General features: G+C 36.9%; 3 protein-coding genes across 7 annotated transcripts in view; all 3 read right to left on the reverse strand.

Annotated features, from left to right (window-relative positions):
* Positions 1–20250: 20250 nt before the first annotated feature.
* On the reverse strand, positions 20251–37034 carry LOC121857793. Of its 3 annotated transcripts, none has more exons than XM_042354010.1 (12): positions 36958–37034; positions 33390–33596; positions 32350–32442; positions 30718–30816; positions 29993–30139; positions 29735–29831; positions 29419–29580; positions 28693–28802; positions 28331–28429; positions 25725–25859; positions 24823–24930; positions 20251–21594 (listed from the first exon to the last, which is right to left on the reverse strand). In XM_042354010.1, the coding sequence occupies exons 2-12, from the start codon at positions 33573–33575 to the stop codon at positions 21331–21333; spliced, it is 1500 nt and encodes a 499-aa protein (XP_042209944.1). In that variant the 5' UTR covers positions 33576–33596; positions 36958–37034; the 3' UTR covers positions 20251–21330. The 3 variants fall into 3 exon arrangements, with proteins under 3 accessions (XP_042209944.1, XP_042209943.1, XP_042209942.1); XM_042354009.1 differs by having other exon boundaries at positions 36954–37010; XM_042354008.1 differs by lacking the exon at positions 36958–37034 and adding an exon at positions 36627–36786.
* A 2813-nt stretch (positions 37035–39847) lies between these two features.
* On the reverse strand, positions 39848–53055 carry LOC121857677. The gene is made up of 11 exons (XM_042353739.1): positions 53015–53055; positions 50346–50395; positions 49859–49958; positions 49152–49396; positions 48119–48320; positions 47469–47582; positions 46297–46403; positions 45384–45452; positions 44280–44369; positions 43434–43600; positions 39848–42599 (listed from the first exon to the last, which is right to left on the reverse strand). Exons 1-11 carry the CDS (start codon positions 53053–53055, stop codon positions 42483–42485), a joined length of 1302 nt encoding a protein of 433 aa, XP_042209673.1. The 3' UTR covers positions 39848–42482.
* A 13422-nt stretch (positions 53056–66477) lies between these two features.
* Positions 66478–72089, reverse strand: part of LOC121857639 (cyclin-dependent kinase 14-like) — a 126615-nt gene continuing 121003 nt past the window's right edge. For all 3 annotated transcript variants that reach the window (XM_042353700.1, XM_042353699.1, XM_042353698.1), the window contains one exon: positions 66478–72089. This exon is cut by the window's right edge and continues 3885 nt beyond it. The gene's annotated coding sequence lies outside the window, so the exon portion shown is untranslated.

The raw sequence follows: 72089 nt of genomic DNA on the forward strand, positions 1-72089 counted from the left end.
CAATTTCTATCTTTCCATCATAGATATATCTATTCAGTAAATTCATCACACAAGGTTACAAAGATTCAGCATGTATATATACAGTGCAGGTATACAACAAATATACAGTGCAGGTATACAACAAATATACAGTGCAGGTATACAACAAATATACAGTGCAGGTATACAACAAATAAATAGTACAGGTATGCAACAAATATACAGTGCAGGTATACAACAAATATACAGTGCAGGTATACAAACAAATACATATACAGTGCAGGTATACAACAAATATACAGTGCAAGTATGCAAACAATTATGTATACAGTGTAAGTATACAACAAATATACAGTTCAGGTATACAAACAAATATACAGTGCAGCTATACAAACAATGGTAAACAGTAAGTCAGTTCGACCAAGGATAACCAACACAGCCCAAGCAGCTAACGAGCCGATCAGTGGTGAAGAGGATAAAAGTAAAAAAGTATTTACATTTGAAATAATTCTTACCAGCATGCAAGACCATACAGTTCTCCAGATCTTTTCTCTTTAAAATCTTTCCCTACATCTTTAATGTAAGATTCTTCTCACCAGTGTGTACAACCATATGCATCTTCAGATTTCTCTCTGAAGAATAACTTTTACCACACTCTTCACACTTAAAATTCTTCTCACCAGTGTGTACCTGTACAACCATTGTACAACCATATGCTGAATCAGATAACTCTTGTGTAAAAACTTTTACCACAACTCTTCACACTTAAAATTCTTCTCACCAGTGCGAGCAAGCATATGCATTTCCAGAGAATTCCTTCTGGAATAACTTTTACCACACTCCTCACACTTAAAATTCCTCTCATCAGTGTAAAACCATATGCTTCATCAGATGGCACTTTCTGTAATAACTTTTACCACACTCTTCACACTTAAAATTCCTCTCACCTGTGTGTACAACCACATGCTGCTTCAGATGTTTCTTTGCATAATAACTTTTACCACACTCTTCACACTTAAACTTCTTCTCACCTGTGTGTACAACCATATGCTTCATCAGATGGCACTTTCTGTAATAACTTTTACCACACTCTTCACACTTAAAATTCTTGTCACCAGTGTGTACAATCATGTGCTTCTTCAGAGAGCACATTCTGGAATACCTTTTACCACACTCTTCACACTTAAAAATCTTCTCACCAGTGTGTACAGCAATTTGTTCCTTTAATTGTTCCATTTTGTTATAACTTTGACCACTTTCTGGACATTTACCAATTTTCTCATCAACAGTCACATGTTGTGTCACATCATAGTTACTGTTAAAATTTTCACCATCATCAAGCTCTTCACACTTAATATCTTTCTCATCAACAATCACATGTTGTGTCACACCATAGTTACTGTTAAAATTGTCATCATCATCAAACTCTTCACACTTAATACCTTTCTCATCAACAGTCACATGTTGAGTCACATCATAGTTACTGTTAAAATTTTCATCATCATCAAACTCTTCACACTTAATATCTTTCTCATCAACAGTCACATGTTGTGTCACATCATAGTTACTGTTAAAATTTTCATCATCATCAAACTCTTCACACTTAATATCTTTCTCATCAACAGTCACATGTTGTGTCACATCATAGTTACTGTTAAAATTTTCATCATCATCAAACTCTTCACATTTAATATCTTTCTCATCAACAGTCACATGTTGAGTCACATCATAGTTACTGTTAAAATTTTCATCATCATCAAACTCTTCACATTTAATATCTTTCTCATCAACAGTCACATGTTGAGTCACATCATAGTTACTGTTAAAATTTTCATCATCATCAAACTCTTCACATTTAATATCTTTCTCATCAACAGTCACATGTTGTGTCACATCATAGTTACTGTTAAAATTTTCATCATCATCAAACTCTTCACACTTAATATCTTTCTCATCAACAGTCACATGTTGTGTCACATCATAGTTACTGTTAAAATTTTCATCATCATCAAACTCTTCACATTTAATATCTTTCTCATCAACAGTCACATGTTGTGTCACATCATAGTGACTGTTAAAATTTTCATCATCATCAAACTCTTCACACTTAATATCTTTCTCATCAACAGTCACATGTTGTGTCACATCATAGTTACTGTTAAAATTTTCATCATCATCAAACTCTTCACATTTAATATTTTTCTCATCAATGTGTTCAGCCATACCAGTAGGCATCTTCAAAGAATCATTACTGCAAAATAATTCACCACACTCTACACGCTCGTAATTATTTTGGCCACAATGTCCAACTATTTGATTCATAAACTGAGCCATCTTTTACACACTTTACACCACTCCATACAAGAAAATATTTCCGTCAGTGTACACATGTTTGGGTAACTTTTGTACTGTATAAAAAAGTTTTCCACTCTTCACAGCTAGATTTGCATTAATAATTCAGCACATGTATGTGGTTCTTGAGCTAACTGTTGTATGAGAAATATTTACCACAAGTGAACTTTGTCTCACCAGTACAAAAGAACAGCAGACAAATACTTGTCACATTTGTATATTGGAACTTTATCAGCAGTAAACACAAGCACAAGAGTCACAAGGTAGTTGTTTAGGTAGAAACTTTGCAGCCCTCTTCATACTGTATTTAGACAATATATAACACTGCACACACATAACTGGTATTTTCAGGAGAAAAATTCACTTGTGTGAACCTTCTTTTTATTCTCACTGTTTCCTAGAATACCAACTTAACTTTCATATTGTAACTTAAGACTTGGAGAGTTGACAATTTACCTCATCATGCTTACAATGTTCTGAAGATGTTCACTAATCCTCATATTGTACTGACTTATTGTACAGTTGTGAAGAATTGTTCTGCCTCCTGTTTTATTGAGCTTTAATACTAGGTTGTGGTGACAAATGTTTGTGTGGGATGGCCTCCTGATGCTACCATAATGTTCCTTTCTAACATCCATCCACTCACACCTTTATGTCTGAAATAAAGAGAACAGTATTATAATGCTGAAGTTTTCAGAATTCCAGAGTTGATGGAAGACTTGCTCATAGATTTTTTTTTTTTTTTTTACGGGGAATAGCCCGCCCAGGCACAGGTCATCGACCCTCAACAGGGCCTAGGGAGGCAAAAAAATAGAAGTAAAAAGAAATTAAAATAGAAAGGATAAAGATTGCATTAATCTACAGTACACCACGAAGATGCCGGAAAACCAACCTTTTAAAGACAGATTGCATGAAGATGTAAACACAGAAGAAGGCAGAGCATCCCACAGTTTGACTGTGAGAGGAAAGAAGGATGTACTATAACAGGTTATTCTAGTGTGACCAACAGCCACAGAGAAACTGTGGGCACCGCGGGCATGACAAGTGTTACGAGCCCACGGCCTTGCCGGCGGTATACAGGATGCCAAATTCACCGAACATTGCCCGTTAAAGTACCTGTAAAAGGGAGAGAGTGAAGCAACATTGCGGCGAAGAGAAAAGGAAAAAAGATTATCAACTAAAGGAGGAGAGTCAATAAGACGAAATGCCTTTGATTCCAACCTATTTAACAGTTGGACAGAAGAGCCACCTCAGATATGAGAGCAGTACACCAAGTTAGGACGAATGAATCCCTTATAGATTTGAAGCAACTGCTCAGGAGTGAATTAGCCACGGCATCTGTACAGCATTCCCAACATTCGGGAGGCAGCTTTAGCAATGTTGCAGGTGTGTGGCTTCCATGACATTTTAGAGGAAATGGTGAGACCTAGCATATCTATTTTAAAACTTGGAAAAATTATTGCGTCCTGAAATGTGATTGGTGGGAGATCATCTAATTTGGAAAGTATAATTTTATAAAAACTGAGTTTTATTACTAGTGAATTTAACCAAGTTTCTACCTCGCCATTCGGAGATACTGCACAGATTCGCATTGATAGATGAAATGATAACAGCTCTAGAAACAGATCTAGTTTGAGAATTAGGAGGAAGGAAAAAATGTGAAGAAGAATGAAGAGTAGAAACATCAGCATAAGAATGGATAGAATTAGTCAGAGTGTGAAATAAACCATTGATAAAAAGAGGGAAGAGAGTAGGTGAAAAAACAGAACACTGTGGGACACCACTAATAGTAGAGAAAGAACGAGAGGTCGATCCCTCGACAACAACTGTCATGGATCGGTTCTCAAAGAAGCTAGAAATTAGAGAACAAAGTGGGGGAGAGAAACCATAAGAGGTAAGTATAGAAAGCAAAGACTTGTGCCATACCCTGTCAAATAATTTGGAGATGTCGAGGGCCACGACGAAAGTTTCCCCATAATCCCTAAGAGAGGATGACCAAAGATGGGTGCAGTAGGAGAGCAGATCACCAGTAGATCTCGCCTGGCAAAAGCCATACTGATGATCTGACAAAAGAGAAAAGTGTTCAAAGTGACGGAGAAAATGAGAGTTTAAGATAGTTTCTAAAATTTTTGAGAGGGATGAAGTTAGGGCAATAGGGTGATAGTTAGAGGGATTAGAATGGTCACCCTTCTTTGGAATGGGCTGAACCAAGGCTTGCTTCCAAGAGGAAGGAAAAGTTTGGGTTTTGAGGCAAAGGCGAAAGAGGTGCGCAAGTGCAGGGACTAGAATTTCAACACACTCCCTCAGAACACAAAGGGGTATTCTGTCCGGTCCATGCGCCTTACTCACATCCAACCTGGATAATACACCAGCAACCCTACGAGTGGAGATTATAGGAAACTGCAAAGGTTGAGTGGGAGGAGTAGGAGGGATAGAGTTGGAATCGTCTAGGGTGGAATTAGAGGAGAATAAGGTGCCAAAGAGGTTGGTTTTATCAGGTGGAGAGTTGGCTGTAGAGTTATCAGGTCAGAAGAGAGGAGGAAAAGAGGGAGTGCAGAAGTTATTACAGATGTTTTGGTTAAGGGTCAGAGGGATTTACTAGAAGAAGAGTTAGTCAGGACAGCGGTCTTTCTTTTTATAAATTTCCGCTTGGACCTAAGAAGAATAGCCTTAAGGAGAGAGAGACTCTCCTTACATGCAAGAGAATGGGAGCGATCAAACCATGATTGTAAAGTGAAAGTTTTGATAGAAGATGGGATAAATGCACTCATACCATCCTGTATAACCCCAGCAATGCTGTCAGCACATCCGAGGCATCCTGAGTGGAAAAGCAAAATTCATCCCAAGGAAAGTCGGAGAAGAAATCTCGCAAGGATTCCCATAGTTGATGTTTAGAGGGGGGTGGGCGAAGTGGTCGTACCCAGTTTGGTTTAATAAAAATAAGATTGTGATCAGAAGACCTTATGGGGGCAGAAATTGAGTATGAATAGTGTGAGGGGTTAGATGTAAAACAAAGATCAATAATGTTAATAAATTGATCGTGTCGATCAGGAACACGTGTAGGGTGTTTAATTATTTGTTCCAGATCATTAAGTGAGGAAAAAAAGTGCCTCAGCTCCACCTGGGTCATCCCTTGCAGAGCCAAGCCACTCTCTGTGATGTACATTGAAATCCCCTAGATAGAGGATCTATACTGTACTCAAATAGCTTCACTTCCGTAACTAGAGTTAGTACAGTACTCACTAACTGCTGGATTGACTGGGGATGTTCTGGGTACTAATGACCAACCTTTAAGAATGAAGGTAAACCCTGCATCCTCTCACCTGCCTCACCTTTTCATCAGAATGTGGAAACAATTTTATAATGTGCATCTTGCAGGAACTACCTTGTGTCATTCCAAGTGCCAAGGAAGTGCCCACCTACTCAGTAATTTGGGAGGAAAAAATTACTATCCACAAATAACAATGAATCCCACAGAACTGTTCAGCAAGTGAGGTCACAACATGAGATTGTTATCAAGTTCTGTACAATGAAGCAAATAAATAGTTCTTATTTATAAGGAATAATATAAACTATGTTACCCATGTGACTTCTTATTAATAACTAATATCTAGAAACTGGTACTGTATACTGTATTACAATACACAGTCTTCCCAATAGGTTAAGACAGGTTTGGTTGGTTTACAAGATCTGTTCCATGTATGAATCACTAAACCTTTTCCGAGTGAACACAATGATCTGGTTCCACTAAACCTTTTCTGAGTGAACACAATGATCTGGTTCTCCATGATGTGTCTTTGTCCCAGAATGTAGGAAAGTCACAAACCTTAACTTAACATTATTTAGGCTATTTAAAAGATGTGTCTATATCCTTCAACTTTTTCTAACCCAAATTGTGACTTTCTTTCCAGACACCTGAGCTCATCCCTCCCCCAAAACAGAAGATGTCTTCATAAGTGAAGAACAACTCTGCTGGCACTGAAACTAGGGATGATAAAGGACATCCTATCTAGAGGAACTTTGTTGACTCGATATAAAACATCTCTGGACATAAGCAACAAAAATTTGCCACATCAATATTCTGAGAAGGAAATAACCTCTTGAGATTTATTAACATGAAGCAAATTTTACAACAAACTTCACAAACTTACCAATGCCTCATCCTCAACCATGAGATGAAATAAAGTTTGATCCACAATTAAATAAGTTGAGATTTAAGTGAGTCTCTACACCTCCAGCAGGAACCAGTTTTTTTCCTCTTACGTCTTCCTGAAATACAAAAACAATTAAATGTGATAAATTACATGAGCAAGTCTTAATTAACCTCAATATACATGTTTTGATGATGCACTTCTTACCTGTGTATGTCATATAAAGTTTTATAGCAAAGTTTTGGTACTACTGTAGTCTGCAACAGTTGCACAGGTTAACCAGCAACTTTACAAACTCTGACTATACAAGACATGGTAAATTTTTACTTTCGGACATGAGTTCCTATGGTTTGACCAATATGTTTTTCCAGTGTATTTTGGTGTGTTTTAAACAAATCTAACCTTAATTTGAGGCAGAAATTGCTCGTTTTTAACAATACAGTAATAGGGGAGAGCCTGGGAAATCGGGGTTTTTAGGTGGGGGAGAAAACGATAACAAATCATCTAACCTAACCCAACCCCTAGCCGACGGTTCCGCCCCCTGACACCAGGTAGGGCTAGCTTAAACTAACCGAACTGAACCTAAATGTTTCAGTAGTTTAAAACTTTGGGGCGCGCCCTGTCTGAAAGTACAATACCTTAGTTAGAAGTGGATAGAATGATCGTCTTTCTCGTAAAACCCAGCAATAAACTTAAAATAATCGTAGGAGCACAAATAACAACCAACCTCCACCACGGCCATCGTCAGACTGGTCAATGAAATTCAAATCGATACATTATTGGTCACGACTAGATGACGTCAGTCAATATTGAACTGATAACATCTCCTCACACAGACGAAGACTGAAAACTATTCAAAATCAATTCAATTCAATTGTGTCACTATTATCCATTTCCGCCTGGTATATATGAGGTTCAAAATGCTCAGAATAACGAGATCTAAACGTTTCAGTAGTTCATAACTTTCAGGCGCGTTATGTCCTAAAGTAAAATAATACCCAAGACATCTTTATTAGCTACCTGAAGTAATCCCTTAAAAAATTATGAGGACTTAGAATTTCTTTTCCATTTCATCAATATTTTTTTCATCCTGAAACAGCAATGATAAGTCCTTGAAGGACTATCATTGCTGTCACATGAAAAAAATGACAGCAGGACTGTCCTGCTGCCATTTTCTTCATGTGACAGTTTCACACACACAGGGATTGGTCTCCACATTCCAACACCTCACCTGCGGTGTTCCCCATGGGACCAAGATGGAACCACTGTGCTTCCTCATCCTGATCAACGACGCTCTATCGGACAGTCCTCACAGGTGGAAGTATGTGTATGACTGCACTGTGGGGGTTTCAGTGGACAACACCGCACCAGACTACTCATCGCTACAAGGCACCCTGGACAGGCTACAGGCATGGACCACGGAGAACAAGGTCACCATCAACCACACCAAAACCGTAGTCATGCACATCAATACCGCCACCACCCCAGTGCAAGCCCCAGCAGTCACAGTGAGTGCCCATCCTCTCCAGCTGGTGCAGTCTGCCAAACTCCTGGGTGTAACCATAGATAGCAAACTTGACTGGAAGGCCCATGTAAATAACACAGTCAAGGCAGCCTCGTATCGTCTCTACATGCTACGACGACTTAGGTCACTTGGGACACCCACGCCAGAGCTGAGGACCATCTACAATGCCTTAATTCTCCCCAAACTAACGTGTGTGTCACCAGCCTGGTCGTCTTCTCTCAACTCCACCCAACAACGTCAGCTAGAATCGTGCTCGGCGCAGAATACTCCGGTTACACCAACGCTCTCTCCACCCTGGAAATGCCATCCCTCAGTGACCTCCACCACCAAGCACTGGAAAGGTCTGGCAGTGGACTTCTGAACCACCCTCGTTATCGCCACCTCCTGCCACCTGCAGCTCCCCACCGAACTCACGCAATCCGCCACTACAACAAAATTCAGCCCATAAGAGCCCGCACCGATAGATATAAGAACAGCACCATCCCATCTCTTGTTAAAATAATAAACAACTCCTTATTTGTGTACTGTACAGCCCTGTAAATGTATTCAATGCACATTATATCATTATGTCTAAATCATATGTAAGTCTGTATATTTTCAGCCACCGGCTGCAACTCTATTTATAAACCGTTTATTATTATTATTATTATTAGATTGCCTCCGAGCAAACATTCCATACAGAGGAACACTTCCAACATCTGGTACACAGTACGATTCATCACATTAGATATAAAATGAAATGGTAATAGTGGGGCAGATAGCTAACAGCAGGAGTTGTTCGATTTTGTTTTTTTTCATTGATGTTCTAACCAAAGAAACCTACGTTCAGGTCTAACTAATCTATTAAAAAAAATTTCAGGTGTTTACGAATCAGTGGACGAGGGGCATGACTATGATGTGGTATATCTCGACTTTAGCAAAGCCTTTGACAGAGTCCCCCATGAAAGACTAATAAGAAAAGTGGAGGCTCGTGGCATTGGAGGAGATATTCTAAAATGGATTAGGGTGTGGTTACAGGACAGGAAACAGCGAGTGAGCATAAACGGCACTAAATCCGACTGGAGTAGCATCACTAGTGGAGTACCTAAAGGATCAGTACTTGGACCATTACTATTAATTATATACATAAACGACATAGATATAGGCATAGACAGCAACACAAGTAAATTTGCTGATGACACTAAAATAGGGCGTGTAATTAAAGCGAACGAGAACTCCGTAAAACTACAGGAAGATCTAAAAAAAAATTTTGAATGGTCTGAAAAATGGCAGATGAAATTCAATGTGGACAAATGTAAAGTACTCAGTCTAGGAGATGTAAACTGAGAAACCAGATACCAGAAGAACAACAATGTTATAGAGAAATCCGACTGTGAGAAAGACTTGGGAGTAATGATAAGTAGGAATCTTAAGCCAAGTAAACAATGTGTATTTGCTCAGGTATTATTGCGTTTACACACCGTTCATTCCTACCTCTAATCTATTATCATATTCTAATAGGACACTAATTATAAGATAATTTTCATCTATTACATTACCGGCGAAAATAATAACGGAGATAGCTTATCCAAAATTTTCTCTATATTCTTCCATTAGTCTTCTGCCATTATCGCCTGCCTCTCCTCCAACACTGGTGTCTCCTGCATCTCCTTCATAAATCATCATGCGCATGCGTTCCCGTACACGTCACGCGGCCAATCAAAAGTTTTTTTTTTTTTTGTAACCAATTAAAATGATTTTGGGTTTAATTCGCGGTATATTTGGCCCAATCAAATTCGAGTTTTGTTTCGGGTCTCACATATTTTGAAATTCAAGTTCAGTAACTTCAGTTCCGCCATCCATGGAAGTTTGCGAAGGGTGTCCCTCAAATTATATAGAGCTGATTGCAAGTTTTGGGGAAAAAAACGAAGAAACTATAGCATTTTTTCGATGGCATGCTGCTTCCAACCTCAGTAAAGTGTACTAAGAACAAGACTAAATGTAAATATTGCATAGACCAACATATGTGGCGTCGTGTAAGATTCTCAGAATCCAACGACAAACAAGAACCAGGCCAATTAGGTATGAAATAGGCGATTCCATCATATGGTGAGAGTCAGTTAGGTTAGGTGCCTGACGCAATGCCAGGTGGAGGTAGGGTGGGGGATTAGTGGGTCTCATGACCTGAAGATGTCTTGAATAAACATGAAACCTAAAATAGTTTTAGGGTGGTTGTGATAAGTATAAATATAAATGAGCAAAGTTGTATCCCTTCAACATTACATTACAAAGAATTTTAAAATATGGAGTGAGAAAGCAGAAAGGTGTGGGTGATTAGAGATGGAGTGGATATAAGTGCTGCCAAGCTCTCCTCAACAACTGAGATGAATTTGATACCACAATGATCATTATTTTTTTTTTTTTTTACGGGAATTAGCCCACCCAGGCACAGGTCAAACGACCCACAACGGAGCCAGTAAGATATCCTTAAACGAAATACCCTGTATTTTGACAAGATACAGTATAATGATGAAAATTACATCTTTTATAAAAAAAGGTAAGAAATATTCATACCGGACTCAATAAAATTATTTCTAATTTCATTAAACATACCATTTTTTCATCAAAATAATCCTGAATACTTTATCTAAAAATTAGGTGAAATAAATATATTAAAAAAAAACAATAGCTGTATATGATACGGCAGTGAATAGCGCTTACAGCTAAGGGTGTGGTATTTTCCAAGAGTAAACGGTGCAGCTCGTAGGAGCTATAATTATTTACGCAAACCACTGTACTGTACACATACAATATTATTCATACTGTAAACATAATAATGTATACTACTGTACTACTATACTTTATATATTGTACTCACCAGCAGAACCTGTCATCTTTATCCTAGGGTAGGCAGACACTTCACTCAGCTGACTGTAATACATAACTGTAATCACATCTTAACACATATGATGAAGGTTGGGTGGGAGATTATTGGGTCTTGTTACTAACCTGACCTGATGCAATGTCAGGTTATCCATTGTTGGGTGGGGGATTAGTGGGTCTTATGACCTGAAGATGACTTGAATGACATTATTATATACCTATGAGGTATAATTATACATAGTACTGAACTGTATTGTATTGTATATGAAGGGTACAGGCAGTGGTGGGCACAGCTAAATGAAAAGTTAGCTTTGCTAACCGCTAATCCGCTAACTAAAAAGTTAACTTCGCTAACGCTAAACCACTAAAAAAATTAGCGGAAGCTAACGCTAACCGCTAACTTTTATTATATGAATTTAGCTTCGTATTTTTTTTTTTGCTCTAAAACCCTTGAAAACAGACCTAGAGAGCTGAAATTTTCATATGTTGTCTTGTAGCTTAGACATAGAGCTTTCCAAAAAGGTATAGCATGCCAAGATCAGATGATGATCAGGGTGTACACAAATAATTAAATGAACAAATGAAATTAAACATTAGTTTACATTCAAGTTTCAACATACACTTTATAATCTTTATTTACTGTACGAAAAGACAGAAAGTATTAAACGAATCCAAAAACTATAGTACTGTATAGCATAGGTAGCAAATAGCATCATGCCAAGATCAGATGATGATCAACTTATCAAGGTGTACACTGTACACAATTTCACAAATAATTAATTTGCATTCTCATACAACCTATCGACCTTATTCATTATTCATGTAAATATGCAATACCAACCACGTACACATTATACCAGTGCATTTTTATATAGCTTATTGTTGATCTTAGTCATTATGCCAGTGCATTTTTATATAACTTTTTGTTGGTCTTAGTCATGTAAATAAACAGAAAACTCTAAACTTTAATGAAAAGTAAGTTTTTAGAAAATTTTGTTTGGCACACACCTTGGATGACATCCTGGTTATGAACTTATGCAGTACTTTGCATAACCAAAAATATTGACACAAAAAATCCTAATTAAATTAACAAATAAATGAGAAATGAAATTATACATTAGTTTACAATTACATTCTATGATTCTTTCAACATACACTGACAGTCTTTGTTTACTGTAAAAAAAGTATTAAACTTTAATAATCGAAAAATTCCATTCACTCCGGCTGCAGTGGCTGGGCCTTCTCCATCGCCTCGACGTGATGCTGGTTGCCCTTCATAAACATCAGCCTCTCAAAGTTGCCATCTAACAGGGTGGCTCTCTTGGCCCTCAAGATATCTTTGCACGTACTAACACGCAGTCAGCCAAGCGTGCCTGACTGGCTGTTGGAGACACGCGTTGCGGCATCACACGCTTACAAGAGACAGGAACAAACATGTATAAATTTTGTTAGCGGAACTAAATTTAGCGGAAGCTAATTGGTCCGCTAATGGTTTCCAAAGTTAGCGAAAACACTAATCCGCTAACGAGAAAGTTAGCTTCGCTAATTAGTGGTTAGCGGAACCGTGCCCACCACTGGGTATAGGTATTAATAAGCACAGATTATTACAGTAACATACCTGTACTAATTAATGAAAAAAAGACAATATTGTATAATGAATGAGGCAGTACAGTACCCCGTACTGTAGTTGGTGCCAAACAATTAGTGAGGCGACCCTTTGCAAGGGGGGGGGGGTCACATTTACCATCCAATGGATCTTCCCTCTCTCCCTTCCTAACAGCATTCATTATAAACTTCTATTTGTGTTAAAGGGATGAATTTGATACCATAATGATACTGAATAAATCCTCTATGAGCCATTTCAAATATACTGTATCCTTAAATGACAAGCCGAATAATGAGGTAAAAATAAATATTTTACTGTATATGAAGGGTACTGGCATTAATAAGCTCAAATTATTACAGTTTCTATCCCCAAGTCTCTCTGTACAGAACTAAACAAAGAATTTATTTGAAATACACTGTAAGATTCGATAACATAATGTCCTGACTGGGGCTAATTATAAGGACTTTTCCCTTTGAAAAAGCCATAATTTTGATCAGTATATTACTACAGTATACGAGTCATTTTGTACTCAAATGCACTACACTAAAGGATTAAAAAATAAATCTCTTGTGCAAACTATGACATGTTTATACTCAAATTGTTCGTCATTTTACAAGTATTCCAGCAATGTAAGTTATATTCTGCTAAGTCAAGTATGTGTCATTTTATAAGAGAAAACTTTAAAGCCATTAATCTTATCACCCACCCCCTCTACCTCCCCTGTTGGCTGGGAGGAGGGGGGAGGTAGGGTGTTGACAGCCAGAAAGGAAGATTAACATCCTGAGCAGAAAGATTTGGAGTGATTTTCTAAGATTTTGGTAAATGCGCATTATTTCACAATCGATAATTGCTCCCAGACCCAGAAATAAAAATTTGGATAGATTTTCCAGATTTTTTCTTAATTTTCAGAAAATGCTCCTCATTTTCAACCACGGAATTTGTTCCCAAACCAAGAATTTAGGGAATGTTTAGGAAAAATTCTGAGCAAATTTCAATTCTGGCAATTGGAGAGTTCCAGGTTTGAAGGATTCCGCCTAACGGAGATATTACTAGTTTTCTTTGTTCGGAACATTCATTTTATGTTTGTTGTTATTTTTGTATTGTAATAGTTTCCTTATGTTATTTTCAGATGTGTTGTGAAAGAAGTTAATTAAAGCTTGTTTAATGGGCAAACAAGTTTTACTTCACCCAACATCACACCCCTTGTTATGCTGTCAGCTGTGCTCAGGCTTAAAACTTGAATAGGGAAAATAAGTTTCGTTCAAGTAAAGTCTATTTCGTAAAGTTTTATGTTTTTACTCGTATATGTGGTTTAGGATGCAATACAATACTTTATAATCTAGGTACAGAATGTTTATTTACTAAATACAACACTAAAACCAAAAATAACCAATACAGTGCAATATTTTTGTCTGCTAAATGTGCCACAAATGTAACCATCCACCACGAATTTATTTATGGTGGACAATCAACATAATTTCTAAGTTCTTCTCTGACCTTTTAGTTTTATGACATTGAAAATATTTGTTAAATTTTTTAGTACAGCACAAGGAAGAGATCTTTAAAGACAACACTGGCACTTGGCTGGCGATGATACCATAGTGGTCATTTCCAAGGGTGTACTGTATAATATTGGGGCATATCTTAAAATTACCATAAGTACTCATAATATACCTATTCTGTTTGCAGTAAACAAATGGAAACGGGGAAAAGGCTTTTTGAAATAACTAACAATATCTGTTGATGTTTACACGCTGCAATATAGCAATAATACATGGGACAGTTCATGTAAGTATACAGTATTTCATCATTTTGTAATTTCCTCTGAAAATGAATCAACTTGATGGCAATATAGTTCTTCAATCTTTTAATTTTATTATTTTATATAAGAAGTGCTGCATGTTCTTGGATGGAGTAAGGTACTGTACTGCAATCAAATCAAAGTATTTAGTGCACTGTATTTAATATTTTCTTTAAATTTTACTCTTAATTAAAAGTAAAACCTGTACAAGTTGAATACAACTGCAAAGAAATATTAACAACATAAAAAAACAAAGTGCAGTACCAGTACATTGTATCTTAATTAAAATACAGTATTTTAGTCTGCTATTATACTTGCCACAAAGGTAACCATCCACCATAAATTTATTTAAGGGGTTAAGTTAGAGAATGCATTGATATTAGTTTTAAGAAGTGATCCAACTGTGTAAACGATCTCACAATTTACAATTATTTTTAAGTTCCTCTCTGATCTTTTTACAATTTGCAACATGCTGAAAATACATCCCTAATATGCTTAAGAGTTTGTAGAGTATATTGATTATATTAGAGCCTGGGCGGTGATGTCAGCCGTGGATTTTTACGTCAAACGGAATAAAACTGACTATAGGCTATAATGATAACATGGGGGAAAGTAGCAGAGTTCAAACGTTGCGAAAGTAAATTTCCGACGGTTCATCACTGAGTGAACTTTTTCATGCTGTATACTATGATTCAGGGTATTATTTTACTTTCGGACATAGTGCCCCCGAAAGTTATAAACTACTGAAACATTTAGATCTCCCTATTCTGAGCATTTTGAACCCCATACAAGTATATACCTGGCAAAAATGGATATTAGCAACACAGTTGAATTTAATTGATTTTAACTAGTTGTCAGTCTTCGTCTCTGAGATGTGATCTGACCATCACACATGCACAATGTTGACTGATGTCATCCAGTCGTGACCAATGAGGCATCGATTTCATCACGCAAATTTTTTTCAACCAATCACATTTGATTTTTCTCAAAGGAAGCAGCCAGGGTATGATTTTAATTTCATTGACCAGTTTCACAATTGCCGTGGTGGAGGTTGGTTGTCGTTTGTGCTACTACGATTATTTTAAGTTTATTGTCGAGTTTTACGAGAAAGATGATTATTCTATCCAATTATTACGTATCCCTAGCCCTTCCACTTCTAATTAAGGTATTGTTCTTTTGGATATGGTACCCCCCAAAGTTTTTAAATACTGTAACATTTAGGTTAGTTTAAGCTAGGCATACCAGGGGTCCGCCTCCAGCTGGGGGTCAGGTTTGGCCTGCCAGGGATCCGGGGGCAGAGGTCCCGGCTAGGAGTTAGGTTAGGTTTTGATAATCAGACGACTCATTTTCGTTTTCTGCCCCACCCAAAAACCCCGATTTCCCAGGCTGTCCCCCATTATTATTATTATTATTATTATTATTATTATTATTATTATTATTATTTGTTTATTTATTTATTTTTTATTTATTTATTTATTTTATGGGGGGGGGGGACTAGCCATTTCCGCCAGAAATGATAGTCAAAGATTAGTTTAAAACACACCAAAATACACTGGGAAAACATATTGGTCAACCCCTAGAGACTTATGTCCTAAAGTAAAAATTTACCTGATTCAGAATAAAAATAGTTGCTGTATGTGTAGATTAAGGATGGATTAAGCCCTGTCCACGTAGCATGCACCACTGACAGTTATAAAGTAATAAGCTTCTACTGTTAGATTGTCATTCACCCGTCATTATTTCACAAATTTTGATATTTCGTGGCACTCTTTCATAACATAAATTCCCCGCAGCATCATAATAACACACCTACTGTATATGGAAACGTGAACGTGTGTGCAGGAAACGACAAAGGACAGTCACAGGACGTCATTCATGTGATCAGGGCCCAGTCACTGGTGTGTGCAGTGTTGCCATCTACAAATTTACATTCCCGCAATATGAGACTCCAAAATCCGCTAGATTTAACCCCTAACCCGCTAGATTGTAACTGTACAGGTAATAGCATGTTACCCTCTTTATATATACCGTATATAGATATATAGACAATTAAACTGATTAATATATATATATATATATATATATATATATATATATATATATATATATATATATATTATATATATATATATATTATATATATATATATATATATATATATATATATATATATATATATATATATATATATATATATATATATATATATATATATATATATATATATATATATATATATATATATATATATATATATTTATATATATATATATATACGTATATATATATATATATATATATATATATATATATATATATATATATATATATATATATATATATACATATATATATATATATATATATATATATATATATATACATATATATATATATATATATATATATATATATATATATATATATATATATATATATATATATATATATATATATACATGTATATATACATACTCCCAACTGAGCTCCGGCCGCGCGCTTACCAGCCAATCAGCGTACAGCTTTTTTTTCTTCAAGTTTTGAAGCTCCAACAACTTGTCCCTGAATACAAATTCACAACTTTTGATTTACAGCAGGTACCTACTTTGCTGCTAGGTGAACAGGGACCAAGGGAGGCTGGGAAGTGTCCGAACAACTTTCCACCGGCCAGGGAATCGAACCTCTGACATCTCGCTTGCGAGGCAAGAGCGGTACCGTTCTACCCACCGGCGCCCCCTACAGAAACATTCATTTTATGTTTGTTGTTATTTTTGTATTGTAATAGTTTCCTTATGTTACTTTCAGATGTGTTGTGAAAGGAGTTAATTAAAGCTTGTTTAATGGGCAAACAAGTTTTACTTCATCCCACCCCTTGTTATGCTGTCAGCTGTGCTCAGGCTTAAAACGTGAGTAGGAAAAATAAGTTTGATTCAAGTTAAGTCTATTTCCTAATGTTTTATGTTTTTACTCTTTTATGTGGTTTAGGATGCAATACAATACTTTATAATCTAGGTACAGAATGTTTATTTACTAAATACAACACTAAAACCAAAAATAGACAAAACAGTGCAATATTTTTGTCTGCTAAATGTGCCACAAAGGTAAACATCCACCACAAATTTATTTATGGGGTTTAGTTCGACAACTCATTGATATTAGTTTACATAAGTGATACAACTGCTGTGTACAATCTCACAATCAATATAATTTCTAAGTTCTTCTCTGACCTTTTAGTTTTATGACATTGAAAATATTTGTTAAATTTTTTAGTACAGCACAAGGAAGAGATCTTTAAAGACAACACTGGCACTTGGCTGGCGATGATACCATAGTGGTCATTTCCAAGGGTGTACTGTATAATATTGGGGCATATCTTAAAATTACCATAAGTACTCATAATATACCTATTCTGTTTGCAGTAAACAAATGGAAACGGGGAAAAGGCTTTTTGAAATAACTAACAATATCTGTTGATGTTTGCACTCTGCAATATAGCAATAATACATGGGACAGTTCATGTAAGTATACAGTATTTCATCATTTTGTAATTTCCTCTGAAAATGAATCAACTTGATGGCAATATATTTCTTCAATCTTTTAATTTTATTATTTTATATAAGAAGTGCTTCATGTTCTTGGATGGAGTAAGGTACTGTACTGCAATCAAATCAAAAAATATTTAGTGCAATATATTTAATATTTTCTTAAAATTCTTATTTAAAAGTAATGCCAGTTGAATACAATTGCAAAGAAATATTAACAACATAAAGAAACAAAGTACCAGTACATTGTATCTTAATTATAATACAGTATTTTAGTCTCCTATTAAACTTGCCACAAAGGTAACCATCCACCATAAATTTATTTAAGGGGTTAAGTTAGAGAATGCATTGATATTAATTTTAAGAAGTGATCCAACTGTGTAAACGATCTCACAATTTACATTATTTTTAAGTTCCTCTCTGATCTTTTTACAATTTGCAACATGCTGAAAATACATCCCTAATATGATAAAGAGTTTGTAGAGTATTAAAATTCTCAAATACAATACGTTTACCTGTACTGTATTTGTAAAAATATAGATATACAGTATATTGAATTTGAAGTTAGATGAAGTGTCTCCTTCAGACCAGGTATTGAGTTAACATTTTCCCATATACCGTATTTGTGGTTTTATTAGTTTCCCTCCTTTAAATGTGTAGTGGACTTGTTCTTATATTTTCGACTGTACTGTCACTCCATTTATAGAGGGAAAGGTCTGCTGTCCACCCCTCTTTCCATATCTTTGATGCTTCACTTATTTTTCTCCTCTAAAATATATAATGTTTGATTGACTGGTCCTTTACTAGATAACTTTTTCTATCAATAAAAGTTACTCCTCTGGTGAGGAAAGGCAATGGACTTCCTACTTCGCCGAATTTCAATTCATTCTTAAAACCGCCATGAACAGACACTATAAAGATTTTTCAAGCATTCCTGTTGTTTCATCTTCACCTAAAGATGATGATAACCTTTTTAGCATACAATAAAAGAAAACTAAGCGGTATGTGTAGAAAAGTATAATAATGAGAGCATGACGGTACGAAATATATCATGCTATCAATTGGGAAAAAGAAGTGATACAGTTATGAGTAAAATTAAAATTGGTTAGGCCTGTGTGGAGTTGATAAACTTCCAGTAGAATTTGTGAAATAAATGAGACCAAATGTTTGATTTAAATATGTAACTCTTTACTGCAAAGGAAAACTTCCCAGTGGGTTTTAAGAAAACCAGTATGTATGCTATTTCAGTACATACCTACAAAACCAGGAGCTATTAGTGTATCATTTTTTTTTTTTTTTACTGGGATTAGCTCACCCGGGCACAGGTCACTGACCCACATCGGGGCAGGTGGGGCAAAAATCTAATAACAATAATAATAATAATTCAAAATAAATTTTAAAATAAAAATAATAATGATAATAATAATAACAATAATAAAGACATACAAAAATGAAAAAAAAAAGATCAAGAGTGAGAAACAATATATGTATGTTGTGTTGGCAATGGTAAGAGAAACAATCGAGACCCTGCAATTGTGTGTAAATGAGGCAGAAAGTCAGATCAGCAACCTGGGACTTGGTCACAATTTTCGTGATGCCATACGGCAGCAGGGTCTACCATTAGACAACACATTATGCTTCCAATATCTTCCCAGGCAGTAGTACCTCCCTGTTTGGTAGCTGCCTACTACCTAGCTTGTTAAGTCACATGTGTAAAGCTTTATTAAATATAATTTTCAACAGAAAAACTAAAGTACTCTGAGTAACGTTACGTTAAAATGATTTATAAAGGGAAGAGAAACTAGAAAAGGTATTAGAGAATTTTAGGTGAAAAGGCTTTAGAGCAGGGGTGGCTAAGACATTGAGTGCGATCTACCAGTAACGCAAAGCAATTTCTGAAAAATCGTGGGATGGGCAGTAGCAGTGTAGCCCATCAACAGGGATCCTACAGGTACAGTACACGTGCAACACCACTATCCGTCCGTTATTAAAAAAAAAAAAAAAATTATATATATATATATATATATATATATATATATATATATATATATATATATATATATATATATATATATATATATATATATATATATATATATATATATATATATATATATATAGTGTAATAATAAATTATTTACATTAATGGTAGCTACATTCATGACACGTTTTGTCCTTGCTTCTAACAGTCATTTAACACGGAAGGATCATTTAAATAATTTGGGAATAATTAATAAATAATGTCACAGAAAATTATACCACTAACATAAAAATCTGCCAAATTTCACCCACTGGGAGCCTGCACACAGCTTTCTGATGCCATGCAGTGCAAATCATCACATCAGTAAAATAAGTTCTCCCCCATGCCAGTCTTAGAATGTATGATTATACATTGAAAATTATATAAGCACTTGCAAAATTTTTTTATGTATTGTATTAATTTAATTTTATTATTAGTTACACTCACTCACTCTCTTTCTCTCTCCATTAAGACTCAAAATCTATTCATTATCTGCTGGAGGTTAGAAAAAATTGGGCTAGTAGATCACGTTTGGATAACCATGGAAAAAGTAGATCCAGTCACATGAAAGTCTGGCCACTCTTGCTTTAGAGGTTCAAAAAATGTGTACAGTACAGTACATCTATTTTGTTTATTTTAAGAGGCAACTGATGGGTTAAAACTGTAGTTGTGGTGCAATTTTCTGGAGTTTAGTTCCAATCATGCATGTCAGGAGTCCTGTGCAGGTTATATATATAAAAATAAGTTAATTCTATTGCAATTTTAAATTTTATTATATATAGAAATAAGTTATATAAGCATTCTGTGATCTAATCTCAAAGTATAATGGACATTAATGATATTCTCAGTAATTACTATAATTACAAATTCTTGGAAGTTTACAGTTTTTTTTTTAAGAATTTAAATGTTTTACACCTTGGAATTAAGGTGGTTATTTTTTTAAACCCAAACTGCTCTGAGAGGTCTATAATTCTGATCTGGTCATTTGGTCCGACCTCAACTGAAATATCTGATTGTGGCAACTTTAATCACTGTCCCCTTTAGTGGCACAAAAATAATCAGCATCCTCATAGAAAATCAAATTTACAAACAATCTGATGGAAATAAAAAGATGCCTACAGCAGTCTTATAATCCCATCATTAATGACCACAGACACGTACAGTAATAATACTGTACAGGCAGTCCCCGGGTTACGTACGAGTTCCATTCCTACGGATGTTCTTAAGATGAAAATGTACTCGAGTCAAACCACATACAGTACCCTTATGTGCATACCTTACTTACAGATGAATGTTTAAAATTACTAAATCCTTATAAACATCTAAAATCACTTAATTTAGGAGAAAATAAGAAATAGAATGACACAATACAGTAAATGAAAGTAAATAAGTCATCAGGTAAATAAAATACTGTAAATTTAAAATTTAACCTCGTTCATATCAGCGAATGTTCGTAAGTTGGACGTACATAACCTGGGGACCTCCTGTATTCTTAAATCTCTGCACCAGACTGAGGTTCTTGTTTAGTGACCACCTGTAAGGTCACATCTTCGACGATGTGGTGCACTGCAGTCTCAGCCTGAGCATGAACTACATGTGTATCTACCTCCCCTTCAAAGGCTCCTTCACCCTCAGTGAACCCTTCCCCCTCTGTGAATGCCCCTGTTTCACCTTCTGTTTCTAAGCCATCAGCTGCCACACATTCTTGGGCATCTGTATCTTCATCACATAAATCTGAGTCTGCCAAAACAGCAACCTGAAATAAGGTGACACAAATTCACAAGCCATCTATTAGTAGTTCTACTAACATAAAAAGATACAGCAGACTATAAATATTGGAGACTAATATGCCAAAAGCATTCATCCAACTGCAAGTAACCTGTCACATAACATTGTTTTTTTTCTTTTCTGATCAGGTATGGTACTCTCTCATTATTAAAGTGACCATATTTCTTGGAGCTAAATGTGGGACATACCAAAAATCATGAGAAAAACCCTACAATAAATACACCAACACCGATTATAGTTATACTTGACCCAAAACTAAAATAACTGTACCTTCTAATGCTCATACTTTTCACTGGATAAGATTTGTTTTAACATCTCTGGAGCTGATCTTAGCATAATGTAGAATTCCAGACAGGTTTGACTGAAGTTAACTTTTGTGACTAGTAAGACTTTGAGGTTTGGGACTTTTAGTTGTGATTTTTCATGTCCACAGTTTGTTCATTTGAGAGAAAATACATTCAGTAGATGAATTTGTTCCAGGGAGACGCAGAATGAACTGAACCAATTTTAACATGTGCCGGTGGGTAACATTTCTGTCCTTAACGTGAGTGAACATTTGTACCCAGCGCTGGTCTGTAGGTAACTTAGCTGCATTACACTCTGACACTTTTTCATCAGAAACAATAACTTGTAACACAGCAAAACTCACCAAATAACTCGTTATCAAACTTTGAATCATTGAATATCTTTTCTGCAACAGTATCCATTATTTTCTCAACGTCTTGCCAATTTTGGTATTTGCTTTAATGAGGCCCACTGCATATGTGCAAAGTGTTGCAAGTGACCCGACCACTAGCTTAAATACTGAATACATGTGTCACAAAAATCTTTCACTAGTTTTCTCCAATGCAGATAGGCAAAAATACATTGTCTTTCTTGGACTGCAGATTTTGCTTCAAATCATTGATTGCGATCATAACTTCAACTGTTGTTGTATCTTTAAGATACAATGGTTGTAAAAAAAAAAAAAAAAAAAAAAATCTTCAGCACAAGACACTGCTTTGACTGAGAAAATGCAACTTTAAGCCAGGAAACATTTCAAGAATTCTCTCCACAGCAGGCATTAGTGCTAACCATCTTGTTTTGCTGTACCCCAGTAGCTATTTATATTCAATTTCCACAAAATCGCAGAAGTCCTTCAAGTCTTCTACTCTAACTGTATACAAGTAGAAATATGAATATTTTAACAACTGTTTCCACATCAATTGGCAAACAGTAGCAGACAGTCTGCACATCATTATATAAAATGTGGGCACAACAACCAATACCAATCAATTCTTTACCTAAGTACGTATTAAGTTTTCTGAAAATTTTATAAACTCCTTTTCTTTGAGCTCCACCAAAATTACAGTTTGTATTATCACCGCAAAAAGCAACTGATTTCTTGCCAAGATCTGTATTCTTTGATAATATCTGTTAAATAGTTCACCATAATATCCGAGGTTTCTCCAGGCAGAGACTGAAAGACAATGAGTTTTACTTGAACACCTTCATAGGGCTGAAAGAAGCGAATCAGTACAGGGAAGATTTTGGTGCTCCCGTGGTTGGTTGCATCAGTTAATATTGCTATACAAAGAGTATCCTTCAACTGTTTATCCAGTTATGATAAGACAAATGATGCAAATACATTTGTAACAATTGTATGCCATTTAGCTCTGGCACATCAAAATTTTGGCTGAAAGCTTTGATTCTCTTCAGTTGTACGGTAGACCCAGAAACAGTCAACAGCAGCCACCTCCAGATCCTTACTGCTAGGGAACACACTTTTAAAAAAGGTAGTGACTGTTTTGCTTGATGAGGCACTGATATCAGCAGCTTTGTGTGTCTGTGAGATCAGATGCTTAGCAATATCATTATCTCCACCATGTACAATGCTAAACTGGTACATTTCATACACTATACAGTACATCACTTTGTCTTTATTTTTGTAAAAAAGGAGTAGGTACAGTATTTTGATTGCAGAGAGGAATTAAAAGTACTATACACTCTGGCTTTTGCATTTTCCCAACCAAAATGAAGAAAAACCGTCCAATACAAAATAACTTTTCAAATTTTTTTGTGCATGTCACGTGTGTAATACTCCAAGTGGCTTCACCAACACTGAGGATTCAGTGAGCAGTTGCAGTCTTCCGCCTGTTTTCGTAAAATTTCTTCTCTTTTTGGTATACATTTTCAATGTTTGTACGTAATATATTGAGAATTAGAATGCAACATATGTACAAAAACCACTGTGACATTGCAATGCACTTTTTATTTTGGCCAAGGTCTTTATAAATGGCAACTAACAGAATTTTACACTCATGTGAATGAAAAATATTAAATTTATCAAGTAACATATGGCATCTATGCACACAGCCAGAACAGGACAGTAAACATATGAAGCTGGAGGGCTAAGTTGCCAAACATTACTTTTTGTGCCACTGCCAACCTCTCTCAAAAACGTTTTGAATTTTTTTGTCAAAATTTAAACTTTCATTAATGAAGCGGGACACTTTGGGACAAATTCTGAAAATGCGGGACGTTATCGGGAAGCTGTCAGAATGCGGGACACTCGTTGAAAAATTGGGACGTCTGGTCACCTTGCTCATTATATTGTCACAGCAAAAGCAAACCTGATTTTGATTAGATTGCCAGAATGTTTTTTTTTTTGCTTGCTCATAGTTTTTGGTGCAAATTTTTTTCAACCTTTGTTTTTCTATAAACCATAAATTGTTGAGGTTCCAACTTCACACTCTTAACTAGGCCTCTTTACAGCGACTCCACTGTCACATTTTTGTAGCAGTTCCAAATTTTTATCTTTGGTGAATGATACAGTAGCTGTTGGCACTTTGCAGGCCATGCATTTTTTAAATAACATGCTGGTCTTTTGGAAGGCATTACTATAAACTGATAGCTAAGGGGTAATATTAAGAAAATATGAGGCCTAGAAAAATGCTTTATCTATGCAGTTATTTGGGTAAACAAAGATGGTGGTGTCAGATGATCGACACACCAGAAAAATGGAGAGGCAAGACAATAATGTACAGTATTTACAGATTTTTTTTCTGGTTTTCAAGGGGAAATTCTGGAATTATGAGAGGATCACCACCCCCCAAGTACAGATGGTTTTATAAAAGGAATATAGTTGAGGGTACATCTGTATTATAATCTCTAAGAGGTATATTAACTCTCCTTTAATATTTATACCATTTCTTACCTGGGCCAATATATCTGCAGGTGCTGCTTCACCATCAACCAATCTTCCCTCTGCTCTTAACCTTTCTTCTGCTCGCATATGGTACCATTCTCGACGGATTTCTTCCTCCTAGTAAGTAAGCACCACATTAGAGCATCACTACTATAATTAGTATTTAATGCAATTATTCTGATAAACCCTAATATTATAGCTATCAAAACCTTACAAATTAAAGTCTTAGAGTGACAGGAAAGTTTTCAGCATCCCAGAATGGGAGAAACAACATGTGAAGTCTCTCCTTCCCCACAAATGTTTGGGGTTCAGAAAAACTAAGGTCATAAATGAGTCAAATCATACATCAGCAAAGTTAACTTTGTTTGGGATATAAGGGGTTAGGTATTGGTTCTTCAAGATCATGTATGAGCCCCACCCACAAAATAGCCGAGCTTGGTTACACATTTTCCCACTAATTTAAATGTGGTGACATGAGACAAGTTTGAGCATGTTCTCCTACCTACTACAGGATTTGCCCAAAAGACAGAAAGTGTTAGTTGCCACACATCACTCGCTACATTTTGACTGTGTTGCCCTACTGTTCACCTAGCTTTCTATCACTGTGTATTTGTGCCTTCTGTGTACTAGTTCTGTATTATGGCTCCCAAGCACTCTGTGATGCCTAAAATAAATGTCTGTTTACCTTATGTGTACAAAAATTTCATAAGTTATCTTGAAAACATATAGTCATGGGTTATGTTGAAAACATAAAAATCTCAAGTTTGGGAGGGCTTAGAGGTTCTGAAAGGAGTGGATTTTAAAGAATAAGGTTAATCTAAATTTTACAATAAGCTGATTTTTTCCTCAGCTCCTACACTGTTAAGCAGAGAAGTATATGAAATTTCTCTGAAGACTTTCCTGGTGCTTACCTTGTTAAATATCTCTTCAATATCAGGTAAGAGCTTTTCACAAGCTGTAGCAACTTCTGACGGCTTGCGTGAATTGCTTCGCCCGACAGATTCTTTATAAAGACGTACTTCTCGGCGTAGATTCTTCATCTTCACCTAGATACATGAAGATTACACTTAATATAATAACCTTATCAATAACAGTATACTGTATGTGTATTTCAAAAAATTATTCTGAATGAGCGATAACAATCATATTTCACTTTCTCTTAAATAACTTTGCTCACAATTTGGTATAAAAACCTCATCAACTTCCCATTCTTATATATTCCTTTATCCTTTATCTTAGTTATGAAAAGGGAGCTACTTTCTCACTCTCAACATATCAGTTACTGTACAATCTGACCATATACCTTAATAAGTAAGCTAAAAAAATTGCAATACTAACACCTATGACTAACAGTCTAACAAAGCAATATGGGGAGATGTGTTCGGTGATAGGTCGTTGAACAAATTAATTAACTCAATTTTGAGCGCAACGCAATAATTATGAGGTCCACACTGTTCAATTAAGTCTGCCATTGATAGAAATAGAAGAAAATGGTTGCCGGTTAGCTGAGAGGGAAGCCGGGAGCTCTGTTTACACAGGCGCCGACCGTGTGAAATGATTTTTGAGGCAAGAAATTAATATTCTCAAGTAGTCATTGTAATTTTTGAGTGCCTGAATATTGAACACATTATGTGCACCAAAAGTGGATGGATGCTCAGAGGGAAATGTATGGTGGTGAGCCCAGGGAATTGCAAAAACTTAGGGACACCAGGTGGGCATGTTGTTACTTGGCTTGCAGGAATCTAATGGATAGATTACCTGCTATATTACGTGTTCTGCATGAGATAGACCTTGAAAACAGTGGAGACATCTGTAGAAGCTCAAGGTTTCCTTACACAAATAGACCTCACATTTATTGGTCTTCTTGCAACTTTTCAATAACTCCTTGGGGATACTAAGTTGCTATCCAACATGCTACAATCACCTTCGCTTGACCTAACTAGGACCGTGGATATGGTCGAAGCACTTCAGGATACAATTCAGATGTACAGGAACGAGTCATTTGAGGAGCTATGGAAAGGCATTGTAGACACTGCTAATCAGTGCAATGTTGCAGTTGAAAATGCTGAGAAGAGGTCACAAAAAGTCAACTGCAGACTGGGTGGGTCTATTATAACATCCACAATAGGTGTAATGTTGGTGGCAAAGACAGCTTCAGGAGGAGAATATTTTACCCCATCGTGGACACCACTGTTTGTGAGTTGCAGAGACCCTTCTCTAAACCAAATTGTGACATCATGAAAGGAATACATGCCCCGGATCCAAAGAGCAAGAGTTTTTTGGAGGAGGAAGCTGTATTTTGCTTAGCAGAGATCTATGAGTGTGATGTTGAAGATCTCAGCCATGAGCTGCACCAAGCAAAGAAGATTTTGGAAAGGAAAGCTCAAAGTGGAATGCAGAAGCTGTCCAGTGTATTAGAGCTGACGGTGTTCCTAGAGCCCTACAAAGAGGTCTTTAATGAACTGTTCCGTCTGTGCAGGATTGCCTTGGCCCTCCCAGTAATCAGCGCTGCCTGTGAGTGCAGCTTCTCAGCTCTTTAACTCATAGAGAGCCATTTGTGCACAACTATGGCAGCCAGCAGACTAAGTAACCTGTGTGTTCTCAGCATTGAGGCTAGAAGAGCAAAGTCATTAGACATGGACGAGTTCTTTAAAATGTTCGCCATCCAGCACGAGTACAGGCGAATTTAGCTGTTCTAAAGGTGTATATAGCTTCGCAATATAAGGGTTGTGACTTTGAACTTTATGTGAATTTTATGTTCTTTTTTGTGCTCATGTATTACAGTGTGATTCTGAACAATGTTCATGATATTATTGAAATTTCATTTATATTATATTCAATAAATGGAGTTAAGTGGATTATTACCTTATCACGTATCCTTATTACTCTAAGATGATTATTAGGTTACTGTGGTGTAACCTCATTTGGACATCACTGGTTGGGAATAGCTAAAATGCAACTTGAGTTATTTTTATTCTTCAACAGGTTTAAGTTGGTACTATTCTTGAAATGTTACTTAACAGTTATAGTAGACACTTTGAAAGTGAAATTAGCGTTGTATGCTCATTTTCTTAATATATCATCTTGGCCTTGAGTTCAAACATGGAAATAGATAATGTCATGAGTTTTGAAATTGATGTATGAATTATTTCAATAGGAAGATGTACAAACCTAACTTGAGGCATTAAATTCATTGAACCACTGTATTAATGCATTTCCATCATCTGGCATTCATTTGAAATTTTATATACCCCTCCACACACACACACACACACACCAGGCCTGTGCCCCACCTTGGCTACCCCATCCAAAATGTCCTGGACATGTCACTGATATCACACCCCCCAAACTAGTTTACTCTTACAAACATCAAATAAAAATTTATATTGTACTGTATCAGGAGAGTATTTACTGCAACACTACACATTAAATCTAGATTTTTACTGATTGCTAACTAGTAAACCATACATTGGTAATTATAGTACAATACAGTATACAGTGTGTGCACTTCACCAACCTGACACTGTCGCCAACTCTTTTGAATACCCCTACTCTGTAGTCTGCGAGCCACCCGCTTGCACAGTGCCATTGATCGGATAAAGTATGAAGGAGGCACCTGATAATAGAATTAAACAGTTAAAAGAAAGACAACAAAAGTATATTTTTCTCATGAAATAACAGTTGACTGGGGAATACTTTTCTGTAAACAAACCAAAGGCTGTTGTTATGAAATATACAGTACAGTACACGATAAATCATCCTCTTCATGTCATTTATTTTTATACATAGTTATTCCCTGTCCAATCATGAAATACTACTGGAAAAAACCTAGCTTGTAACCAAGTGACAATTTTCTTTGGTAACTCTTAAGGGACTTACCTGTGTAAGAGTTTCCCGCCAAACTTTAAGAAGTGCCTCAGTATCTCTTACTGACCATATCTTGCGAGATGTGCAAGTACAAATGTCGAGATCATCATCATGGAAGTGTCCTAAAAGTAGTTGCAAAGGTATTAAACTTTAAGTTCTTCCTACCGTCCAAAGGCAAAATCTCTGATGCATTACATTACCAGTACAGTATTTAAACAGACACCACCACAATCATTATCCTTGTTCCTTCATTAATAATACAGTATGTATATGTAAAGTATGTATAGAACTTTAAATTATTACATAATTTGCAACAGAGATAATATACAGTACCGTATAGATACACATCAATGAAGAGGAGAGAATAGTAAACCTGGAGACTGCAGGTAATCACACAAACTTCTATGCAAATGCATACACATGCACACATAATGCCACACAAAATATACCTGTACAGACACAAGATTAATACCAAATTCTTTTAGATATAAAAACTGTATTATTGTTATCCGAATGAATAATAATTCATATGAAAAAAAATATTTCATCTGATTATTGTTTCTTATTTCTCAATCTTTATCTAATTTTCCAAACAACTGAAACTTCTAACAGTTATATAAGTGCTGTAAATCTTTCAGAAAAAAAAAAGAATATCAGGGAAACTGTAATGATCTTATTCTTAATCTCAAATTTCTCCATAGAAAACTAAAATTATCTACTTCCATAATAAATGCATACCAGGTGATCCCAGTCTTCTTATTTTGTTAATTGGCTCTGAGCGGTCGTGACCACCATCCGACCCATCAGTGCGCTGCTCATAACAAACTATGTTATTACTAAGGTGCATGGCTCGTTTCCTAAGAGCTGATCGTGCTCTGCGTCGTCTCCTGAGTCCTGTGCCTAAAAAATTTAATTAATAGTGAAACAGATGCAGGTTGTATAAATAAATGTATAAAGAGTTAAGAGATTGGAAGAGCAAATCTGCTATACCAAATGAATCATCAACAACAACATTTTACAGCCATTTTCTTCAAGAGCTGCACTGCTAACACACCTGGTGGTGGTGGAGGTTGTGACCTTGGGAGGATGACAGGTTTACGTTCCACAACTTCCCATTTATCACGATTCTCATCAGAGTCACCTAAATCAACCTGCGTTAAAAAGATACATAATTTAAAGACACGTTCTCTGTGGAAAAACAAACAAATAAAGAGGGGGAGAACACTTCCTTCCTACAGAAGAGGCTATAGGACAATAATATCAGAGTTAATCAACATCAGGGTTATATACAGTAACTTCTCATTTTTTATACCTGCTGTGTGTAACGATGGTCTTTAACACGTCGACCCTTGACTGTAGTCGTGGCAGTCGAATCCACTCCATTCCCTGTAGGTACACCGCCGGCTGTGGAGACTCCACCCACTGATGGTTTTTCATTTTCTATTTCTGGTGCCATGTCCTGAAGGATAAATAACATGTAAACAGTAAAGCTCACAAAGTTATCACTGTATAAGTGCAGGCAAGGCTTCCTGTTTCTACTCAATTTCCTCATTATGTTCTTAAGTAGATCATCTATATTTGAATCTTGCAACGCAATACAATATTATTTCACTTGGTCTGAAACAAATTTTAGTCTTCCTATTATTTACCCACACAAGCACAAACATTTTCTTACATAATCAAAACTTGTATTCTTTTGAGTAGTGATAATAAAAATAGTTAAAGCTTGGTCCAATTCTTCGTCACTTAGGTTTTATAACTACAACACAATTGTTACCTTTAACTTCAATCTTTTGATTTTGTTATATTTAACAGGAGCAAATCATAATGGTGGCTCCAGAAGACAGATCATGGGGTAGAGGGACGAAGAAAAAATACAGACAAAGAAGGATAGAATATAAAGTGCAGAAGAGACACACTAAGATGGCAGACAGATGTTGGGAGCATTTTCAAATAAATTACAGCAGAATAAGGAAGTAAACTTCTTTCTAATTTTAATTCTACTATGACTTACAACATTTTTAAAACAAAACTTACATCAATATCACTATCATCAGCATTATCCTCAAGACCTTTTATTCTCAGGTACCGAGCACCCCGAATGAATGCTTGGAGACGCTCCTGGTTGACACACACCTGGCCAGAGAGCATTCATTTAAGATATCAAAAATTGATTATGCAAATGAAAGCTCAGGACAGTGAAAAAAGAACAAAAATTTTGACTCATAAAACAACCTAATTCTTAATAGAATTACTGCCCCAAGCTGGCCAAATAGAATTTTAATAATTTTACTTGAGGGAGGAATGTCATTGAAAATTAGCCAAGTTCTACTTTTCTGGGGATGTAGCTAACCCACAGAAGCATGGAAAATTTGTCTATAACCAATGATAATGATGACTACCTTGTCTGATCACTATGAGAGATATCTAAATTTATGGAAATAAAATATTCACATCCACCACAAATGGCGATGCAAACTTCAATGATCGATAGTATCTAGTAACATTAAAACTTTTATTATGCCATTTTGTTCAAGCAACTGGTAAAAATATGATTATAGTTTCTCAAATTACTAAGCAACTGGTAAGAGGTTCTGTAATAGTGAAAGCCAGCCCATTCTTTATCGGTGTATGGCTTGCCTTGGGAGAGGAAAGGTGTATCATCTCAGCTTCAACATTTTCTCCATACAAATTTTTAAGGAAATATTTCAAATAAAAATATTAATAATAATACTGTAATAATAAAAATAGTAATACAATTATAAAACTTTATATTTCTTGACACAGTTGCAACGTCATCAATTAAACTCTGGAAACTACCACTTACACAAAACCTCAAAGCTATTAACACAGACATACCGGTACACATTGGGAGTCTTGGGACTGCACGAGACCTCCATGTCACTCGACCAAAATCTAGCCAGAGTATATCCCTACGTGAAAACCTGTAATACCGTAGCAATAGGTGGTCACCAATTTGCATAGGGTCCAGAAGATCCCTAAACACCCTTTCCCTCTGAAGTGCATGATCATGAGCTAAAGCAATCATTAGTTCTATCTTCATAGCTTCACTCTCACTAGTGACACTTGAAGCATGTCTGGCAGCTGTGTGTGTTTGGATGCAGGTTGTATAGTAGAGAAAATGGAGTTACATGACCTTATTTCCACCTTGCGGAAACTTACGAGGACTCGGGGACTAGAGTAACTTTTGTTGTACAATACAATAAGTTCGTTAATGGGTGTCGTAAACTGTTAGTGAATCACCCTTTCAGGCTTAAGGTTGATCAGAGGGACTTAATGTGACCGTAAGTAGTTAGTGAATCTGGCCCCAGGTCTGCAAGATAGTAAACATATCAGCCTAGCTAAGAAGGGTGATAACTACAGAAGGAAAGCACTTTCCTTAATATATCGTCCCTATATCTTTTAATACTTGTACAGTACTTCTGATCAGTCAGATACTAAGATGTGTCCTAACCTACAGTATTTATACAATATCATACACTACACGAAAATCTAGGCATGACTTTCAATGTAGTGCATTTTTGTACACATCAGTATGATAACAGGTTTACATAATATTTTCTGATTATTATATCACAAAATATTTCAAATGGCAACCTTTTTTAATCATGGATATTCAGTAAAAGACATATCTGCTATCATCCATACTTGGCCTGAGTACATGAAGTCCACCATAGCTTTCAGTTCGGGATATCGAATCTCCATGGGCAACAGCACAATAGGGTGTTTCGATGGATTGTCCTGGAATTCAGAGAAATTTGTAAATATAGTACATACATATTCCTAAGATCAGACTGAAAATCAAAATTTCTTAATTTCCTAGACAGTGAACAAATCTCAGTACACCAACAGGAAAACACTGACACTCAATGTTCTGCTTTTATTTTGTAATGTCAAATTTAATTAATATTTAACAAATTTATAGGGAAACATCAGTACAGGTAATTTCCATACTAAAATAGCCCAAATTGTCTCCAATATTTCAATAAAGTATTCACAATTTAATCTACGATAGATAGATATTGAGCACTGAAAAAACAATATGTACAGCACACTGCATTATCATGATATCTTTGCTATTTAAACTTTACAATATTATATTGCATTGTACATGATAGTATACTAATCAAAAAGTAATTTGCCAACATCTTTGGTACCATTTAATGGAATAACACAAAGTATAATAAATTAAGATTAAAATCACAGACTAATTCTGTAATTATGGGGGATAAAATAACAAAAGATAAACTTACAGATTTATGGATAATACAGTATTATGCCTCATGGTTTATTTGGTACTCACAGATGGGGACTGACCCAACCAGGGTGGACTAAAAAGTTTTTTGGGGGGAAGTTCCAGAGTTAGATTGCACGCAGGGTTGTTTGTGTTTTTATCGACTACACTGTAAAACTAACCTAACCTCCTTGAGTCAGAAGTAACCTAACATGAATCAAGGAAAGGGAGGGACACTAACTTGTGCATTGTGTGTGAACCAGGTGACCCGGCTCAATAGCCCTCGAGCTATTTTACAGTTTGACCCAGCTCAACGACCACTTCCTTTACTATACCAATCAGTCTTTAAATATTGTACAGTACTGAAGTTAATTCTATAAACAGGGGAAGTCATTATGATGAGCATGAATAAATTTTCTAATACAGGGTACATTACCATAATAACAATACATACCCTTAAGAAGTCTCTGAAATAAGACGAACATGCTGCCAGAACAAGCTGATGGGCCCGAACTTTGTTGCCATCACCACAAACAACTGTTACATCAACCAGGTCACCTTCCCGCCGCAGTCCACTTAGTGTGTTCACTAGAGACCCATGGTAGTTGTTCCAAAGAATGCAGTATTGACTTCCATCCATCTTGCATTACATATACCGTACCTGTAAAACAGTTTCACAGAGCTTAATATTATTGACACTGCCATACATGTAATAAAGCCACTGACTAAAATAGTGATGTGTTCAATCCATGCATCATATACTGTGGAGGTGAAAGTAAGCATATGTAACAGCCCATTGGGGGCAGTGAGGATACAACACATGGTAGACTAAACCTTTTTCAGTACATAATAAGGCAATGTGGACGGCACTACACTAGACTACTTTCACTTCCCAAATGTAACGTTAGGTACCCATTCTCACCTGAGTGGACTGGATATGCCCCTGGCCTGAATTAATATAAACACTGCACACTATATACTCTATCCACTTAGCTGCCAACCCAGTATTACTGTGCATACTGTACTGGGATGATGATAATTACTGTACAGTGCTGCATCAGCATCAACAGACATTTGACATTAAGTACTAAATGTTTTACAACTACGTACAGTAATTTTGATAACTGGTTGATGAAATACTCTTCTAATATTGATAGAGAACGCTACACACATGTTATTCGGATCATTGTGAGAAAGAGAATCTTGCTAATAAACAAGTAGAATTTATAGAGATTAGTGTTGCATGTACACACAGTAAAAGAAGTACCGCACGGATTATGTGCAAAACAATATGCCATCACGGAGGAGGGGAAGTGGAATATTCATGTTTGTCCTGTATTGTGGTGGTAGTCCTGCCTTCCTTGCCTGAGGGTGTCCTCACATATCTGCTGCTAACGACATATCCTGCCGTATATATAGATGATGGTATAACTGAATATGAACACATTGGGTGGTGTATGGATCATTACGGAAGTCAGCAGATCCCTCTTTATACTTTATTTTCTATGTGTGTATACCTGCAATACTTTAGATCAGTGGTCCCCCAACCTGTAGTTCGCAGGTGTCGGAACCATATCATGGAACCCGCAAAGGTCTACAGTAAACCCTTCATAACTAGGCATTTGATAACTCGGAATTTCAAATCACTCAGCATGGATATGGTCTTCTAATGTATTATAGTATAACTCGGAAAATGCAGAGAAATAAAATATCTGAGAAAATCTTGGCATATCTGGCCACCTGCATCACCTACCATACCTCTGTGTCACCTACTATGAAGCTTCATTCTTCGCCTGCAGTGCTGGGAAGTGTACTATTTTACATTTAGTAATTACATGTACACATATATGGGGAGATAATTTTTTATTGTTGTATTTTTGTAGGAGGGGGGAAAGTGCCTCGATAAGTCGGAACTTGGGATAACTCAGCAAGGCCAGAGCCCCATATGTGGAGTTATCGAGGGTTTACTGTATTAGAAAATTGTGAATTATGTGGGATTCTTTGTAAGAGTGAAATTAATGAAAATATATACTAACTTGATACAATTGTCGTGTACAGGAAGTGTGTATTTACCCCAAACCGGGCCCAGAGAGAGAGAGCCAACCTTATCACTGGGGTAAATACACATATCCAATCCAAGAGTAAATGTAAAAAGTATGTAACTGGTAACAGTTAGATGTGTAAAACTGTAAATAACTGTACAGTATATATGAGATTTTTGTTTCTTGACTGTAGATCCAAAGTTTTGGTGCCCTCCGCTATATTTACAATGATCAATGTGGCCCAGAGTCTACAAAAGATTGAGGACCACTGCTTTAGACAACCAACTCATGAGAAGGAGTTTAACTAATAGTTGAACATAATACATGGGAAGTTGAAAATCCTACCTACTTATTATTTTCGGGGATACTAAAACAAATGGTAATATGAGAACAGCACTACTAACAGAAGGAGTTGTTCAATCTCATTCATTTTTTCCACAGATGTTCTTATCATTACAGTAAATATTTCAAGAGGCGGCATTTACTAAAACAAAATAGAACCTGACCTAACCAACCAAAGAAACATACCTAACTTTCTGTCTGCCTCTTCCCCCAAGACCCCCTGCCATATTCAACAGAAAGTACTTATTTACATAATAAGTATCTGGCAACAAGGAAAGCAACTTTGTTGAAGCGTCATGGTGTAATCTTACATATTTTGTGGACATGAACGTACACTCAGACCAGTCACAGAGCGAGTCGCCTGTAAACGGAGAAGACAACAACATGTGCTGACTCGGCAGAATTTTCGAAGGAATATTTAGGCTACATAATTTTCTCCACGTACAAAGCACATAAGCATCATTTTAGTGCTATATGATCAGTTTTTTGTTGTGTTTTACCCGGCAATTTCCCCCATCCTTCATGCCCTGCCCAGTACAGGTGATTTAAGATTGTTGATTGAGAGAAAAAAGTAAACATTTGTTAAATAACTGTAGCTCCTTTTTGTTATGAGAAAAGTTTGTTCTTTTTATATTTAGGTGTTTTATTGAAATCTGACCTTCTAACAACAACAAATAAAACAGAAAGTTGTAGCCTCTTTTAAAATACTGACTAGAATAATATGTGAAAAAAAAATTAAAGAAATCAAATAACTTCTGGTGGTAGAGCTGTTCTCAAAAATTACCAAACAGAATTGTATCCATCTTTCCTTACTCTCCCACCAAACACATCAACATATTCCTGCTAAAAACTAATCTAAAATGTAAACCAACACAACCACAGCTCAGAATATTGTTCTGGGTCAATTACTAGGCCACATTTCTTCTTTACATGGGTACATTTCGTGTACGTAATTGGATTCTACCTAACCTAACCTAACCTGAACGGTAAAGATCGGTCACAGCACTGCTTCTCAACTAGAAATCTTATAATTCACTGGATGACCGAAACGATAATAATACCAGGATATTTTCTGGTTATATTTCGTCCAAAGTAAACATGAACTTAATGCGATAATACGGTAGGTCATTTGATTCCAGAGTCGAGTGGTGGATTAAAAGTTTTGTCCAGTGTTAAGCAATATGCTATTTCCCTCCCAAACAATTATCTTTGGATATCTAAAAGGAAAAAAATATTTGAGTCTGAATATTTGAAAAGCGGCGGGAAATATGCACACCAAAACGTCATCACTCCCAAGTTACACATACCACTTATAAAACCAAACACAGCTGCGATGATAATATATCGTTAGTAACTAAAATCAATGGTAACCAGCGATAATTATTATTATCATACTATAATTATGTCAAGTGTTCGTTTCCGTGAATGGACTAGTGGCATCGTTTTAAGAAAAGCTTTTACTCAGCAGTGATAGAGACGCCATTTTACGTTGGCAGTTAGTGTCGCTACGTGTCGTACATATATCACATTACACAGCATTTACATACACAAGGAGGGAATGTATTATATCTGACCAAAGTAATAATACAAAAGAAAACAGTGGTGGTCGTGTATATCCTTTGAATCGTACTTACGGACCTTGTGAAGGGACAGAGGATTGGATCCACTTGGTAGCGAGTCACATATTCTTGGAACATAACATAAGGATCTATGATATAAATTAATCGATATTTTTGTTTTAAATTTTCATGTTTTTATATGTAAATAATATAAGACCAAATAATCATAAACAAAAAACTCTGTAAATAACATAAATATTATCTCAAGCATGCAAAAAAGTTATATATATATTTTTAAAAGCATGAAACTTGTTCTTGTTGTGTTAAAGCCCCCCAAAAGAAATCACATTAAAGATTCAATAACAACTACTATCTGCATTTGTATATTTCAATAATGTGTATGTAGTATGGACAAATGACACATTTTGCCCGAGTAGATCCAAATTATGCATTTAGTATGTAATATTTTCCTCTTGTAGGTGGAAATCGGCCCGCGTACTGTGGTCACTGACATGCAGTACTTTACCATGAATTTAATTGAGAATCTCATATTCATAACAAAACGTGCTCCTCAATTTTCAGACTACAATTTACTTATTTTTACCCCTTTAACTCTTGCATTTCATATTTTAATATTTTTTTTCCAAAATTTGTAGGTGCTATATTTTCTTCTTTGGTAATCTCGAGTCCCTACTTATCTTTCTCAAAACATTTCTAAACCTAAGTGATCCTTTACTTCAGTACTTATACCAACCACCTACATTTCCATAATTGAATTTTCTTTCACCTATTGCACGTCTTAAACAAATAATTTTTTTACATGCTTTTTAATTTTATTTTGCAAATTGAAACAAATTACAGAATATATTCAGTAAAATCGCCATTTAAGTTCACATCGGTTCAGCATGTACTGTAAAATTACAGTCAGGGGCTAAATTTCGAGTTCGCCGCGAGGCAGTAGTGATGAAAAAAAATATTGTACTTGCACTTGTCCCTGGCGGTGAAGTCATGCAACGGAGAGGAGACTATTGGACGCCCCGACACTAGCGTCATCTATTGGACAAGCCAGATATCTATAGCATGCTTGAGAAAACTTGTTTTATCGGTAACTTTAATATTTTACCCTGCTTTGACTTTCTCTACCATCGGTAATCATTGGATTACTTATTTTGTATATTTATCTTTTTACCACTTCACAGCTTATTAGCCATTCGGGCACTCTGTTCTTTGTTAGTTTTGTTATGAGCTTCGTTGTCCAATGTTAGTACAGTAGGAAACTGTATAGTACAGCGGTACTGTACCTGGTTGAAACCTTTGATGTTTGGTAGAGTCACACTGGATAACATCCGTCTCGTGTGTGTCCAGTCCAAGTAGGACTCGAACCAATTGTATAGTAGTGACAGATACATGCATTACCACTGTGCCACCAACACCCTTCAAATTATTTATGATTACAATCCTCACACAAAGAAGGTATATTAAAAAAGTGTAAATAAAGTTTTTATTTAACTGTACAAAAACAAATAATACAACAACAAAAAGGCATTATCAGGAAGTTTAATTAGTAGGGATAGGGTGACCACTTGCAAGAGGTGGCAACCTTTGGCCTGCTGCAGCCCAATTACTTTTGCCTTTATCCTCTTCGCCACTGATCGGCTTGTTAGCCGGTAAGGCGGTCGGTCACGTCTCTGTTATGCACTGTTGGCAAATACTGGGCCTGCACTGACTCCTGAATGTATCTGAACCTGCTCCAGTGTTGGTCAAGTCTGGTCATGAAAGGGCTCGCATTTGGTGCTGCCACGAAACTCCCTAGCAGGTTTTTCCACGAGTTCACAATTATCACTCCGAAAAAGTTTGCCCACACAGTTTTTCTGGACTTGTGTCTTCGTCAACCTTGAGCTGTGACCCCTTGTGGGGCGAGCGTCCTCCAGCTCCAGGTATGGACACTGAACTGAGTAGTGCCCTTTGAGATGTTTATACACCTCACTTAGGTCACCCCTTGCCTGTCTGTAGTATAAGTTAGGCAATTGCAGGCGCTCTAATTTCTCTGAATAACTGAGGTGCCGAAATGCAGTCATCAGTCTGGTAGCCCTCTTTTGGACATTTTCAATCAGGACATTTTCAATCAGGACATTTTCAATCAACTGACAGTTCCTAGCATATTGTGCATCATCATCAAAAAGTTGTATACACTCCAAGGTGCAAAAAATGATGATGGTGAACGAAGTAGACACATCAAACAAAACAATTATGTACATTGATGGGGAATTGGCAACCACATTTGACATACGTGACAGCAGCCCTCTCCTGCCTAGACACATACTGTACCTATGTCAAGTGTAGCTGTATGTACTAACAACTTACCTTTTCCTGTCTTTTGGGAAGAAAGTAAAGCTTAGCTCTCCATTATTTCCTTTGTTTTTCCCACAAACAATACAACGGTGGGCGGCGTTTGGAATCATGTTTATATCTACCGCCACTCATTCCTAGCCAACGCAACGCTGATAGCAAAATATGTAAATAGACAGCCGACACATCAGCAATTCAGTGTCATCTCTAGGACAAGCATCTAACTAATAGGGGTTGAATTACTGAGGCTGATGAACTGCCAGACAAAAGAAGAAGTTTTGTGTGTGTGTGTGTGTGTAATTGGCAGCGGGGTGATATCACATGTCACTTAGCATATCACCTGGGACGAAGACTGAGCCTAGTGAGGAGGGATATGCGCAGTACTACTATGACAAGAACGAGTATAAGATTCGAGATTGAACTATTGCATGAAGAAACCCGAGTTTCTCTTCTGGGTATATTTATGTACGCCACACCGCCGTGTCGCTCCTTCCTGCAATGGGTTGGATGTGAAGTTACTAAAGTATATTAATACAAATGTATTCTTAAAAGTAAGAGTTGTCGTGTATCATCATGCCCATAATATTTAAAGTCTGTTCGTGGTTTAAAGGACAAAGATCTGTAAGTTTAAAATTATAATTTGTATACATTTTAACATGACTGTAGACTGATTTCACCATTTAAACATGTTTCTTTTCAGACAAGTTTTATTGTAAATAAAAAAAGCACAATTGGTTTAAATGTCGTTTAAATTTCACAGAAAGGTAATCCTCAACATGCTGGTTAAGAATGTAGGTTCTAATATTTAAAATTCAAGTAATTAGCATTAATTAATGACAATATAATTACAACTAATTTCGTCAGTGAGGATTGGTAGGCATTGGCCTGACTAATACAGCCAAAAATATGATGTAGCTGATAGAAAGTTAATTGTGAAAAGTGAAACACTTAGAATGATTAAAAGGTAACTTTATATATATATATATATATATATATATATATATATATATATATATATATATATATATATATATATATATATATATATATATATATATATATTTGCACTTTTGTGAAGCCAATCACAGAAATCAGTTCCATTGTTTATACTGACCTCATGTACTGAGCCTGTTTAGAATAGAACACACTTTAAAACTTCACATCCAAACAATATCACAAATTATCATACATTATTATATTGTATACAGCTCATACATTCACAAGTATTTAGAACATAAGTTTCCTGCAAAAAAGAGGTGGATACTTATAAGTTATAACTATCCAGAATATGCATAGATCAGAATACATACAGTACTTTACTGTTCTTAATCTTTCATAGCTAAAGACACACATCATTAAATAATGGTAATTATTAAGTTAATTATAAATGTATACTAATTCACTTGTGTAGGTTACTTATTAAGGTTAAATTAGATTAGGATAATGTTATGGATAGGTAGGTATGGATTAGGTAGGTTAAATTTGGTCAGCTATGTGCAGAACTCAGTGTTTCTTGTTGTTTTTTATAGCAAAAAACTTTATACTGTACTCTGCTTTACATCTCATATGTAACAATAAAACATTACCCAAGTCTGGTGTATAATAGCTCTCACCTCATCTGGTGTGCGGTAATCCATCCTCTCTCAGCTCTTCCTTATATATATACGTCTTTGTTGAGAGAATATTGTAAAAACTGTGAATTTTCTTTTTAAAATGAAAAAAACAGTGTAGGTCGAGTTCAGGCAGACATTATTAAATCTGTACACTGAAGCATTTTGTTAAACTAATACTTTATATATTTGAAATGGGTTAATTTGAACTGAAGGGGGATTTATGATAGGAAAAGTCCGTACAATTTTCTTCATACATACATACAGTATATATTCACAGGAACATAAATACACATACAGTACACATTTTGCTTGGGAATTCTGTACATCTCAGTATATTTAGTATTAAGAGGGTACAGTACTGTATTGTGTTCTGTCTAATAAACTGTAACTTCCTTCTGCAATGCTGTTACAGCTTTTAAGATTCATGTTTTTTTACTGCTTTAACGGGGAAAGGATGTCAGTGGCTTGTTTAATACCCCCCATTGTTTCTCATAAGTTTGTCTTTAATTATGTCAGTACAATATTGAACAGCAATAAAAAGTTGCATTACACCCACCTAGAGTATGTTCCAAAACCCATGATGAATGATATGGGTCAAGCTCCCCTTCAGTAACAGTAAAGCTTTGAGGTTCGAATCTGATACACCAAAATTAGTCTCCTTGTTTACCAATAGATGGTGTGCTGTACATGCTAGTGTACATTTGTACCGTTTCTCAATGTTGGGAGAGTCACTTGGCAATGCAAGCAGGTGTGACTATAGAATAATATGCTAATGAGCGATTATATATATTCCTCAAAGTGTGATTCTTAATAATCTGTAAATTATTTGTCATTCATCGTTTACTAGAGTTCACCGACGTGACATCACTAGAGGCTATCTATAGTCACTGGCCGGGGGTGCCTTACCAGCTCACAATATTATAAATGCTTATATACTCGTATATATTTATTACTGTACATTTTATAATCAATAATTAAGATTCATATTCATAAATGGTTTATTTACAGTAACACATGAATTTCCAATGTTAGATTCATTTGAAATTCCCATTTAATATATATGCCAAAAGAAACTTATGAAATGTTCATTTGAAAGTTTAAAATAATGAAGAATACTTTTGAAGTAAAGAGATGTCGTTTTCACAGTAGGGAACATGTGTGCCTCATGGCCTGCAAGACCCACCTGACATAATATACTGAAGTAATGCTTTATTAACACCCAGACACTTTTTCAGTACAAGTTACCACCAACATGTATATGTATATGTGTCAACATAATTTCATAATTATCAAACTGTTTTTGTAAACTTCTGTAAACCAATGAACTTTCACATTTCTCCTTTAAATATTATACCTGTACAGTACAGGTAAATTAATTATTATAAAAAATAATTAACTAGCCAAATTTCTCCATCGATTCATAAATGACACGAGATAACAGCATTAAAATTCTTGGACCAAATATTTCCATCGCCTTCTAGGAGCAATAAATGTTTTCACCAAAGTTAAATGGCAAACCAAGCTTCCTTGTTGACATCTTGTGGCAAGATCAAACATTTTAATAAGTTTATCGAAGCTAAATCAATATCTTCTGTAGCCTCCTGATGCCAAGCAGACGTCCTCATCTACCTTCCATGGCCTTTTAGAATTCGTCATCGTCAGGTAGCCCAATTATCTGATTCTGCGTGAAATCAGCAGGAGGCAAGTCTTCATCTCCATCATCACCAACAGCTGTGAATGGATTCGGCTTGGACATCACCTGAAAAATGAGTACATATACTTAATCCCAAAGTACAATCCGGGTTTAATATTACTGAGTTAAGACTTACCCCAGTGTGCTCAGAAATTTAAATAAGTTTTAAATTTATTGTTGAAATCAATATTTATGTCTCACAAGGCATGGTCAATGCATTCCAGTGTTTTTCTTAAATAATAATCTTTGCAGTTGACACTCTCTTCCATGTGTAGTGGCGGCAGTGTGAAGAAGCTTCCTGGTTTATGATAATCATGAATTACACAAAATTCATTGTAAGTTTTATTTTTAAAACCTTATCACTTATATTGGTATTCTTCCTTTTAAGAAGAATCTATATACAGATACAGTATATATTATTATACTGAATTGATATTATATTTGTACAGTATATCCATTTTTACTATTACATTTAGGAATCTTTTCCACCAATCAGCTCCTTTGGTACAAGACTACTCTGGATTCATTCATAAGTTTACTCTAGTAATGAGACTCTGCCACATGTACACAAACATCACCCAGGGGGTAAAGGAACTCTTTGAGGTAACTGTATAATTGTAAGTACTGTACTGTGAGAAATGTCCTGAAATATCAGCTGAATTTACTTTTTTTTCTCAAGTGTAAAGAAAATCACACATATTATAGCACTGAAATTAATTATACGAATATGTACAGAAAATCAAACACACGGGAAAACTTTAGTACACACAAAAACATAAAACACACAAAAAAAAGTACTTAAAACAACACAGGTGAAAATATATTTATTAAAACATACATGTGATCGATCACACAGACACATTATTTACACACACAAGATCATACTCACACACACACTACCTGTAAGGGTGATCTAGTCCGCTGGTGGCTGGGTGGACTGAACACGGCGGGAGAGCTGTTGTTGGTAGTGACCTTCGTGAACCCCGATCCAGGTTGACCTCCCCCGACTCCTGAGGATGCCGTGCCTGTCACACTAACCTTGTGCACCGAGCAGAAGTGACCATGACCTATGATACCATAATTATAAACTCATTAGTAATACCATAAACATGTAATTTACAATGAAAAGTTGGGGAGAGTTATATGAGCATTGACAGTATACTGTATTATGTATTCTCTATACCTGCACTTGTTTCTGTACCTGTGTTCATGTTTCTGGATCAACAAAATGATACGATGACACGTTCCAAATCAATACGAACCAAATTGGTTAATGAGCTGACTATTATAAATGTCTATGTTTTGGTCCAAGGTGTGTTTGCTATGTACAGGACATGTAAACTAACAAATCAGCAGCATATTGGCAGTGACAATTTTTTTAATGTGTGTCTCCTATTGTGTCTTCTTTAATATTCAAATTAAAATCATATTACATAAATCATGGTGATTTTCTACTCAAATTTTCCGAATATTTTATCATCCATCAGTACAGTATAAAATTTAGTCAACGACTTATGTTAATTTATCTCCTTTGTGAGAAGTTAACCAATAGCAGTACTGTAGTTTCAACATCAATTTTCCCATCTGCTGGTTGGAGTAGATAAAGAACGTCCATTAGATGCATTTTCATGTTTTCAGTTGGAGGAAAATAATATTGCTTGAACCTTGGAGATTTCTGGCACTAAATATCAAAACTAAACAAGCAATGAACTTAATATCAAAGGATTTTCTCCTGCCCGGACCAACCTTCTATAATGGTGATCCTGAGGTGAGCTGCCGTGATTTGCTCCGATGACAACACAGAACTCTGCAGCTTCCCTTCATCGTGAGGCAGCTCTGGAAACACATATTGTACCTTAGATAAAGCAAATTTGGTTCCAGCTTTACTCCATAACCCTTTATTCCTTTATACCATGATACAGTACTTGGCACTCAGGCTAAAACTGCGCACTTATGAGTAGAAACATTTAATAAAATCTGCACTACAGTATTGTATGCCTGTTCACCCTGTTCACCTTTTAATATGCTGTATTGTATATCCCAAAGCTCATTTTCATTCGGTGGCCATGACAAGAACTAAAATACAAACAGTTGTAATTATATAGAACAGTATTGCTTTGCCATATTCAGTTAAACTGTTCATTTTGATATTATTTTGTTATAATCTACACATAATCCTCGTATGTTAATGGAATAATGATAATAGATATCAGCTCAGGTTTATACTAAATAAGACATAAAAGAATCTGCATAAATAATGGATTTCCTCCATTCCATGTATTGTATACTTACTGTACAGTATATAAAAGTGGTCCTAATGCTGTCCCACAGAAGTACACCAACTTTCCGAGAATACATTGAATTTTTTGTCCTATTAATTATCATAGGACAGCTATAGACAGTACAGTATAGTACACACAAACTTGATGACATATGGCATAAGACGTCCATCAGGATAACTTGAGGACTTTTCAGGCAGATGAAGGACTGGCGTAGACAAAGTCTAGTCCCCTCCATTTACCTTACAATGAATTGGTAAATCCCTTAACATATCACCAAAAACAAGACAGAGCTGTTCATGCTGAGGAGATGACTTTGTTGAGGATTGCAGACAAGAAATTTTACAACACAGGAAGTATACACGAGGACCTGTGTTTACCCAAGAAGAAACATGCAAGTGTTTTATTCTTAATCTAAGGAACATTTTCCAGGGGCGTCAGTGAAATAGACACTAGTTTTTAAGAAGGTGGAATCATTATAGACTTACAGGTGGACAGATAAAATACAGCGGATGGAGTATCATAGCAACTGTCCTTTCATTTGGACTAAAAAATAAATCAACTAAAATACCTCTTTCCGTAACCTCTTCAAAATCAGTGGGCTGCGTCTTGATGCTCCTGGCCACCGACACTCTCCGTACTGAGGGAAAGTAAATACCTGTACTGTATAAGAAACTATGTTATCACAGCCGGGGATGGAAGACATGTTTGCAATTACAACATTATGCAAGACAAGTACAAACTTTCTCCATATAAACATTTGAAATTTATGAAACCAAATGTAAATAATAAAATTTCTATAAGAAGTGCAGAGTATCTTTAAACAATCAAAATAACATTTCAGTACTGCACTGTACTTGTGTCACGTCTGTGAACCAGATGACTAAAGTCTTGTGTACATAGCTGGTGATTCAAATGGTAAAGTGGATGTACAGTATTAAAGTGCGTGCAAGGGTGAGAAAAAAAACATAAATAGAAAGTGGCTGAAATATGCTCTTGCTGCTGTAATGGACGTGATTTATTAAAAAAAGGGAGCCATCAGCATAAGAAACAAAAATACAGAACAAAATAATTTGCCAGTAGCCAAGTGTCGCTTTTGACCATCAGCTGTTGTCAATTGTTTTATAACTGTGTAGCAACTGAGTTTCCATACATGAACACTAAATTGATTCCCAAACCTGAAGAAGAAAATAAGAGAAGAATATTAATTTCCCTATAGTGAACGGCCTATGCAGCCCATGAAAAAACTTCTGTACCTAGGGGGTCGATGAATTTCAGAATGAACACTACGACTCTTATTGTCTCGGTAGGGTTGTCAAAATCCTTCGTCCATTGTGTCATATTGTCTAACACAATTTTATAAGGATAGTTTTTTCATCGACTGTACAGTAGTCGAACAAATACTGTACATTCTCTTAGTGAACGTACAGTGATGTTGGATATGATATACAGCGATTATGGTCACAGGGAGAGTAAGAGTTTACCATTGTAAGCGAGGATGGTGAGAGCGTCAACCGAGGTGATGCCCGGCAGCGTCACTACCACCATCTGAGGGTAAAGGCCGCTCGTCGCCCAGAACGTGTCCGGCCTCCTGTAGGATCATCTCACAGTAAGACCGGGGAATAAGATCGAGGAAGTAGGCGAGGGATGGACAGGTTAGGTGACAGTTGAGGCACAAAGTACACAGACTGAGTTTGGGCAAGAAAGATGGACGAGATAAATAGGCAAGACTGGGCGAGATGAAGTTAGAAATATTACAGTGTAAAGCAGGAAGGCGGTAAGCGAATATGAAGGGTCAGAGTAAGTGATTAGCAAATACCTTCTTATGCTGTATATAGCTAATACTACCCATCAAGAGCCTAGTGAGTGTAAAGTAAAAATTATATTATACATGGACAAAAAGATGACATAACTAAGTCTCCCTCTTGAGTGTATCGGCTAATTAAACACATCTTAACCCTAACCAACAAGACACTAGAGGAATTAAACACACTTTTCTAGTGTTTGGAGTAAGCATTCAAGCAAAAAATACTTTCATCTCCACAGCTAATAAATACGAAAATAATTAACATATACTGTACTGTACCATATTAAAGCCAATACAGTTAACGTATCAAACAGTTCTAAATTGTAATTGAAGCTAAAAACGTGAGAAGAAGGGTCTTGATTTTTAGGACTCATTTGTGATAGTTGTACATAATGTGGAAAAGACCCACTAGTCTCTATTAGTTTAGGTGTTGTGTATTGTTTGTCATATTTGTAGTCACGAATATATCATCCATTTTGTTGGTCTACTGTTCTTGCATTAGACACTGCAACCCCACACCAGGCTCCTAGTGGACATAAGATTTTTTATGTCATACTTCGTGTCTCCTTGGTTGAATCAACTTACTGTACTGTGTGCGATTGTTTGCATACTTGCACTGTCAATGTACTTGTTGAGCTAACGTGAATTTGTATAATGATTTAACTGAATACTCTATCTACCTATCCAACTTTGACTTTACTACAACATTCCAGTTACCAGTGACACTTTCGAAGATGGACTAACCCAATTACTGTAATTTCTTATGAGCTACCAGGAGTTACTAATGATTATTATTCTGGTGATTCTACCTGACAATATAATAACGAGGTATACGGAGGTGGCACTGACCCGTCGAGCATGGCGGAGGGTGGGAAGGTAGGGTCTTGGCTGCTGGCATAGATAACTTTGGCGTCCACCATGTTTATTTCGTCTATACTGTGCCCCGAGGAGCACCCACAGTACCTGGTGGAACACTACACTCGAGTTACTGGTATACAATATAATCCTCATGATCTCTGGTGTAGGCAGGGATGTAGAGTTATCCTTCTTAGCACCATAAAACTGAATCTGGACTCCTCATATATTATTCACAAAACAGATAGGATTGAATTCCACTGTGTGTGTGATATTTGACTTTAGGTTATAATTCGTATGGCTGTTGGTTCCAGAGTCTGTTCAAATGATTACTAAGTGTTGGTCTTAATCAAACTCATCACAATCATTTTTTTCCTTCTTGTGTGTTTTTTGTAGCTACAGTATTAATGGTGTCCAGGGATTATCTGGGCCTGGCTAAACATAAAAATACCTAGATTAGATTAAGGAAGATTGCAATATCATTTCTTTAGATCGATTGAACATGGCTCTGTATGTGGAATAGTCATGGAACCTATAGACTACGTACATATACTCAAAGGATCACAGAGACTGACAAAATCTTGAATCCTGGTTGTGAAACACTCGTTCCCAGCATCAACAGCAACACATGAGCCAACATGTACCTGGAGTGTCTGGCACGGTAGGAGGTGGCAGTGTGGGTACGGGAGGACGACCTAATGAGCCTTTTGAAGCACGAAACGCTGTGCCTGAGTCGCTCCTCTAGCCGTGGTGAGATGGGCAGTGGTGTTCCCCGGCTTGGTGACTCTGGGGACTCCGGTAGACCTGAGCTGTTGTCCCCGCCACTGCTGCTGCTGAGGGAAGTAGCTGTGGACAGTGCCAACAGTGTCATTCTATGAATCACTTATGCCATCACGAGACGGGTTTTCCCGTCAGTATAAAACAGAGCTTCTTGTATCTCAGGAAAAATCACACATATCCTTTTTATTTTGTGTAAAGTTTCCTAATGTAATAAGAATATTTAATGAAATATCTTGTCTACTAACACTACTGAACATTGAAATATCTCACAGGGCCACTACCCATCTCAGCTGGAAGTGTTTGCATCTAGTCTCAGAACAAGTTAGGTAGACTTTATTTGTATGGAAGAAGCATCACAAAATATCATAGTTATACATTCGATATTATGAGGAAAAGTCACTAAACAATTAATAGAGTTCTCATCTCCAAATCCTCTACATGATACAGGAAGGTAAATGATAGGACCTTCTAAAGATGCTAATTTGACATGACAACTTGTGTTCCTGTACTGGAGAATTACCATAATGAAGTAAGACTTGTTAGTTATCCAGTGGTTACTCATTGGCTCTGATGTTTGGACTTTTGCTCCAATTTTCACGAACAGTTTTGGAATAAAGACATTTTTAAAAGAGTTTACTTTGCTTTTGATATATTTAATCTACAAAATAACAATGGAACATAATAATCCTCCAATAAATACATACAAGAAATCCTGAAAAACTACTGATGTAAATTATGATATGGTGATGAAATAAAAATTCATAAAAATAACATGTAAGATATTAGTATATTAGATTTATGTAAAATATAGGTAAGATATAAGTAAATTAAAAGATGTAAGTAAGAGAAAAGTGTGAAGAAGATAACGCGAGAGGTGATTAACAGTGGCTACAGCACCTGAAAGTGTGGTAACAATAGAATCCTCTCTCTGGAGGTGTCTGTTCTCTTCTTCTCTCTCTTCCTCCTCTTCTTCTTCCTCTGGTGGAGTCCCGAGGTAAGTAAGGCGGCTAACGGGGCGGGAGGATGAGCCTAGACGACTGGTGGGGCGGGAGGATGAGCCGAGACAATTGGTGGAGCGGGAGGATGAGCCTAGACGACTGGTGGAGCGGGAGGCCGAGCTCCCGTGGAATTGGAAGCTGGTCCTGCATGAGGGTGAAGGAAGGAGTTAATTCATGCACACCCGAGACCCTACCAAACATCAAAGCTCCCCTGGACTCTGGATGAACCAACCACCTGAACGGCTAGTAAACCTATATATAAATAAAGTGGTGGCAGCTGAAACATAAGTCACACACACCTCAAGGTTCACCCAACTAAGAAACTCAAATTTCAATAACTTATGGCTGGTTATGGAAAATGTAGGTTATGGTTGACTGATCGATGAACTCTTTCAATACTTGTACTGATAATCCTAAATTAATGTACTGCTATTAATATAAAACAGAATAGCAGAAGATGACAGACGTAGATAAACCAAAGACGAATAATCTCACAAAAATTAACACTCGCATAGACATATAAATGAGAGACATACAAACAGATACCGAGTAACTTGAGAGAGTGAGAGAGAGAGAGAGAGAGAGAGAGAGAGAGAGAGAGAGTACCTAGGGGTGACAATAGGCGTGCCTGGCCGGGGTGTGTGCGGCACGTGGGTCACAGGTCCTGCTGACGGTGGATCCAGGGGGCGGGCTGCTGTGGTCACCCCTGGGAAGGCGGGGTCAACAACATGTAGCACGCGAGGTCAACCCACAGAAGGCGGGGTCAACAACATGTAGCACGCGAGGTCAACCCACAGAACGCGGGGTCAACAACATGTAGCACGCGAGATCAACCCACAGAAGGCGGGGTCAACAACATGTAACAGATAGGGGGTCAACACCTCGGTTATTCCTGCCGTAGCTGTGGAGAGTCATCTGTATGTATCTACCCCTTGAATATGTACACAATAACTTATATGTATCCACTTTATAAACATTGGTCACGTACACACACTGAATAACTACGTAACCTCACGCTAGTAAGACAAACAAACAAAAGTTAATATTTCTTCATAAAGTGACATAAGTAATTTCCCAATAACTATTATCTTGCCTGTAATTTTGGTTCCGTCCAGGTGTGGGTTAAGTGAAACAGGTAACTGGCTGTCTTACAAGGCAAACCGTATCAGTTGTGAAGATCAGCTTGTTTTGTTATTATAAGCCACCAAGTGTGTCCCTACTATCACCAGATTCGTTACTGTGGTCCAAGCCCATTCGGAAGTCCATGTAACGCGTTCAGCTGAGGTCATAGGTCATCAACAATGCTGTAAATAAAATCACAATAAATTACTACCTGGCAAAATGGAAGCAGCAAAATAAGGTAGGAATGTGTCCTCCATTTACACTACAAGTCGATTGTTCCAGTTTTCTACAGCAACTCGATCCTAAATATCGCTCAACTTTTTTTTTAATTACTTTCACTAATTAATGTCAACACAAACAAACAAAAACAATTTCTACGTACAGTATTAATTTATTTGTCAAATTGGTGTGGTAGAGCGGCAACATGCATATCTCTAACCAATTTATCAATGGTTCGAACCTCGGGCCAGAGACACATAAGAAGGGTGTTGTTTGTACGGTGTGATCCTGGCAAAGATCACAGGTTGTATTGAGGTCGTCGGCGGCGGCACAGAGGCACCCCCACCCCCTCCCGGCAGCTAACAAGTGAAGTAATACGTGGTTGTTAACTCCTCTTTATGCATTAGTAACGAATTACCCTTTATAAGTGGAAAATGGTCGTGTAACGTAATGTCTCTAAATCTTTTAAAATTAGGTGGAGAAATGTCAATAAGCAATTACTGTATATTGAGAAAAAACTACAAAAGTATCATTTAGATAACTTTTGATCATCATGATTATCAATCAAAAATATAAGAAAAGAGAGTCAGGTAAAAGATTTAGACCCAATAACTATAAATCAAATCCCGAAACTGAATATTTAGATGTAATTTTCTCTTAAGTAGATTCTTAGTGATAGAACCCCTCCCCCCCCCTCTATCACTTCACATATCTACAGTAGGTTGATACATGAACACGTCTCTCTACCTGCAAGTTCCAAATTCCTGGATTAAGGATCGCGTGTGTTTCACAATGAGCTCTACGGAAATTACCTACACCGTAAAAACTTCAAATTTAAAGTTTATTGTAAGGAAGCAATATAACTAAATTATGCAGAAACTGTAACTTGTAACCGCAGCGGTGCCAACCCGAGGAGGAACGGCTGTGTGAAGGTAGTGTTCAGATCAATATGTGTAGGAGGTGGTGAAGGCCGCACACACCACCATTACCACAAGTGCAAGCTGGGACTCAAACACAAACTCTCCACTTAACCAAGGCTCTACTCGCCTTCACGATACAACACCTGACATAACCATTTCCCACTATTAATTAAACGATACATAAACATCCAGTTACATATTAAGAAATTCGCTTATACTGTAATGGGATAATCTCAGCACAGTTACATATAATTAACTTAATAAATAGTCTTTTCTTTGACATATGAGCTATACAGTCCAGCAAGTGTGGCCGAGCAGGTGGTGACTGTCAAGTTGGTGGGTGGATCGATCACACCGTTGCTATAGTGTTTACCTGCCTCCAGGTTTATATCCACACACACACACCGAGGCCGTCACTCCCATTACCCCACGCTACGACTTTCGCTCTTACCTCGCTGATATTACCACCTCACGTTATCGGACAATCCCTAGAAATAATCAAGTGTGAGGTAAGAGAGTGCTAGTAGTAGAGCTATTGTGCCCGGGGCCTGCTAACTACTCACGCCAATGTTTCAAACTTGTGGAATATGTTGGCAGTAATGGAAGTCACTTTCTCATGCTCAACATAACCTACACACACACACACACACACATCCTTGATAAATAAGTTTTCTTGCTATTGTTTCATTACAAATACTATTATTAATTCATATAAATATTACGAAGAATGGCATAAATTTAAAGCCTTCATGCACTCAGCTTTATTTTGTTATATAGCGATAAATAGGTTAATTTTCTATGGTATGAGACAATATCGGGGTTTTCCCAAGATAGTGGAGACAGAAGAACATACACTTGGATGGGAGTGACCTGGGGAAGGAGTGGCGAGCCGTAGGCATCACTCAGTCCAAGCGCGTGGCAGCGGCTTTTGTTTATCTCAACTCGCTCACACCACATTACCTAAGTTCGATAAGTACAAAATAACAGAATCGGAAACTTACACATTTATTCGCAAAGAAAAGACCTTGACATATTCCAATCGATGATGATTCATTCTTACACGCTAGAAATAAATAATAAATAAATTGACTATGCCAGTAATGATTGACACCAGCCAGAAATAGCAACTGTGTAAGTATGCAAGCCTAAAAAAAACAAGAACTACTGTTTTCTTACGGTCAGTAGATGAGATTGTGTGTGTCCATCCAATGCTAAGGTAGATGTATAAATGTCCTACCACTACAACTAATACCTACACTTGCAACCCTACACACCTGTCTCACATCCCATACCTGGTCTTTTCTTTACTGCCTACAACTATTGCTCTACACATCTGTCTAACATCTCACACCTGCTCTTTCCTATACTACCCATAACTACTGTCTTACACACCTGTCTCACATCCCACACCTGTGTTTTTCCTTTACTAACCACAACTATTGATCTACACACCTGATTTTTCTTCTATTACTGCCCTACACACCTGTCTAATATCCCACACCTGTTCTTTTCTTTACTACCTACAACTGCTGCCCCGTTCATCGATATCACACACAAAGCCTCACACTACTGAACAAAGGAGGGCAAGAAGGGCCCCGAGCAGGTAACAGACAACTAGCGATCGATCACCACCACGATGAGGAAGAGCGTGACACGACAACGAAAAAATAACACTAAAAATAACAATAAAAAAACAAGAGATTAGAGACAGGAAATTAACGAAATGCAACGAGAGAACTTTTAACCAGAGTCGATTTGACTCTTCTGAAGTAACCTTGACCTCTCTGTGGTTCGTTCGTTGCCCAATACTTCAAGTCTGCAGTGGGTGAGTGTGTACCATTTCTTTGATAATGAGTTACCAGTGTACGTGTTACCTTGATGGCAGTACGAACCTAAACGTGTATATGTGAGAGTTATAATAGATAATTTATCGACTCTTCATACAGCTGGCAACAGTGCATAACGTCATCGTACATCCGGCACTACATAAAACAAAGTTAAAAGGCCTGAAAAATATTGAAATAAAACTTTAATTATGTAATTTTCTTTCCTCGTTCACAAAACTCGTGGATGGTGGGTGTAATTTTGGCCATAACATCACGGACGCCCCGCCACCACGCGATGATGATGGCGTTAATGAAAAGAGAAATAATTATGATGAAAATAAGAGAAGCGACATTTATAATGATGAAAATAACAGGTTTTTCTTGTTAATATCTCCGCCTCCATCACCGGTCATCCCCGAAGCGGGTGGTAGACGTAATGTTAGCCCACGTTATTATTGTCAATCAAAAAGATTTATATTACTTTGTATCATATATGGGAAGTAGATCCACCCAAGAATAACACCCATGAAACATGACCTTCTCTACAGTATATCAATGTTAATATACATGGACTGTTGGACATCTATATACAGTACAGTACAATATGTAAATTTATATATCTTCCTGCCTTTATAATGTATATTTCTGAATATACAGAGTGCCCCGAGTCTTGTTCTGGTTTGGTTGGAATACAACTTTAAAACCGGAATCAAACTGTGGTCACCCTTTGTATATACAGGTACATGATGATACTTTAAAATGACATATACAGAGATATCAGAACTTCACTAATGGAGTAAATCTGTAGATGTGGTTACTTCACAAATAGCGTACGTCTGTTGACCACCACAGCATTGCTAAACCCACCGAGCTAATTATAATTCATCTAAAGAATATTCTCTGTATAGCTTATTTAAAAATGAACACTGCGACTCCTAACAAAATTGCAACGATACTTTTCATTGTGTACGCATCACGACAATTAGGCTTACTCTCACTGACAGTATAATATCACACTGAGGTGCCGTTCGTACACTGCTGTTACTGTATAACAAGTAGGGCGAGAAATAGGTGAACGAACTAAGCCAGGGCTCATTATATATACTGTACATGCGATCAATCTAATTTGCATGAATCAACTCTGTTAATGTATTGTTGCAACGCACTGCCAGTATATAACCGTGAGACACACACACACACCTCTCAATGCTAAACATAAACAGAACGAGACTAACATAAAACTCCAAGCTGAAATGTAGGTGGATCCCCCGATACGGTAAATCAATAAATATTTCGTCGTATAGGGCACAACAGTAAGGCGCTGGAAGCTACCCTTTTAACTTACTAAAGCATATTAAAATGGGAAACACTCCTGCGTCACCACAGTGATTGGAACATTCCCGATATTTCGTTGAGGTGTACATACGAGTACAGTAGGCGCCTCAGGGCAGTATCCCAGGTCCACAGCTGTTTGTCTCCAGCACCACTAACCGAATTAATGTACCGGTACTTCCGTATTTTGGGACCATAGTCGAAGCTAATAAAACTTTTGTTGGTTTTTAAAGTCCTCTTCTATGGTATCTGCAACCATGACAGCAAACCAGGTAGATCCAACAATAAAAACATTGAACTATCATCTAATACTTACAGGACGCATAAGTGCAATCTTGTAAAAAAAAAAAAAAAAAAAATTAATGGATACTCCTGTGTCAACTCTCCCACACTTTTATAAGAATTTATGAGTAGAGAGGGCTGTTCGATTTCCATTTCGTATTTTATCGAACATCCTCTATTTCTCTTTAATTGCTTCTGTACTATTCACTTGTTCCGTTTCTAAAACCATATTTAATTCCACAGTTTTGACTCGACTTGGGCCGGGTCTCTGTAATGACAACCAGTCACAAAAGCAGGAACAAAAATATCTTTTGCATGAGCATACTTGAGTGTGAGTCGTAACTCAAGTAAAATTAAGGAGTTCGGATCTGGATAGGTGACTAAATGTTACAATATTATTTAACCACTACGAAAAAAGAAAGAAAATGAAAGAATGAATAAACTAACATTGCATTAACTCAGACTGCCACAATACAGTCAAGAAATAAGACAGGCTCGTACCGTAGACTTCCTTGTCGGCACGTGAAATAATCGTCACTTTCACGATGGTAAAAAAAGAAAGAAAATCAAGCGGTACCCTGCTGTCAAAGAGTCTGTTAGCCAATAGTTGCTGCAATTCGTAAACAAAATTCACTCAACAGTTACTTAAGACATCGTGACAATAGCTTAAATTATTACTGCTCTTTCAATACCTTGGACCAATACGCTGCGAGGATGGACTCAGTCATTTATGAAAAATTGGCAGAAAAGATGCTTAAAATGTTAATTGTGTAATAAAAGCGGGTATGTTTGAGCAGTTACACATCAATATTAGGTTTGAACAGAGAAATTCACGACATTCCGAGTCCCGCGGAAATAATATGGCCAGCGGAGTTCCATTTGGTGAATATAACAGACCTAAACTTCAACTAACATTTACTTCCCATCAGTAGAATTGTGTGCGGGGGATAGAGCTCATTATGAACTATATTCAGTATTCTGTCCCTATTAATAAAAGTATTTCTTCATGTTAATTCCGAATCCAGGAGCTACTTAACGCAATAACCTAATACTTTAAATTGCAGGGTGCTGGGCTATAATATGAGGACTACACAAATACCCGGAACTGGAGACTGTAATTACTAATAAAAACTTGATTAATTTGGAAGAACAATCTGTTTAGTTGTCACTGAATAATCTATGTGCAGCAAAAATAATTACGTAGTGAATTACCACCATTATGTTTTATATTTGGCCAGTTGTCAGTAGGGTGGGAGAAAGCGGCTGAGAGAGGCAGGGGACCTCACGTAGCAGATGGCTTCCTGCACACGCGATATATTTAAAGTTTTATCGACACTCAGACACACAAGTACGCACACGGACCAGACTTGCTCGCATACACAGGCTTTACCACACACCTATGTACAGTTGGCTCCACTCCTACGTTTACAACCTAGAGTTGCCAATTCCCTCTCTCTCTGAGGTGTGAACACTGAACTCACATGTCAGCTGGAAAGAGAAAGGAGGGGTGTGTCGGGGTAGGTGTCTTTCTGGGGGTACTGTGGGTGAGGACGGAAAGTGTAAATCAGTTGAGATATTACAATGCAGGATAACGCGTTGACAATACTGTTCAGACGAACGACAGATTTTCACGTTTCATCGATTTCCTCTGGATGTAAAGAGGTAATGGTACAGTCAATATGAGGCGTTTCGTGAAGCCTATCAAATTACTGCGTGGCGGCACCGAGCACTATAATCAAAGTGATACTGTAGGTACTAAAGGCTGCTCTTTAGCACAGTTCTGTCACTTAAGTAAAATTATGCTGTAAATTTTGCACCGAATATGTGTACTATATGAATTTAATCATGTTCCACATCTCGTCAAATTGTGGTCATACGTCAAACATATAGCAAAATGTATTTAACTTTTACAGTTCCAATTTCAACTGCAACGTTGCCAGCTAGTAGAAGCAGAGAGAATGCAATATATGACAAGAACACGTCATAATACAAAAATACTACATGAACAGATAGAACCTTAATTGTCGTCACTTAAGTGCAGTAAATTTACGTAAAACATGTAATTTCCTTAAGCTAAACTACGTTCACTAAGGTCTACAATGAACAACAAGTAGCAACTGTATTAGAAGTTATGAAAAATATTACGTACAGCTGTGTGTTTATTAATATCACCTCATACTATCAAGCTGATACGAGTCTCTTGCATGTCCTCGTATATATTCTTGTTGATTCCAAAGCATTTAGGTACCATAAAATGAATGCGTAGTGTAGTGATTAATTAAAAACAAATTCTCTAAATGTTTATAAAATATTTACTATTTATTCCATATAATTGTGATATAAAAATGTCACATTAGATTTTTGCACTAAATGTTTGTAGTAAGCATACCAGACTAGCGTAAAGCGTACAGGGTGGCAAATAAGTCATACCCTAACACAATTGTATTATTTATACGTTCTCGGTAAAGCGACTTAACGCACCACCCTGTATAAATGTTTACTGTTTCTCCATTATAAATGAAATGTGTGTTTTATTTAATGTGTGTACCAGTGTGTTATACAGTAGAGCTAAACTTATGCTATATTTACTGTGAAGAAAACAAATAGAATGAGTTAACTTTTTTTTAGTAACATTTGTAATCGAAGGTAAAGATGGTGACCTTATCGTTGTAGGTTTATGAATAAATACCTTTAGATCTACCCCAGGACAGGTTTCCATCTTCGTGTCCAAGCAGCTGTCAGTCCGAGCAGCTGTCAGTCTTATAGAGTACGACGTGTCCGAACAATAAACGGAGTCAAAGCAGAAGCGGAGACGGAGTAGACAGCTAAATTTGACAGCTAGAACCGCTACCCAAGAAGAGTGGAATGGGGTTAGTGGAGGGTGTTATTCTAGGGTAAGGGGAGTGGAAGTGGGGAGTGTAGGAGGGAGAAGGTGATGGTAAAAGGGGAGTAAAGGGGGGAAAGGAAGAGGTACGAGAAAGGAAGTGGGGAAACAAGGGGAGGGGAAGAGGGTGGGAACAAGAGGAAGAGAAGAGGGGGGAACAAGAGGAAGGGAAGAGGGGAATAAGAGAAAGGGAAGAGGAGGAACAAGATGAAGGGAAGAGGGGGAACAAGAGAAAGGGAAGAGGGGGGAACAAGAGGAAGGGAAAAGGGAGGAACAAGAGGGAGGGAAGAGGGGGGAACAAGAGGAAGGGAAGAGGGGGGAACAAGAGGAAGGGAAGAGGAGGGAAGGGGGGACAAAGGGTGATTTTCTATGTAAACAAACTCAAGGCCACACACGTAATGCAATGAAACAACACCACACAAACAAATTCTGATATATAAGTCACACAGTACACTACAAATCCTTTAAACAAACACTAACCAAAACACACACTTACACACAAATGAAGACAGACATACACTCTCACACATACACAAACTACATAAAAAGTGCAAAAGAGGGCATGCAAGATTATTCTCTCCCCTTCCTACTCCACATATCAAGAAGCGCTCAACACACTGACCCTTTCGACTCTCACTGACCATCACCACGGCCTCATCTACAAATTTGGTAAGAAGCTTCTACACCATCCCCGACACCGGCCCTACTACCACCTGAGATCCCCTGTCCGAGAATTGCTGTTCGACACCACAACCGCATCCAGCCCATACGTGCACGAACTGATCGCTATAAGAACAGCCCAGTCCCAACCATTGTAAAAATTATCAATAACATGTAATAAATCAGTGTATTCACTCCCAGTAAACACTGCTCCCTACACTGTCACTATGTTGAAATGAACTGTAGTTTGAGCTGATCCCCATCTAAGTTATTATATGTCTTATTTGTGTCACTTATGTCACTTGTATATTATTTGTAACTCGTAACCCATTCCCCAAATATGTAACTGTATATTTTCAGCCTTCTGGCTGCCAAGCTCTTTCAATAAACCGTTAATTATTATTATTATTATTATTATTATTAAAAATACACACACACACACACATACACATTAAACATTCACAGGTATACTCAAAATCTCAAACACTCAAACTCACTGACAAACACATTACATACTTACAAACATACGTACAGAAAGAAAACACACACACACACACACACACACACACACACACACACACACACACACACACACACACACACACACACACACACTTAACCTCGACCTCCACGCCAAAGATTATCCTGGGGTTGTCCGTCCCTCGTCCAGATCAACACTCCCTCCACCACCACCACCCAAGGTCACCTACACCCCTCACCTCCAGGGTCACCCACACCTCACCTCCTCCAGGGTCACCCACACCTCACCTCCTCCAGGGTCACCACACACTCCCCACCTCCAGGGCTCAACACCTCACCCAGGGTCACCCACACCCCTCACCTCCAGGGTCACCCACACTCCTCACCTCCAGGGTCACCAACACCTCACCTCCTCCAGGGTCACCCACACCTCACCTCCTCCAGGGTCACCCACACCCTCACCTCCTCCTGGGTCACCCACACCCTCACCCAGGGTCACCGACACCCCCTCACCTCCTCCAGGGTCACCTACACTCCCTTCCTCCAAGGTCACCCCACCTCACCTCCCAGGTCACCCTCACCTCCTCCAGGGTCACCTACACTCCCTCACCTCCTCCAAGGTCACCTACACTCCCTCACCTCCTCCAGGGTCACCAACACTCCCTCACCTCCTCCAGGGTCACCTTCGGATCACGTACAGCCATGAGGAAGCTAGTCAAGGTTCTGTGTTAGGGTCTGCCACAGCTAATGACCGGTCGATCACTAATTTCCCTGCATGGGACATTACGTAGCATTATGCTCTTCTGTACACACACACACACACACACACACACACATACAGTCTTAAGTGTAGAGAAGTGTATCGTATTTTCAGATACAGCGAAATAAAATATAAATTACTTGTTTTAAACATTGGTACTGCTTCTTTATCCATACATTTATTTACATAGTTTAAAAGAGAAGCACTTGGTATATAAAACACAATTATTTTTAAAGCTTCAAGTAATATCAAAACCAGGTCACTGAAGATGTGTATGAGAGTACAAGAGTGCATTTGCTTCCAGGCGTTGATCAGTATCTAAATGTCTGCCAAGTCGATCAAGGCTGTCGTTAGAGTCTCATTACCAAGCGATAAAAAAGTCATAAGAATATCACATATTGGCTGTCAGTCTCGTTATATAGTATCGTCCAGACCTAGCAAGAGAAACTGATAAACTCTTGCTATTTTTTATCGTTTTTCAATTAAATAAGACCAATAACTTCCATCTATCTACCAAAGTGTAATTTAGACCAATAAACTTCCATTCATCTACAGCATATCAAAATATAAACATGATTAATAAACCTCCATCTATCTATCAACGTGAACATCAAACAGATATGGTTATAAAACACACCCTTGGGCTGCGCTGTTGATTTGTAAATGTTTTTCATACAAATTAATAGATTATTAAGTTGATTAAATATTTATGGACGAGTTGATAAAAAAAGTGAATTTGAATGAATCACCCGAATTACTAGTAAGACTATATATTCGGCGTGATCTGTTAAAGTTAATAGAAAACTATGGAATCATAAGCGTCCATACTTCACCAGAGAAACTTGACATACTACACTGTAATGTGGTTAGGATTCTTGGTGAAGACGACTCGGACATTCAGCAGACGATACTTATATAGTATTTGATGATAATATAAACTTCAAGTAACTTTAACGTAGCCAAACCTACATTATATGATAGGTTAGTTTGGATTTAGTTGCGATAGTTTGTGGGTTGTCCGTCCATCCTCCTGTCGCCCGACCGTCCGTTTGTCCGCCATACTACTGACGCCATACTACTGGTGCACACTTACGCTAAAGTTTTTGCTGAACGTTATATGTCTGTACTGTAAATAATCATACGTTTGACTTTTTGAACTGGTTTAAATTACCATTGTTTGTACATTTTATACGTGAACTGTTTGTGCACACTGTATACCTATTGTTTATGTGCACTGCATACCTGCCCTGTCTATACTGTATACTGTACTTGCATTATGCACCAGATGAATCAATGTGAACTTGTATGACGACTTTATTGAATAAATACCTATCAATTTATCTACCTACCTAACACCAGCGTCATTTCGTCACGAGTTAACGTGTTGATATTGTCTACAGGTACTGACAAATACATAAAACTATGAAAAAATAAATTCCTGTGTTTTTTATAACAAAGAGGTGATTAAAGTTTCTCCTTTTAAGACAATACCCTTGACACACTGATTAGTCGACTCGATGCTATGATTTATAACGTACAAGCGAATTTCTTTCTCTCGTTCACTTTCGCCGTTTTCGATTTCAGGGGAGGGATCATGGGCGTAAACTCCCTAGCGCTAGCGCCCGTGTGTGAGTGTATCAATGTAAGCACAACGACAAAGAAACGTTGTTGATGTAATATGTTATAACTGCGCTTCAACAACCAAGGCCATTAAGTACGTAACTACTGTAAATTAGTATTTTACAACAGTCCAACCAACAATTAAAAATCATGTTACAACTATTACAAGATACATCTACCTCACCCTAATAATATAAATAATGTCGACCAAACAATATTCAGCAGTGAAGAACATCCACACGATTTTTTTCACCAATAAATGATATTACCCTGGTGACACTGCAAAATGTCTTATGAATATCCATTTGGCGGTACATTGAAATCCACCACAAAACTCAGAATCAATTATGGTATAAACCTAGGGATATAAATTGTGGTATAAGACTCAAGACATAAACTGGGGTATTAAGCCTCGGGGTATAAACTGTGGTAAAAGATTCAGGGTATATAAACTCAGGTGGCGGTGAGCAAAAGAGGTGTGTATATTGCATCTCACGTAACACCCCCACACGGTACAACACACAAAATTCGCAGAACCAAAAGGCACGACTCTAAGCACCTTGTATACCGTTATATTTCACCAGTGCAAGATATTATATGGACTGTGAAAAAAAAGTATTCCCAAAATATGAGGGGGTAGTACATCACAACACAACGGGCTCTCAACTGTCGATCCTACGTCAACTAGTTTGACACTAATGAGGTCGAGCAGGAAACTGGCTACTGCATCACACAAACAAATCGGTAAAGGTGTAGATAACGGCTACCACCAGAAAGAACAAATCTAATAATACACGCAGACACACACTTATGATCACAGATATTAAGTAACATCACACCATATTCCATGTTACATCAACCTCAGGTGACAGAACACAAAAACTTCTACAGCAAAGGAAAGCTGAAGTAAGTACGATTATCGAGTGGAATTTGTTGGCATGCACTACCCCGTCACTAAGAAACACATACCTCAGCACATTAGAGCAGCACATTCCAGGGGTGGCGACACTGACGGGTTGGTGAGTGTCCCAGGAAGAGGGCGAGGAAGGAAGGAACAAGGGAGAGAGAGGCGCAGCACACACCGTGGCGGGGCGGACAACACTACTGCCACTGAGTCAGTCAGAGTTGTATCAGGCAGTGGCACCAACCTCGCTCCCGCAACTCTATTAATTATTGATGGTGTTGCCCCCTCCCCCGCCACTACCTCGCAGCCACCGGCCCACCCACCATTATTACCGCACACTGTTACTAAACTATTGTAGGTAAGTACTAAAAGCAGTTAGGTAGTTTTGTATTGTAAATGTCTAGATCCGCCACTGGATTTTTTTACTTTTATCCTCTTCACCTCTTCGCCAGCTCCAAGTAAGGACACTCGACTGAGTAGTGCCCCTTGAGAAGCTTATACACCTCAATTAGGTCGCCCCTTGCCCGTCTGTAGTATAAGCTAGGCAAGTTCAAGTACTCCAATCTCTCAGGGTAGTTGAGGTGCCGAAGTGCAGGCACCAATCTGGTGGCCCTCCTTTGAACATTTTCAACCAACTGACAGTCCTATTTTTCCAATATGTTATATTATATGATACACAAATATTCACCAAATGACTTTCGAGAAACATAACCCATTCGTATAACATGAGATATTCGTATTGCATGAGATACCAGTAGATCACATGACAAGTGAATATTCATACTACATACTACATCCTTGACCACCGAAGGGTCAAGACGTACCTGGCACTCCTCTCGGAGCAGCCAGATCAACTGTTAAGTTGGCCCATACCAACCCCTTCCCCTGAACCCTCCTCCCCACCGGAATATCAACAAGTTCTCGCCAGAAGTTACAATTTCATTTAGGAAAGGAATGGAACCAGTGTTAAACAGAGGTGAACAGTGGTGAATAGTGCTTAAGTCAGTGAGAACAACTCAACAGTAACAGTCGTACCCAAGTTAACCTTCACACAGTGAGGTCCCAGGTACCCAGTGATAACGGCCCGTGAGACCCAACAACAACCAGCGATGTGTTAATCCGTCTACGATAGGAAGGCCTGGGACCAAACCTCACTCATATAACACCATCTGTGAAGGAATTACTACACCACGTGAGGCCCCCTCATAGCACCATCTGTGAGGGAATTACTACACCACGTCAGGTCCCTCATAACACCATCTGTGAGGGAATTACTACACCACGTGAGGACCCTCATAACACCATCTGTGAGGTAATTACACCACGTAAGGTCCCCCATAACACCATCTGTGAGGGTATTACTACACCACGTGGTCCCTCATAACACCATCTGCGAGGGAATTACTACACCACGTGAGGTCCCTCATAACACCATCTGAGGGAACTACTACATCACGTGAGGTCCCTCCTAACACCATCTGGGAGGGAGTTACTACACTACGTGTTTGCTGTTCAACACGTACAATCCTACATTAATCTGTATGTTCCTTTACCTCTCTCTAATGAAGGCTTTTGTTAAACCACCAATGTATGTAATAAGTCATTTATGTCCAAAGTATATTTTCAGCCTTCGGGCTGCAGAACTTTTTCAATAAACCGTTAATTATTATTATTATTATTATTACCAGAGTACACTTGCATTCACCCAAAAGATTTCTTGAGTTTATTTTGATAATAGACAGATTTTTCTATATGACTTTGCTTGGGAGATTGGTATCCCCGCATCCCCTGAGCAACGCTCTTGTGCATTATGCAGAAGACCCGACAGCAGCACCCTTATCCACTACCTCCTAAGATGTCCCCACACACAACGCTTCCTTGACGCCTGCTGGACCACCACTCCACGACCCCCTGACGGAGACACGATGATCCTCCCCATAGTGGCCAGATATTATGTAAATAACATTGATTATGTGTTAAAGGAATATCCTTCCTTCCTTAGGCTTTAGTAAGCCCCTTTATAATATTTATACTGTATATACTTGTCACACTTGCCAGATGCTTCTGGTGTTATTGTACAGGGGTACCTAGTGACAGCACTAGGATCCCGCTTCCTCTATCAAGGAATAAACAATTGAAATTGAAAATTGAATTGATGTTTTCTAGAACTGTCCCTTCCCGAATATCTCATTAAGCTTACCTTCGGAAGTTACTGGTGGTGGCTGTCACGTTATGCTGTATGCTTACAGCATTCCATATATTTAAGTAAAGAATCAATGGCAGGATGCAGGTTATCCAATAGGTTCACCTGATGCACCTTCAGTGATAGTTCAAGACATTATTACTTTTTGCTTAATGAAAACTGCTTTCAAGAACTAGCAATAACCGTAATCCGGCATATGTGAGGGAAACGTCATAGTAGAAAAGTGTCTTGGAATTATCTAAACTATCAATTTTATTTTTATGCCTAGTTTTTGGTCAAGTAATATCCAATAGATTAATATTTGCAAATGCGTCTTTAAATCTTGCTGTAAACACATTTACAAGTTCTTTATACATAATTAAATTAGAAATTGGATCCTAGCAGCCTGACTGCTCATTAGGGGCAGTACGGTATTGTTGGCAGCCATGTTGTACAGTGTTTGTTACAGTATTTACAAGATCGTGCAGTTCCAGGATTTTATAAGGGAGTTAGGATTTTGATGAACTTAGTGTCATCTTGTATATTTTTAACCCTGTGCTCGCCAGCAGATTGACTGTACATTACTGTATTTGATAATAGACACAAGGACAACCATAGGCACGGTATACTTAGGAACTATTCAATATATATTCTTATATTCCTTGCAATATAATAAATAACTAAATGACTATGAGCATGTAGTTGATATTTGAGTCAAGTGACGCATCAGGAGGTCATTTATGAAAAAAAATCATGAACAATGTATACTATAATTTAAATTTGGGAAGAAAAAGGCAGGGTAGAGGTGACCTCAGTTGGCCTAATGCAAAGCTTGACCTTACCTCGCCACCTTTACTAGTTTGTGAAAGGGTATATAAATTAAAATTGTGAATAAATCATTGTAATACATTGTGTAAGTAACTTGTGGTAGCAGCTTCATAATAACTGTTAGTTTAAATTATTCATATAAGTTCTAAACAGTATTACATTCACAATCCCAGGTTAATTTGTACAGAAAAAAGAAGTGGTGTGTGCAAAATTATGAGGCTGATGCATATATTTACTGAAATATATACAGTAACTGAACAATGGACTCACACTGTGACTATTCTTCAGAGTGGCATTAACTACAGTACTAATATATTTTGTACTTCAATAGTCCCTATCGTGATGTGGGTGACCTTGCAAGCACAACACACTGTTCAGCACTGTACTTACCTTCATCCAAAGGTTACCAATTCACAGTTGGTTGGTTCTGGGGTGCCTCAGGATCGAATCCATTACAATATCATTAGGACAGGAAGCCAGTGCTCTGTCCACTCTGCTACCACACCCCTTGGTTAGATTAATGGCTTGTTTAACCATACACAATTGAGTTGAGCTTAATTTTAGTTTGGAGTACCTGTACATACTTTCTCTCTTTTTTTTAATATAATTTTCACCACTTATCAGTTTAGCAGTTGTTTGGGCTGTTGGTCTATCCAGTGTTAGTACAGAAGGAGACCGGGAAACCTGTGATGTTTGGGAGACTCACACTGAATAACACCCTTCTCCCGTGTATCTGGGCCAGGGCTCAAACCCTTGACATATTCGTGAGTTACATGCATTACCAGGATTTTACTACTGTACTACCAACACTCATATTATTCTCTGCACTTGATTTTTCACGGCATTTTGGTATTCCCTCGGACCTAGAAGAATTGTCAAGATCTTTAGCGTGTGTAAAAAAATGGTCAAGAGTTCAATGAGGCTCAAGAGGCAGAAAGTAGGAAGTCAGGAAGAAAGAAAAATCTATCTTTGTAGCTATATTGAGCCCAACTGGACTACATTTAGAAGCTTTGGGCCAATGGCAAGTTATTTCAAAGAACATATACCGGTAAACAAACACTGATTAATCCGTACCTTCACTTTGTTCTGCTGTGCTATAATAAAAATAATCATAATGTTGATTGTAAATTGAAGTGTCGTAAATCTGGTCCCAAATATTTGAAGTACAGAAACAATAATATTCCCAAGAGGTAATAATACTTCACATCTGCTAAACATTTGTATTAAAATCATTCATTCATACACAAGTGTATCATCTCTACTGTAGCAGGACACCTGTTGAGCCAGGTTGGTCATTGTTGTTACTAAAACCAAAAGTAGCACTCTGCATTCTTATTGGTTCTCACCAGGTTAGTTCCTGCATTCTTATTGGTTCTCACCTGGTTAGGTCCTTCATTCTCATTGGTTCTCACCTGGTTAGTCCTTCACAAAGTACTCTTCACAGCACAGCTCACAATCAACTGCATGACAGCAGAAAAAAAATATTAAAAAAAATTTAAGTTGATTTTCTAAACACTTTTACTAAATTAAAAAAAAAACCATACTTATGAAGACTGTAAACCAACACTGTGCATAAAACTAATTCATAAGAATATGCTGTGATACAATGGGTAGAAACCTATCCAATAGACATACAGTACATTTTGTACAAAAATACAATTCAGATGAAGAATTTGAATTAACAGCTAAATTTCCTGTGAAATATGAAATTAAATACAAAGTATGAAGAAGTTTAAATTATATCACAAATCAAAATGGTTACATTCCACTGCCAAGATCATATCATCGACATTATATAAACTGCTGTAAATTTTATTCTAAACTATTATTTGACTGGTTTAATAGGCATAAAAAGTGTTGAAGCATTTTTTACTTTTCATTCAACCAGACTCAAAAGACAAATTATGTAAGACAGTTCTTGTGCAAAAAATGGGCAAGTACTTGAGACTATAAAAGCTGCTTCATTAAAACACTTAAACAATGAATACTAAGGTCAGAATTGTCAAATCTTTCTTGAAGTTCAGTAACGATGAGAATATAGGTCTTACTCATCATTATTTCCAACTGCCTCATTGAGATGAAAGGTGAGGCTAACAGGCATACAAAATGAGTGAGTCTTTATTAATTCATCACCAAACATCAAGTATCAACTTTGAATTCTGTCCCAAATATGCTAAAAATTCATCCCTATTTACATATTTTGAGGTCATATATTTACCAGATTTCCTTCTTATGTAACCATTAGGAATATAAGACATATACATAACCTTGAACACATGTACAAACCTCAAACATGTACATAAACTATTAATTAATACTGTACAGCATAATTACAAGTGTTTTAATGGGAAGCCAAGAAGAATAACATGGCACATAAAGCATATAACAAAGAATATCAGATAAAGTCTACAGAATATGAACTTCCAAAAGTCATCTATAAGCTAAAGGACTGCTGACTAAAAACGTTGAATATAGTTATTCTATATAAAACTACTAAACTATAATATTTAGTAGTAAAAGCTTACAGCCAACAATCCAGTAAGAATGCATGACCCAGGAAGGTGTTCTTATAGATTGTAAATCATGTTTTGAATCTTAATAAATTTTCTGAACCATCAAAAAGTTCTATTGAGCAAAGATATATTATGTAATATTATCTGCTAAAAATTTCACAATTTCAGATCTAGACACAAAAATACCTAATATAAATACAGTACAATACATTTGAAACAAAATCACCCAAGCTTATAAAAACATATTACATATTTTGTTTAATTCAGTTACTATGAAGGATAAATTATATAAGGATATTTTACCTTAGACCAACAATTAAAAATCTATGTAACAGTGTCTAAACCCAATGATTGCTCTGTTAGCATCTGATGAAAAGTGCATTACTCAGGAGGTATCTAGTAATGATGGAGGAGAGTGAGGAAAATATATTTCTGATTATAAACTCTGCATGGAATATGAGAATTAACTTTTCAAAGTTACAATATATCAATGAACAGTAAACCCTCATTTTATTTCACTATCAATTCTCTTATACAGTAAATATCCTAAAAACTGAAACTGATCACTAAAACAGGTCAATGCCTATAATGTTACACATGAGATCTAAAACATTCCTCCAGAAATAAATGTATACTATATACAGTACTGTATATATATAATACTCGTATATATATTTATAGTAAAAAGTTCGATAATATGTTTTTTCAGGCATAGTTATGATATGACAACTTGGTAATCTTGGTAATTTTGATGGAATATAATGAAAGGTGTTGAACAAAGTGAGTAGAGAGAGCAAAACACAACAAGTATGCAGCTTAAATCTTTACATATACTGTAGTACAGCGCAGTATACTGTATTGGATTTCTTCTAGATGAGGAACTTGATTTGCTCATCCTTTTTACCGATCACACAGATACTCAGTAGTGTACCAGTGACATGTACTCAAACAGTCTAATGGCCATAATTGATCACAGTGTCATGTAAAAAGAAAGTTTGTACTGATGAGGAATAAATCAGAACTTTACCCAATTAAATTGAGTTAGAGAGCGCAGACGTTGGATCACATCTACAGTTCGAAAGTTAGATGTATCCAGTACTAGGGTCATTTTGTGACAAATTTTAATAAAAAAAAAAAAATGTTTACTCTAAAATGACACATCTACATGTAAAGAAGCCAAGATATTAAGCGAAGGAAAAATTTAACTCATAAAACCTGGTACTGTGGTACTGCTAACAGTTATCACAATTCTACAAAATTGTAATGAATAAATTAATCCCTTTTACTACAAAAAAGAAATGTGTCTTGTACTACCAACTTCAACATATTATTCCTATTGCATTTGCCTGTACTGGAAATGAATGCCAACTTAAGAGATTCAAAGAGAGCCATATACAGTACAGTACTACAAAATTCAACAAAGGGGAAATCTTTCTTTATTGATGATGTAACTACGTCCGTGTGAAGCAAACAAGTCTTGTGAACTCGCACCTGGCTTTGCCGAGTCTCAAAATTATGATATAAAATTTATTGGAAAATCTTTTGCCCATAACACCAATATTTCCCTATAATTCAACAGTTCATCCAACTTTAGTACAGTACCTCTATAACAAACTACAGTACATCATATTTTCCAACTGCTGCTTTGACTTGAATTTAAACATACAACTTCCACTAAATCTAGATAATTTGAAATATATAGGTACTGATTGTAATGATAATATACAGAACAAAACCACTGTATGAGATTCCCAATAAACAATTTTACACAGAACATCATGGCAAATATTTACTGATTGCCACAGTGACTAGAAAATAAAATTCTCCATTTCATTTAAAGTAAATACCTGGTAATCATTGACCATTTACTGTTCATCCAATCCTTATAGCAAATCAGAAGTTTCTTTTTCATTCGGTAGTAAACATCTCCATAAATGTGAAACAATACGGTAATTTGGATATCACTTAACAGGAATACTGTACACTAAATGTACCTGAAATGGCTGCATTAAAATGAAATCTGACCATGTACTGAGAATCCAATTTTGAAAATGTGAGGTGAAGAGGAAGAGAATATGTATATCACTCATGACCATTTTACAAGGGTGTACTGTCTTCATCTATAATGGTTAGCAATAGTCCAGAGCTTCACCATGAAAGACACCACCTCCACGCACAACACCATGTTAACGTGATCATCTGTTGAAGACTGAATCTGCATCCCCAGGTTATCAAAGCCATGTTTCTCATCTACCATCACACAGCTTCATTCAGTAATGTGCAGTACAGTGATACAAAATTCACAGCAAAGGTAATTAACTATCAGTTTTTCTATTTTGATCAATTCGATAATATTTTGCTTCTTCCATATCATGCAAACATATTTTCTTTTGCGGATCATCTTTCCTAAACATTGTGGTACTTGACTGTTAGTTAGATTACAGCACAAGTTAAATCTTTGTTACTGCTTATACATTATTTTGCTTCTTTTTATATAAATTCCTGAGCATGAGTGTACTGTAACATGGACTTAGAATTTGTCAATTTGATCTGATCAAAATTATCAGAAATACCATTGGGTATATCACTGACATACTACACACAATAATGAAGTATTGGATGACAGAACTATAAGTATATGCCAAGTATAAGTTATTGCTACTTCATGTGTTATTGTTATGATGATTGCCAAATTTACCATCTAAGAATTTATTGTCTAATGTAATAAGATTAACCGATATCATCAATATGCAGAAAAAAACATATGGAACTTCAGTTTTTTCTCTTGCACCTAAAGTCCATTCCATTCTATCAAGCTTATAAATTTTCCCCTATTTTCCTGTATAATACCATACAGTGAATTAGGTAAAATGGTTAGAATTATTCCAACATCCTGTAATTAATAATAATAATAATAATAAAAAACATATTTCAGACCACAGGCATTTACCAAGTATATATTTTGTTGTATGTCCAAGGCTGACCTGTGTGCTGCATGTTGACAAAGTGGTGACTTTGTAGAGGCAACAGGGAAACACCTTGTTTGTAAGAATTGAGAGTGACGACCAGAATGTCTTGTGATAATGAAATATTGTGTGCAAATATCAGTGCGCTTTGTGCAACTCTGGTTACATTCAGAATAGTCAAGGTTCATTCATATCCAAATCTGTACAAAAGAAGAATGATAGACGAATGAAGTTTCTTACAAGCAAACTGTTAGTCGGGTGATAAAAAGTACTCCATTACCTCTGCAAGAATTATATGCTCACTTTTTTTAAAGTAACAAAGACTTACGGTACTGTAAATCAACAAATGTGTGTGTGTGTGTGTGTGTGTGTGTGTGGTGACTAATACAAGTACAGTACTGTATTACAAATAAATAAATAAATAAATTATAATCAAAGCATCAAATTACATTTTTCTAAGGCAAACAAAAAGAGGTGGAGCAGTAAAATCACCAAATATGAAAAAAAAAAATAATAATACTGTAACAAATATTCTACTGTATGCCTATTCAACATTCCATGTAAGAAACTTCAAATTCATTTAGCATCCAATAATTCCCAGATAGACTCACACTTCATATATCTTTTTATTTTACAAACTAGAAGTAGTGTTAGAGGTGGCTGCTAGGGCAACCGGTAGAGTCAGTCCACATACATCCCTGGGGAGGGGTACAGGTAGGCACCGTTGTGTCTCACACGCTTGAGCAACAACACATGTCTTGCTGGCATCTATACTCAAGTATCTGGTTAGGTTTTTAGAGCCCATAGTTCGTACAGACAACTAATACTTGATGTAATACAAATTACAGCCACAGCATAACTCATGAATACACTCACTTATATATTTGAAACTTACTGAAGTGGTATTATGCATAACGTACATATCATATTAGTACATAATAACAAATTAATCATTATGTAGCATCTTGTTCTCACCAATACCTATTTACATTAATAATTACAAAGTGAATGTTACAAATGTCTGAATAAGTCTAAATAACTTTTGGTCATTATCAAAATATATAGAGCATAATATTTTACAGCTAAATTATCCAAGCCAATGTGTAGTAAGAAACATGAAAATAGAAAATCCTTACCCAACAAAATGCTTGAGTCTATATGCTGGAGTTTCACATATACCTGGCCAACTGTTTGACAGACCAACGTATTGGCAACTGCTTGAAGAAGTTAAATAATACATTATCCCACATCTAGTTTACAGAAATATATCTTTTTTCATATATCCAGTGTTTATGCTCAAGCAGTAACCTAAAATTTTGAATGCACATTTGTACAGTAT

This window comes from Homarus americanus, unplaced genomic scaffold (assembly GCF_018991925.1).
Source record: "Homarus americanus isolate GMGI-L3 unplaced genomic scaffold, GMGI_Hamer_2.0 scaffold16712, whole genome shotgun sequence".
In the NCBI taxonomy this organism is placed as follows: Eukaryota; Metazoa; Arthropoda; class Malacostraca; order Decapoda; family Nephropidae; genus Homarus; species Homarus americanus.

What these genes read in the sequence shown, in the direction of transcription:
- LOC121857793 (XM_042354010.1), bottom strand. Translation starts at nt 33,575, where the DNA reads ATGGATGGAAGTCAATACTGCATTCTTTGGAACAACTACCATGGGTCT. An exon ending in ACAACCTCCACCACCACCAG is followed by an intron (nt 29,581 to 29,734) that starts GTGTGTTAGCAG and finishes TAAATTTTTTAG; the next exon opens with GCACAGGACTCAGGAGACGA. An exon ending in AGAGTTGGCGACAGTGTCAG is followed by an intron (nt 25,860 to 28,330) that starts GTTGGTGAAGTG and finishes TCATGTATCTAG; the next exon opens with GTGAAGATGAAGAATCTACG.
- LOC121857677 (XM_042353739.1), bottom strand. Translation starts at nt 53,055, where the DNA reads ATGAACGGGGCAGCAGTTGTAGGTAGTAAAGAAAAGAACAG. An exon ending in GGACGGAACCAAAATTACAG is followed by an intron (nt 49,959 to 50,345) that starts GCAAGATAATAG and finishes CCGCCTTCCCAG; the next exon opens with GGGTGACCACAGCAGCCCGC. An exon ending in CCCTCCGCCATGCTCGACGG is followed by an intron (nt 46,404 to 47,468) that starts GTCAGTGCCACC and finishes ATGATCCTACAG; the next exon opens with GAGGCCGGACACGTTCTGGG.